The sequence below is a fragment of the Oryctolagus cuniculus genome, chromosome 1 (genome assembly GCF_051225735.1).
Source record: "Oryctolagus cuniculus isolate XC-2025 breed Fujian yellow rabbit chromosome 1, ASM5122573v1, whole genome shotgun sequence".
NCBI lineage: Eukaryota > Metazoa > Chordata > Mammalia > Lagomorpha > Leporidae > Oryctolagus > Oryctolagus cuniculus.
The window spans coordinates 7,599,541-7,651,875 of NC_142867.1; the positions used below are offsets into that span (position 1 = coordinate 7,599,541).

Sequence of the window (52,335 nt, forward strand, 5' to 3'; positions counted from 1 at the left end):
TCTGCTGTGTGCCCCTGGGAAAGCTGCCTCCCCTCTCTGAGCCTTCCTGTGTTCATCTGGACTGTGAGAGGGGCTCACATCAGTGTGTCTTGCACAGGGAGGTGGGCACCTGGCGGTGCACCCAGACAGCTGTATCTTACCAGAATCTTTCCAGTTCTGGTTCAGATTCCCCTAAGGTTTCTCCCTCTAGAGACACTGCAGCCTCTCAACTTTAGCCCGAGTGGGGACTCGGGGGATCTGATCACGGTGTTGGACTGAGCAGCAAGGAATGCCTGGCAGGACAGGCTGGGCACAGGGTCAAGTGCACGGGGCACTGGGGGAAGAGTGAGCGGCTATCGATTGCAGCCACAGGGCTCGGGGATGCTGGTGCACCGTATCCCAGCCAGGTGACTCAAGCTGTGCTGCCTGGACGCTCGTTAGAAAGGTAGACTTGAGGGCTCTGCCCCAGAACTGCTGAAGAGGGCTCTCTGGGAGCAAGGCCCAGGGCTCTGCATTTCAACGCCTCCCCCTCCCCGCCCCGTCCCCCTTCCCAGGTGCTTCTGGCACAAGCCTGTATTTGAGAAGCCAGGGCTGTAGGGACTGAGCCAGGAATTTATTCAGATCTTGCTGGGCAGGTAGACCTGGGTTGCTGACCTTGCTTTTGTGGGGAAATTTGATCTCGGGTGTGCTGGGAAGAGTGGTGGGGCAGAGGAGCTGTGGGCACCCAGAGCCCTGCCCGGGTCTGTGGTCAGAGGCCAGTGGTGCCCTGCCCCTCACTCGCCTCAGTTCCTCTTTCAAACAAGTTCATGGGAAATGCAGCTAAACGGTAAGTTTGGTGCACACACACACACACACACATGCAAAAACCCCCAAACCCTGAAATCCACGCATTTTTCCATGAACTCTGAAAATCCATCATATGCATGGGTTTCAAATCTTTTCAGTAAGATAAACTTCTATGCTCACGCGCTTTTGGAGATAATGTGCGTTTGCTGCTGCTGCAGACCCCCACGAAGGTGCCTTCCATAGCAGAAATCCGTTTTCTCACGGCTCTGAGTCCAGGAGGCTGGGGTCACGGCGTCGGCCTGTCTCCTGGGCTTGCAGGCGGCCACCTCCTCACTGTGGCCCCTGAGCCCGTGTCCGGATCTCCTCCCCTTACAAGGAACCAGTCGTATTGCAGTGGGCCCACCCACGTGGCCTCGCTGCTCTGCTTCGAGGGCCCTATTCCCAGATTCAGTCCCACTCTGAGCTACGGGTGTGTGTGTGGGGTGAGGGATTCAACCTAGGATGGGGTGTGGGGGGGGTGAGGGATTCAACCTAGGATGGGGTGTGTGGGGGGTGAGGGATTCAACCTAGGATGGGGTGTGTGGGGGGTGAGGGATTCAACCTAGGATGGGGTGTGTGGGGGGTGAGGGATTCAACCTAGGACTTTCAGAGGGTTCCAGTGCACTGGCATCGGAGGAGGAGCAGTAACTGCTCTCTTCCGGGAACCCCGAAGCCGTCAGAGTTGGGGGCTGACAGGGCCTGCAGTGGGGGAAGTCTAGGACCCTCTCTGCCGCCCAGGATCCCCTCAGAGAGGCACCCGGGTCTCCCTCAGGGCCCTTCCTCCTCCCGCCTCCGGCCCGGCCTCGCTGCCTGAGCAGCCCCCATGGCTGTGGCACCTCCGCGGCATGCCACAGGAAGCTCCGAGGCCCTCACGTGGGCACCGTGAGAGCCAGGGGGTGACAGCAATAGGCCCTCACCGTGGGAGTTTGAGGGCCGGGGGTGATAGCAACAGACCCGCACCATGGGAGTTTGAGGGCTGGGGGTGACAGCAACAGACCCGCACCATGGGAGTTTGAGGGCTCTCTGTATTCCAGGGAGAAGACAGGAGTCTCAGGGGGCAGGCTTGAGATACAAGAAGGAAGGCTGAACAGAGGTGGTGGCAAACGCACCAGCGGCTCTTACAGGACGTCTGCACGGCAGGATGATGGTAATGACGTGAACTTGGGATTGAAAAAGGGCAGAGCGGAAGCAGCAGGCAAAGATGGGGGTGGTGGAGTTCTAAGGACCTTGCGTTGTTTCAAATCGGTGCTCAAGACATTGATTTTTTTTTTTAAGATTTATTTGAAAAGCAGAGTGACAGAGAGAGGGAAAGAGGGAGGAGGAGAGAGATCTTCCATATACTGGTTCATTCACCAAATGCCTGCAACAGCTGGAGCCAGGAAACAGGGACTCCATCCGGGTCTCCCACGTGGGTGGTAAGGACCCACTTGGGCCATCTTCTGCTGCCTCCCAGTGTATTAGCAGGGAGCTGGATCAGGAGTGCGGAGTAGCCTGCACTTGCATCAGGCATCCAGTATGGGATGCTGGTGAGAGCAACGGCTGGGCCACAACACACATCCCTGTTGGATGTTAATTTTGGATTTTAAGGGTGAATGTTAAAATTTCAAGGGCATTAAGTAAAAGAATAGAGAGTAAATTTTCAAACAAGTAGAGAGAAAATGTAGACTGGATCCTAACAATATTAGAAGACTTCATTGAAAGATGTTAAAGACTCAATAAACAGAGATCTATGATATTTAATGAATTGGAAGACTCAATTTTGCAAACACGTCAGAATTGCCAAGCTGATTTATTGATTCAATATTATGCCAATCCAAATACTGAAGCAGCATTTTGAGAGCAACTCAATAAGGTAATTCGGAAATTCCTATGGGAATGTAAAGGCCTAGGAATAGTTGGGAAGCTTAAAGAAAAAATAAAAAGGGAGGGTCTTGTGTCTGAGTGAGCACCACACATTGATAAGTGTCCATGGTGGAGAATGGGCTCATGTCCTAAAGAACTCTCCACCCCAAGCTTAAAGCAACAGGCTTTATAAAGGCAAAACCCACAAGGAGGGGATGGGGAATACATGGTTGCTAGGGTCAGGCTGACCTAGGGCCTATGTGAAACCACTGTCAATTACAATCTTGACAACAGACAAATTATAATCTTATCATTAATGCAGGTGCAGCCTATCTATTTTAAGCTTGAGCGATCGTGCTAGGGGGTTTCTATGCTCGCCACATGGGATGCAGTGGACTGCTGTCGTCTGAGTTTTAGCTCAGAGTTTCAGACCAGAATCTCACGATGTGTGTGTGGGGTGCTTTCTCAAGATGGAGTTCCGAGTGCCCTAAAGTGGTGTCCCTATTGTCAGGGTGTTGCTTCAATCTCATAATGTCCATACATTAAGATTTAGCACAGGGGCCGACACTGTGGCATAGCAGGTAAAGCCGCCACCTGCAGTGGCGGCATCCCATATGGGTGCCAGTTTGAGGCTAATCCTCCGCCTGTGGCGCCGGCACCCCGGGTTCTAGTCCTGGTCGGGGCGCCGGATTCTGTCCCGGTTGCCCCTCTTCCAGTCCAGCTCTCTGCTGTGGCCAGGGAGTGCAGTGGAGGATGGCCCAAGTGCTTGGGCCCTGCACCCACATGGGAGAAAAGTACCTGGCTCCTGCCATCAGATCAGCGCGGTGTGCCAGCCGCAGCGCGCTGGCCATGGCAGCCATTGGAGGGTGAACCAATGGCAAAAGGAAGACCTTTCTCTCTGTCTCTCTCTCACTGTCCACTCTGCCTTTCCAAAAAAAAAAAAAAAAAAAAAAAAAACACCCAGGGAGCTGACCACCAGAGACTGATACATTTTACTTCATTTAAGTTAATGATTTCTCCTTTCTTTTTTCTTTGATGGGCAGAGTGGACAGTGAGAGAGAGAAAGACAGAGAGAAAGGTCTTCCTTTTGCCATTGGTTCACCCCCCAATGGCCGCTGTGGCCGGTGCACCTCACTGATCTGAAGCCAGGAGTCAGGTGCTTCTCCTGGTCTCCCATGTGGGTACAGGGCCTAAGGACTTGGGCCATCCTCCATTGCATTCCCGGGCCACAGCAGAGAGCTGGACTGGAAGAGGGGCAACTGGGACAGACTCTGGTGCCCCGACCGGGACTAGAACCCGGGGTGCTGGTGCCGCAGGTGGAGGATTAGCCTATTGAGCTGCAGCGCCAGCCCAAGTTAATGATTTCTTTCCACCAAAAGAAAGACAAGCCAAGAAGGTGGAAAGCACAGTTGCTCCTCCACATCCATGGAGTTTACTCTCAAAATCCCTTGTAGATACCAAAATCGCAGATGTTCAAGTTCATTATAGAGATGGTTCACATATCTGCACATAACCTGCACATCTGCCCATATATTTTAATTTTTAAAGATTTATTCAATATTATTTATTTGGTTCACCCCCCAAATGCCTCCACAGCCAGAGCTGTGCCTGGCCAAAGCCAGGAGGCAGGAACTCCATCTGGTCTCCCGCATGGGTGGTGGGGACCCGAACCATCACCTGCTGCCCCCCAGGGTGTGTATGTGCAGGAAGCTGGAGTGGCGAGTAGGGCTACTCCAGGCACTCAGACATGGAATGTGGACGTCCCAAGTGCTGGATTGATGGCTGCACCAAATGCCTGCCCCTCCCCCCACAGACATTTACAATAATCTGTAGATTACTTATAATACCTAATACAATGTAAATGCTATGTAAACCTTGTTAGGCGGTGTTGTTTAGGGAATATTGATAAGAAAAGAAAGTGCACAAGTAATTTTTTAAAAGATTTATTTATTTATTTGAAAGGCAGAGTTACAGAGAGAGGAGAAGAAACAGAGAGATCTTCTATCTACTGGTTCACTCCTCAGAGGGCTGCAATGAACAGGGCTGGGCAAGGCTGAAGCCAGGAGCATCTTCCAGAGTCACCCACGTGGGTGCAGGGGCTCAAGCACTTGGGTCATCCTCCTCTGCTTTCCCAGGTGCATTAGCAGGGAGCTGGATCAGAAGTGGAGCAGCTGGGACTCAGAAAGGTACCCATATGGCATGTGGGTGCTGCAGGCTGGGTCTTAACCTGCTGTGCCACAGCACCGGCCCTCGATGTAAATTCTTTTTTCCAAAAGTTTTTTTTTTTTTTTTTTTATTTGGGGTTGGTTGAATCTGTGGATGGGAACCTGCAGATGTGGAGGGCCAACTTGGTACAAACACGTCCGTGACTCAAGATGAATGTCAGATACCCAGAGAGCTCCTACATAAGCCAATAAGAAAACTGCAAAGACAAATGGGCAAAAGAGTGAGCATTTTGTTTAAACAAGAAATCTAAATGACTGATATGCGACAACGTCCTAACTACATTAGTGATGGAGGTTGCAAATGAACATTTAGGTGAGTACTATTTTGCATCTACTCACCTGGAAAAATGGACTTGTTGGTGAGCATGTAAACCAATGAGAATTCCTGGATGTTGCTGGGAAAAGGTGCTAGTGTTTACTGTAGCGCTGAACACTTGCATACCCTTCCTTCTGGGCAGTTAATCCTACAGCCTCTCTCTCATCCATAGGCCAGGGCACAACTGTGTTTTTTTGATAGTTTCCAATCCCAACCTGGAGAAGAACCCAGGTGGCTTTATCACTGTATCAATAAATTGTGGTACAGTGACAGCGTGGGGTATTTTACAGCAGTGAAAATGCATTTCAGGTCTATACAGCGACACAGATGCATACAGAATTTTGAGAAAAGCAAGTTGCAGAAGACTTGAAGATTACAAAACATGTGCATTATTTTTTAATCCATTTTCCATGAACTTTTTTCAATATGCTTTAATTTATGATTTTGAGAGGCTGACACAGACACAGGCGCAAGAGCCGTCATCCACGGGTTCATTCCCCCAAATGCCCACAACAGCCCTGGACTGGGCCAGGAGGAAGCTGGGAGCCTGGAACTCAACCACGACCTCTTTCGTGCGTGGCAGGAAGCCAACCTGCTTGAGCTAACATCTTCTGCCTCCCAGTCAACTGACAGAATGGGAAAAAATATTTGCAAACTATGCTACAGATGAAGGGTTAATAACCAGAATCTACAATGAGATCAAGAAGCTCCACAACAACAAAACAAACAACCCACTTAAGAGATGGGCCAATGACCTCAACAGACATTCTTCAAAAGAGGAAATCCAAATGGCCAACAGGCACATGAAAAAATGTTCAGGATCACTAGCAATCAGGGAAATGCAAATCAAAACCACAATGAGGTTTCACCTCACCCCAGTGAGAATGGCTCACATTCAGAAATCTACCAACAACAGATGCTGGCGAGGATGTGGGGAAAAAGGGACACTAACCCACTGTTGGTAGGAATGCAAACTGGTAAAGTCATTATGGAAGTCAGTCTGGAGATTCCTCAGAAACCTGAATATAACTCTACCATTCAACCCAGCCATCCCACTCCTTGGAATCTACCCAAAGGAAATTAAATTGGCAAACAAAAAAGCTGTCTGCACCTTAATGTTTATTGCAGCTCAATTCACAATAGCTAAGACCTGCAATCAACCTAAATGCCCATCAACAGTAGACTGGATAAAGAAATTATGGGACATGTACTCTATAGAATACTATACAGCAGTCAAAACCAATGAAATCCGGTCATTTGCAACAAAATGGAGGAATCTGGAAAACATTATGCTGAGTGAAATAAGCCAGTCCCAAAGGGACAAATATCATATGTTCTCCCTGATTGGTGACAACTAACCGAGCACCAAAAAGGAAACCCGTTAAAGTGAAATGAACACTATGAGAAACGGTGACTTGATCAGCCCTTGCCCTGACTGTTGATGAACAACTTAATACGTTATCCCTCTTAGTATTTTTTTTTTGTCCGTTCTACTTAATACTATTGGTTTAATTCTGTAATTAATACACAGTTATTCTTAAGTGTTGAAATTTAACTGAAAAGTGATCTCTGTTAAATATAAGAGTTGTAATAAGAGAGGGAAGAGATGTGCAATTCGGGACATGCTTAAGATGACTTACCTCAAATGGTAGAGTTAGAAACATACCAGGGGATTCCAATTCAATCCCATCAAGGTGGCATGTACCAATGCCATCTCACTAGTCCAAGTGATCAATTTCAGTTCACAATTGATCATAATGATAGGACTAAGAATTAAAGGGATCACATAAACAAGACTAGTGTCTGAAAATACTAACCAATAGAATAAAAAAGGGAGAGAACGATCCAACATGGGAAGCAGGATACACAGCAGACTCATAGAATGATGATGTCCTAAACAGCACTCTGGCCTCAGAATCAGCCCTTAAGGCATGTGGATCCGGCTGAAAAGCCCATGAGAGTATTTCAGGCATGGAAAGCCAAGACACTCTGGGAAAAAAAAATGACCTAAATGAAAGATCTCTGCGTGTGAGATCCCAGTGGAAAGAACAGGCCATCAGAGAAGGAGGTACCCTTCTCTGAAGGGAGGAGAGAACTTCCACTTTGACTATCACCTTGTCTAAATATGATCAGAGTCGGTGAACTCAAAAGGCTTCCATAGCCTTGGAAACTCATGACTGGAGCCTAGGGAGATTACTGATGCCATAAATAAGAGGGTCAAATTGTTAAGTCAACAACAGGAGTCACTGTGCACTTACTCCTCATGTAGGATCTCTGTCCTTAATGTGCTGTACATCGTGATTTAATGCTATAGCTAGTTGTCAAACAGTATTTTTCACTTTGTGTTTCTCTGTGGGTGCAAACTGCTGAAATCTTTACTTAATATATACTAAACTGATCTTCTGTATATAAGAGAAATGAAAATGAATCTTGATGTGAATGGAAGGGGAGAGGGAGTGGGAAAGGGGAGGGTTGCGGGTGGGAGGGAAGTTATGGTGGGGGAAGCCATTGTAATCCATAAGCTGTACTTTGGAAATTTATATTCATTAAATAAAAGTTAAAAAAAAACACATCTTCTGCCTCCCAGTCTGCATTAGTGGGAATGCTGGAATTGGGCCTGGAGCTTGGCCAAACCCCAGCCCTCCATGGCCCTTTGAAGTACCCTCACGACTCCATTCGTCTTTGTCCATTTGGGTTGCTACATGCAAAACACCAGTCGGAATGGTAACTGATGTTTTCCCAGGGGTGGGTGTATGCGCGCGTGGGTGGGTGTCGACCAGCTCTCTAGAATTTCATTATAGAAACTGAATCCGCATCCATGCCGGCTCCACCCTCTGACCCTGATCACACAACGGCCCCGCCTCCCACCGCCTTGGGGGTTAGGATATCAGGATCGGGGTTGAGGTGCACATAAATACCAACACCACAATTACCATATTTTAAAAACTAGTACCATTTTATGCAGTTTCACATAAGCAAAACATATCTGAAACCAAACAAAAACAACCCAAAGCATCAAAGGTGCGAAGAAGTCATTTTTTTTTAAAGAAAAGATTAAAAAAAAAATTAAGGACGGGACAGGTGCAAACTTCAGGAGAGAGGTAACTACCCCCAGGCGGTAAGGGAGGCGGCACAGGTGCAGCGCCCGGTCCGGGGATGCTCCGGTGATTTTTACTCATCACAGTTCGTAACCACAGGTGCTCAGGTGCTATATGGATGACATTGGGTATATTTCTATTTTTAAATAAAACACTCGGCAGCCCTCGGGATTTCAACCCCGGAGCGCGCCTGCTCTGTGGTCTCAAGCGCCTCGCGTTGGCTCCCGCACCTTGCAGCCTCGGCGCCACCTCACACCCCACCAAGAGTCTCCGACGGCCCCTCGCCCTGCTCTGGCCATCAAAGACCCCCTACCCCCCACCAGATACCCCGGCCTTGGGGCGCCGCCATCTGCGCCCCTCGCCAAGCCGGGACGCGACCTCTGCGCCCGCGCGCCGCCGCCACCGTTTGCCGCGCGCCCGCGCCCGCGACTCCGCCGTCCAGGGGCCGCGCCCACGGACCCCTCGCCGGGCGCGTCGTCCTTTGCGAGGCCCGGGGCACGGCGGGGCCGCAGCAGCGGGATGGGCCTGAGCCCCGCCGCCAGGGCCGAGTACGGGCTCCCCTTCCACAGGGTCCCAGCGTCCCGCCCCAAGCCCGTCTCGAGAACCTCCAGTTCGGAGCCCGATGACCACCAGCCTGCTCCTGGACGTTCAGCCGAGCCCCAGTCAGGTCCGCCCCCGGAATAGGGCCTCCCTGGGCACCCCCATGAAGCCGCTGCGCCGTGGCCTGGAAGCCCCCCTGGGTTTTCTCATGGGCATTTGGTTATTGTGTTAAAGGCCTGTTAAGCGGAATGAATGAGTACTTCCGAATGGCCGTTTTTTTCTAATTTAATCCAAGCGAGCCAGGCAGAGGCGGAGGTGGGACAGTGGTGGGGGAGCCCCCCCCCCCCGGCAGGTGGGGTTAAGGGCGGCTGTGGCTCCGCAGGGGCTTGGGACAGAAGCGACAGGGAATTCCTGGGTCTCAGTTTGACAGCGGACCCGAGCCCTCTGCAGCACCGAACCCCACAAAATCCCCTTCATTCCTCCGAAACTCGCTTGAGGGCGCCCCGGGGAGCCAGGCAGGGGTCTCCAGCTTTGCATGGTCATCTGGGTGCTCCCTGGAATTCTCCTCTTAGAGATTCTCCCTCATCCCCACCCGGCCCAGGATTAAATAGCACCCCCCTCCCATCCTTGAATTAGAAGAATCCGTGGGATGCGAGGCGTTGGTCCAGCTCCTGCCCAGGCAGCCCCAGCAGGACACCTTGGAAGAGACGACAGTCCAGCAGGGGTAAGAGTCTGTTCCCCAGGACTGGGCTTTTGGGTGGACTTAGACGGCGTTAACCAGAGGGCAGCTGGTTACAGCTCCTGGCTGGGCGCGAGGGGGCGCCCCTGGCTGCAGGCGGGCCTGGGGCCAGGCTCCAGACCCTGCGAATCGAATCCTTTTAGCTGGGGGCTGCCTGCGTGTGCGCCCCCAGCGCATTTCCTCAGTGCACTTTCCCCAAGCACAGGATGGCTGACTTACAAGAACTTTCTTGAACCTTTCTGAGTTGCTGGAGCTTTGGAGCAGGACTGGATTGAAAAGGAGGATTTCCCCGTCTTCCCAGACCTTGCCCTTTTAGAAGAAATGAAGCGTGGAGGAAGTTAAAGAAAAAGCCATTTTCTGGGCTGGTGCCGCACCAGGCGTGGACACCAGCTTTTGCGTTTAACCTTCGACAAGTCTGAAAGACAAATTTGTATGTGTGAATCTCAATTTTTTCTGCACCAAAAGAAGCTTATTTTTCAGTTCTGTTTTCCATGAACTTTTGAAGTCCCCTCCTATTACTGTCTCTATTTAAAAAATTGCTCAATTTGAGCTTCAGACATTTATTTACTAGCTCAAGGTTGGCCAGCAGTATCAGAGCTAAGATTCAAATCCAGGACTTTTTGGCTCCAAAATATGCCACTCTCCTCTGTGTCGGCGCGGTCTGGTATGTCCCTTGGGATGGAATGTGCTGATTGCCTTCATAGTCCTTTGAGTTACATAGTGGGGGCTTGACAAGATTTCTCAGAAATATGGAGCAAATTCAAGTTACTGGAAGAAACAGCTCAGGGGTGAGAGCTTGCCTCTGGGCAGAAGAAGTGGGGCAGAGGCCCCAAGCACTTAGGGACTGTTTATTTTTAAAATCTGTGCACAACTACCACTCTGAGATACATTTGAAAAAGATTGTTAGCACAGAAAGCAAAACAAAGCCCTTATGAAAGCTATTTGTTGCTATCATTAGCATTCTTTTTATTTATAGGAAAGATTTTAAAATTTATTTTGACAGAGTTACAGAGAGAGAGGGAGAGGGAGAGAAAGAGATATCTCCCATCTGTTGGTTCATTCCTCAAATGGCTACAACAGCTTGGAGTGACCAGGCCGAAGCCAGGAGCCAGGGGCTTCACTCTCCCTGGAGGGGTCGGGGCCCAAGCTCTTGGGGCTATCCTCTGCTGCTTTCCCATCAGCAGGGAGCAGGATTGCAAGTGGAACAGCCAGGACAGGAACTGGCACCCATATGGGGTGCCAGCACTGCAGGTGGCGACTTCACCTGGTTTGCCACAATGCCACCCCCCTGTCATTAGCACTTTAAACAACCATCAGAAAACCTGTAAACAGGGAGTATTTTGTGTGAAATCTCATGGCTTCTCAGAAACAGGTGAGATTTCCTGTAGTCTGAAATGGGAATGATACCTGAAGATCAACCTCTGATCTGTGATACCGATTTTCCAATAATTGTGAACCAGCGTTGTGTTGTTAACTATGATTGCAAAATCACTTAGGGAGAAGCCTGCAGTCAGCGTGGAGACCACATCGAGCCAGAAGAGAGCAGAGCTGAATCCAACACCCAAAGCTGAGAGTGAGGGCAGGTTAACCAAGCAAGCAGCCGAGGTGGGTAGACCAAGAAGGCTCGGAGGGTGGGTCTTGGACAGGTCGCCGATGTCTCTTGATACCAAATTTTATTTTGACTGTCTCAAAACATCCACACTGGTTTGGGCTGCTGGTTACACTGTTAAATCATATCAAGGTATAACTGACACATGGTAAATTCCACTATTTAAAATGTCCAATTTGGTACATCGTGACATAGGTGTACACCAGTGACACCATGGCACAACCGTCACCTCTCCTAGGTGCAAACAGTCTTTTATGCCCCTTTGAGTCTCTTCCTCTTTCCGCCTCATCCCCAGACGTCAGCTGCTCTGCTTCATGTCTCCATAGATTAGCTTGCATCTTCTAGAGATTTATTCAAATGAACTCCTACATACGGTTTCATTGTAGGGCTGTATCTTGAGTTGTTTCCCCATTCAGGTGCTGGGACTAGAACCGGCGCCCATATGGGATGACGGTGCTTCAGGCCAGGTGTTCTGGACTTTGGCTGTTTTGAATAAAGCTGCTGTGAGCATGTGTGCACAAGGCTTTATACAGCATCTGTTTTCTTTTCTTTTGGGTGAATACCTAGGAATGAAGTGGCTAGATCATATGGCAGGTGTTTGTTTACTTAGAGTTTTCCGAAGCATAGGGGCTAGCGTTTTGGTGCCGCTGCTTGGGACACACACATCTGGTAGCTGAGTAGAGTCCAGGCTGCTCTACTTCCTATCCAGCTTCCTGCTATGTGCCTGGAACGAAGCAGACGACTGACCAGTACTTGGACTCTTACCACCCGTGTGGGAGACCCAGATGGGGCTCCTGGCTCTGGCCTGGCTTGGCTGTTGCAGCCGTTTGGGTAGTGAACCAGCATATACTAGATCTCTATCTCTCCCTCTCCCTCTCCCTCTCCCTCTCCCTCTCCCTCTCCCTCTCCTTCTCTCACACTCCCTCTCCCCCCTGTCACTCTGCCTTTCATCTTAAATTCTTACCAGGAGTATATGAGAGTTCCAGTTCCTCCACATCTCATTAACATTTGGTGTGATCAATCTTGAATCTTAACAGCTGTGTATACATCTCTCTCTGTGTGTGTGTTCAAAGATTTATTTATTATTTATTTATCTGAAAGTCAGAATTACACAGAGAGAGGAGAGGCAGAGAGAGAGAGAGAGAGAGAGAGAGAGAGAGGTCTTGCATCTGATGGTTCACTCCCCAGATGGCTGAAACGGCCAGAACTGAGCTGATCTGAAGCCAGGAGCCAGGAGCTTCTTCCTGGTCTCCCACGTGGGTGCAGGGGCCCAAGGACTTGGGCCATCTTCTATTGCTTTCCCAGGCCACAGCAGAGAACTGGATCGGAAGTGGAGCAGCAGGGACTAGAACCGGCGCCCATATGGGATGCCAGTGCTTCAGGCCAGGGTGTTAACCGCTGTACCACAGCGCCGGCCCCCAGTGTGTGTGTTTTTTAAAGATTTATTTATTTATATGAAAGGCAGAGTTACAGAGAAACCGAGGCAGGAGGGGGAGAGGGAGAGAGAAAGGTCTTCCATCTGCTGGTTCACCTCCCAGATGGCTGCACCGATCCAAAGCCAGGAGCCAGGAGCCAGGAGCCTCTTCTGGGTCTCCCATGGACTTGAGCCATCTTCTACCGCCCTCCCAGGTCATAGCAGAGAGCTGGATTGGTAGTGGAGCAGCCGGGACTCGAATCAGCACCCACATGGGATGCCGGCACTGCAGGTCGCGGCTTTGCCTGCTACTCCACAGCGCTGGCCCCTCACTGTGGTTTTAAAGTGCATTTCCCTAGGAATGAGTAATGATGCATCTTTCCATGTGTTTATCTTGGATCCATATCTGCACTTACTTTTCTCCTGTCTAGAGGGGGAAGTAGAGGTAAGTTACTTCAGATCTTTCTTCTGTTCCAGTTGTAGGCATCTACTGCTGTAAACTTTCCCATAAGCGTGCTTTAGCATGTCACACATCTGGGCACGTTGTGTTTTCATTTTTGTTTAATTCCAAATGCTTTTTGTTCCCTTTTGATTTATTCTTTGACCCATGGAAAAGGAAATCACTGTTATTTAATTTTCAAATGCTTGAAGGTTTTCAAGATATCTTTCTGTTGTTAATTCATGTTTATTCTGTTGTGGTTAGGAATATACTTTGAATGACGTGAATCCATTTAGACTTATGAGACTTGTTTTATGGGTGCAAACAGAGCCCCCCAGGCTAATGTTCTGTTAGCTCTTGAAAGAAGGTGCATTCTGCTGCTGTTGCCTAGAATGTTCTAGAAATGTAGGTCAAGACTCATGGTGTTGATCAGGTCTTCCTTTTATATTTTTCTATCAGTTACACAAGGGCTCTTCAAAGAGTTCATGGAAAATGCTTATTAAGAAAAGCTGTGTGGGGCCGGTATTGTGGTCAAGTGGGTAAAGCTGCTGCCTGCGGTGCCAGCATTCCATATGGGTGACAGCTTGAGTCCCGGCGGCTCCACTTCCCATCCAGCTTTCTGCTGTGGTCTAGGAAAGCAGTGGAACATGGCCCAAGTCCTTGGGCCCCTGCACCCATGTGGGAGACCCAAAGGAAGCTCCTAGCACCTGGCTTCAGATCAGCTCACCCTGGCTGTTGCGGCCATTTGGGGGAGTGAACCAGCAGATGGAACATCCTCTTTCTCTCTGCCTCTGCCTCTCTGTAACTTTGCTTTTCAAATAAATAAATAAAACTTCATCTTTTAAAAAATATTTATTTACTTGAAAGTCAGAGTTACACAGAGAGGAGAGGCAGAGAGAGAGAGAGAGGTCTTCCATCCACTGGTTCACTCTCCAATTGGCCGCAACGGCTGGAACTGTGCTGATCCGAAGCCAGGAGCAAGGAGCTTCTTCCACGTGCAGAGGCCCAAGACTTGGGCCATCTTCTCCTGCTTTCCCAGGCCATAGCAGAGAGCTGGATGGGAAGTGGAACGGCTGGGACTAAAAGCAGTGTCCATATGGGATGCCGGTGCTTCAGGCCAGGGCGTTAACCTGCTGTGCCACAGTGCTGTCCACAATAAATAAAACTTTAAAAAAAACTATGCAAGGATTTCAATTTTTTTTGCACCAAAATAACCATCTTTTAATTTCATTTTCCATGAACTTTCTGAGTCCATTTATATAGAAGAGTACTAAAATTTCTGACTGTAATTGTGGGTTCATTCATTTCTCCTTGCAATTTTATCTATTTATTCTCACATTAAATATGTAAACATTCAATATTCTTATTCTTGATCAACTTATTCCTTTTCATTGCAAAATTATCTTCTTTATCTTTGGTAGTATTCATTGCTTTGAAATCTGCTTGGCCTGATATTAACATACTCTGCCTTTTTTCAATTAGTGTTAGTGTAGTATATGATTTTTCCTTTCTTTTTATTTTATCTTACTTATGCATTTATATAAAATGTGCTTTTTCTCAGTAGCATAGAATTGGGTTTTGATTTTTAAATCTAATCCGTTTCTGCCTTTTAATTGGGGTATTTAATCCATGTACTTCAATGTCATTACTGACAGGGTTAGATTTAACTCTGTCATTTCACTCTTTATTTTCAATTTTATTGTTCTTTGTTTGCTTTTTCCTCTCTTTCCTGACTTCTATCAGATCGAATAGTTTTTATAATATTGTTTTACTGTATTTGTGGCTTATTGTATTTTAATCCTTGTTAGGAATTTTATATTGTACACTTTCATTATTTTAGTTTTTATTATTTTAGAAATAATCTTATCCTTTAATTCCATTTCATATGAACTTTTCTTTTTTTGTTTTTTGAAAGTTGAGAGGTAGCAAGACAGAGAGAGAAAGAGAGGGACAGGGAGAGAGAACTCTCATTTGCTGATTCTCTTCCCAAATACCTGCAACAGTCAGGGCTGGGTTGGGCCAGGAGCTGCAGACTCAGTCAGGTCTCCCACAGGGGTGGTGGGAACCCTATTGCTTGAGGCAGCACCGCTGCTTCCCAGGGTGTGCATTAGCAGGAAGTTGGAATGGGAAGTGGACCTGGGACACCACCCCAGGCACTCAGATGTTGGCTGTGGCATCCCAAGCAGTGTCCTAGCCATCGGGTCAGATGTCTGTCCTTATACTGTACATTTTAAACTGATTACAGGCTGTCCTCCAGGGATATTATGCCACTTTTATAAAGCATAAGAATCTTGTAATAGTAAGTACACCTCCACTTCTCCATATCTGACTTCATTGTATTGTTGCTGTGTATGTACACATCTGCTACACATTGTTATTTTTGTTTAAACAGTTTAAAAATACTTTAATGAGTTATGATTCACACACATAAAATTCATCCCTTGGAAGCATTCCACGTGGCAGCTTTCAGTATATTTACAGGCTGTGCAAGGGTCATCATTATCTATTTTTTTTTTGAAAGGCAGAGCTAGACAGTGAGAGAGAGAGACAGAAAGGTCTTCCTTTCCATTGGTTCACCCCCCAAATGGCCGCAATGGCCGGTGCTGCGCCGATCTGAAGCCAGGAGCCAGGTGTTTTCTCCTGGTCTCCCATGCGGGTGCAGGGCCCAAGCACTTGGGCCATCCTCCACTGCCTTCCCGGGCCACAGCAGAGAGCTGGCCTGGAAGAGGGGCAACCGGGACAGAATCCAGTGCCCCGACTGGGACTAGAACCTGGGGTGCTGGCGCCGCAGGCGGAGGATTAGCCAAGTGAGCCGCGGCGCTGGCCATCACCATCTAATTTTAGGAACCTTTCACCACCCTACAAAGAAACTCTGTTAGTAGTTACTTCACTCTTTCTTGCACCCAGTTCCCGGAATGCGCTCACCTACTTTCTGTATGAATACTCCTGCCCGGGACTTTTCAGGTAAATGGACTCCTGCAACCTGTGGTCTTTTGAGCCTGGCTTCTTTCCTGTAGCCTGATGATGACAGGGCTCGGCTGTGCTGCAGTGTGTATCAGTACTTCATTTATTTTTATCGGCAAACAATATGCCATTGTATAGATAGACCATGTTTGTTTTATCCATTCTTCAGTGGACGGGCATCTGGGTTGTTTTTACCACCTTTTTGACAATTAGGAATGATGCTGCTATGAACGTTTATGCACGAGTCCTAAGTGGGTTATATTGTACATTTTCATTATTTTATTTTTATTTTAGTGGGTTATGAGTTTTCAATCCTCTTGGCTGTATTCGGTCACTTAGTTGTCTTTTAAGAGATTTGAAATTATAGGAAAAATTGGAGGTTGGGCCTAATGTTTGTTTTGGGATCCTCTAGCAGTGCTTTTTTTAATTTTGGAAAGATTTATTTATTTATTTGAAAGGCAGGGAGGGAGAGACGGATGCAGAAAGCTTCCATCCACTGGTTCATTCTCCAGATGGCAGCACCAGCCAAGGCTGAACCCAGCTGAAGCCAGGTGCCTGGAGCTCCTGCTGGGTCTCACAGTTGGTAGAAGGGGCCCAAGCACTTGGTCCATCGTCTGCTGCCCAAGCAGGGGCATTAGCAGAGAGCTGGGTTGAAAGCAGAGGGGCAGGGCTCAACCTGGAATGCCAGCGTCACAGGTGATGCCTTAACCCACTGAACCACAGTGCCTGCCTCGCTAGAAGTGCTTTGAAAATGGTATGACTCTCAGGGCAGAGCTGAGGTATAGCAGGTAAAGCCACCGCCTGTGACGCTGTCATCCCACAGGGGTGCAGGTTCGAGTCCCGGCTGCTCCACTTCCCAGCTCCCTGCTAATGGCCTGGGAAAGCAGTAGAGGATGGCCCAAGTGCTTGGGCCCCTGTACCCACATGGGAGACCTGGAAGAAGCTCCTGGCTCTTGGCTTTGGATTGGCCCAGCTCCAGCGGCTGTGGCCATTTGGGGAGTGGTCCAGCAGATGGAGGATCTCTCTCTGTGTACCTCCCCACCCCTGTAACTCTGCCTTTCAAATAAATAAAAATGAATCTTAAAACGTTGTGGTTCTGGGTGCTCAGAATCTGCCAGAGAATAGGACTACCACAGCTGTGCTGGAGTCGCCATGGCTCTGTGCACTGTCTTTACTGGAATAGGGCGAGACTCTTGGTCTCTTCAGTATAATAATTCTAAGAGTCCTAGATTTCTGCTTCTCATTAAATGATGGGGAGAAAAGTGCCAATTGCTCCTGCAGATTAACTGCATTGTTCAGGATTATAGAGACGTCAGTGATTACAGCATTATTCCCAGATTGACGAATTACCAACAATTGCAGATGCTCCTGGAAGGGCATTTTCTCAGGACACTATGGCAATTTCCAGACCCTTTCAGGAGCATGTGTTCAAATTATACTTTCAAGGCCTGATTTATATTAAGAACAGAACCATTGTGAATATTCATGAAGTCTGTGTATTGCCCAAGATAGCAAGGTCAATATCCCCGTAAATGTTTTCATGTAACAACACCGCATGGGGTCAGCTTCTTCCCAGGCCTGATGACACAGAAAGTTCTTCCTGCCCATGCGCGTGCAAGGTGGCCACTGCCCTCCACACTTCATGAGCCTCCTTTTAAAAACTTGATGACAGGCCGGCACCGCGGCTCACTAGGCTAATCCTCCGCCTAGCGGTGCCGGCACACCGGGTTCTAGTCCCGGTCGGGGCGCCGGATTCTGTCCCGGTTGCCCCTCTTCCAGGCCAGCTCTCTGCTGTGGCCCGGGAGTGCAGTGGAGGATGGCCCAAGTGCTTGGGCCCTGCACCCCATGGGAGACCAGGATAGGCACCGGCTCCTGCCTTGGGATCAGCACGGTGCACCGGCCGCAGCGGCCATTGGAGGGTGAACCAACGGCAAAAAGGAAGACCTTTCTCTCTGTCTCTCTCTCTCACTGTCCACTCTGCCTGTAAAAAAAACACACGCAAAAAAAAAAAAAAAACAAACCCACAAACTTGATGATGACTTGTGTTTAAGGTTCAGCTCTGGAATTTCATTTGGCGGCTCTACTCATGTAAGCACAAGGCATTAGCAAATAGGGAGTAAGGGTTGAACAGGATTTTACTCAACAGGAGTACATAGCAGTTTTGCTTTTTTTTTTTTAATCCAGCAAAGGTCTGGAGAAACATTCCTGTCCTTGCCCTCAAGGACTATTTGGGGAAATAGGAAGAAGATGAGAACTTATTTGATAATGTGATAAGCAACATGGCTCCAGCTCCCCTCAGTGGATGTCTGAACATGCAGATAGTGTCAAACCCTGTATACACTGTGATTAACAGGTGGGTAGCATTTACTGCGTGGATACGCTGCATCCAGGGATGTTTCGTGTCCTGGGCAGGACGGAGTGGGGTAGTGTGGGATGTCATCATGATGCTCGTGGAGAGTGGAGCTGAGGATAAGGTAGGCTGACCATGAAGCACACTCTCTCCGTTGTGTCCTGTCCGCATTCGAGGCGCTCACTTTCATTTCTGAGCTGCCATCTGGGTTGGGGTCAGAGCTGAAAGCGAGGCTCCCAGCCGATGATTTTCTTCCACTCCGGGCTTCCACTCCAGTGCCTGGTTAAGCTAGACCCAAGAGTCAGCGTGTTCTAGAAGCAATCTAAGGGCTTGATTTGTTTTCTTCTCCTGGGAGTTCCTAGAAACCACTTACTTTGTGGTCCTGCTCCTGCCTCCTGGCCACACGCCACTCCCCGCACTTCCCAGCACCGCACCTGTCAGGTTGACGATACTTCCAGACACCATGCTTAGCCAGGGGGCCCTGGGAAAACCAAGAGTGTCTGTTTTTGGGAGAAGGGCCAGAGTGGGTTTGTTGCCTGCGCAGAGGAAATCAATGGCAGGTGGGCAGAGGGCTGTGGAGCAGCTGCTTGTTCCAATGGAGGAAAACGGTGGGAGAATCGTAGCTTGGAATTGGAGACAAGAGCATTGAAGGGATCGGGGGCTTCTCTGGAGGGCAGAGACAGGCTCCTGTGGTTGCCAGCGGCTGGGGAGGTGCTGAAGGAAAGGGAAGCCTTGGAAGAACTTCCAATGCAGGGACACTTTGGCTGCACTTCAGACTCACCTGGGGGATGTGGCTCCCAGACCATACCCTGACAGATCTGAACTGTTTATTTTTTAAAGATTAATTTATTTATTTGACAGAGTTACACAGAAAGAGGAGGAGAGGCATAGGGAGAGAGGGAGAGAGAGAGGGAGAGGGAGAGGGAGAGGGAGAGGGAGAGGGAGAGGGAGAGGGAGAGGGAGAGGGAGAGGGAGAGGGAGAGGGAGAGGGAGGGGGAGAGGGAGGTCTTCCATTAGCTGCTTCACTCCCTAAGATGGTTGTAATGGCTGGAGCTGTGCTGATCTGAAGCCAGGAACCAGGAGCTTCTTCCAGGTCTCCCATGTGGGTGCAGGGGCCCAAGGACACTTGGGCCATCTTCTACTGTTTTCCCAGGCCATAGCAGAGAGCTGGATCAGAAGTGGAGCAGCCGGGTCTTGAATCAGCGCCCATATGGGATACCGGTACTGCATGCAGCGGCTTTACCCACTACCCCACAGCACTGGCCCCTGCACTGTGTATTTTTATTATTTATTTATTTGAAAGAGAGGAAGGGATCTTTCTTTCCCCCGCCCCTTCTGTCTGCTGGGGGCACGGACCTGGGCTGAAGCCAGGAGCCAGGAACTCAATCTAGGTCTCCCAGGTGGGTGGCGGGGACCTACGTAAGCATTCGAGTAGTTGAACCATCACCTGCTGCCTCCTGAGGCGCACAGCAACTGGAACTGGAACCAGGGGTCAGGAGTGAGGCTGGGACTAGAACTCTGGCACTTCATCCCAGTGGCTTCTTATGCCAAACACTCACCCTGAACTGTATAAACCACTGTGGGTGATTTCAGTGTTTCACCAAGACTGAGAACCAACACTCAACATAGTTAAGTTTACTGTAGGAGAAAGTTTAGCTAGAGAGTAGGGGTGTGTGATAAGCCTGTGTGACTCTTGTTCAGTTTTCTGCCTTGCCACTTGCAATACGATAGATGAGACAGTATTAAAGAAGGGAGAAAACTTCTTAAAATTTTAAAAAAATATTTATTTTTATTTATTTGAAAGACAGGGTTACAGAGAGAGTTAGCGCCAGGGAGTGGTGGTGGTGGGAGAGGTCTTCCATCCGCTGGTTCATTCCCCAAATGGCTGCAACAGCCAGAGCTGAGCTGATCTGAAGCCAGGAGCCAGGAGCTTCTTCTGGGTCTCCCACGTGGGTGCAGGGGCCCAAGGACTTGGGCCATCTTCTATTGCTTTCCTAGGCCACAGCGGAGAGCTGGATCAGAAGTGGAGCAGCCAGGACTTGAACCAGCGCCCATATGGGATGCCAGCCCTGCAGGCCAGGGTGTTAACCCACTGCACCACAGCGCCGGCCCCACTTAAAACTTTAAGCTATCTGCCCAGGCTTCTGTTTCCTCCACTTCCATCTCTACCGCCGCTCCAACCTGATTGTGCCAGTTTGATTGACTTGAACTCTGGCCCTACATTTATTATTATTATTTTAAATATTTATTTATTTATTTGAAAGACAGAGTTACACAGAGAGGAGAAGCAGAGAGAGAGAGAGAGAGAGAGAGAGAGAGAGAGAGAGGTCTTCCATCTGCTGGTTCACTCCCCAGCTGGCCACAATGGCTGGAGCTGTGCCGATGCGAAGCCAAGAGCCAGGAGCTTCTTCTGGGTCTCCCACATGGGTGCAGGGGCCCAAGTACTTGGGCCATCTTCTACTGCTTTCCCAGGCCATAACAGAGAGCTGGATCGGAAGTGGAGCAGCCAGATCTTGAACCGGCACCCATATGGGATGCCAGGGCATTAACCCGCTGCAGCACAGCACCGGCCCCCCTACATTTATTGTTCATCTTTTGTCCACAGGCCTTGCATGGTCAGCACTCAGGCCACTGCATCCGTGAGAACGGGCCTGCAGGCTTTCGTGTGTCACGAATACGCTAACAACAGACGTGGCCTTGGCTCAGTGTGTGTGCGTGGGAAGACATTCGACTCCATGAGGTTGCTTCCTCTAGTTCACCTGTGTGCAGAAGGCAAAGATAATTAGAAAGTTTGTGAGCCAAAGATCTGTGTGTATACCTAAACTGTATACCTGTGTGTCCACCTAAACTGAAACTGAAAGGTGATTTAAGCGTCCACCTGTGTCGGCACACGCGGAGGCTGGACCCGAGTGAACTTTGAACAGTGAATTTCAAAGCGTTTGCAGATCAGACTTCTTTGTGGACATCTGGGACGCTGCTTTCTCCTCCCCTTGCCATTGATCAACACGGGCACTGTGTGAAACAGTGGATTCTTAGGAGGAGCTGAACCACACAGGGAAGCCCTTGATTGGCTCATCGTTCCTTTTTAATCAGAGTAGAGAAAGAGCTCCTCTCTCCTCGCCGCTGGCTCTCTTGCCTTCTCCTGTCCCCTGTTCTTCCTGGTCTTGCAGGACCCGGTCACCACTCTCATCCTTTCTGATCTGTGCCGACCTTCAAGTGTGTTCTCACAGCCCGTGGCCCTCATGCACAACGCTAGTAGAAAGCCCAGTGTACAGCCACCTCCCAGGTTCTAGGGAGAGGCGTTTCTGCATCTCTGTGCCTGGTCCTAGGAGGAAGGAAAATGAAGTCCCGTTTGCAGTCTCCTAGGCGGTAGTTCTGCCTTCCGAGTGAGACGCCTAGTTTGGGGGGCCCTCTAGTGGGAACTTGCTTGCTATTGCACTTTTCCCTTTTTAAAACAAAAGTTTGAAGCAGAAAGATGGGCGTGCTGGCTCATGCCCCAGTGCCGAGAAGTGCCCTTGTTGGCTTGGGCGTGGAGCCAGGAGCTGTGAACACAATTTTGTGTTCAGTGTCCCACGTGGGCAGCCGGAACCCCGTTACTGGATCTGCACCAGCAGGAAACTGGAATCAGGAATCGAGTGGGCAGTATCTGGAGCCACTAGGAAACAGTCTCTATTTGCTCTATGGTTTTCTTCTTGTGTGCGGGTCACTGTTTTCTGTCTCACGAGTTTATGGAAATTGAAAATAAAAGACAACTCTATTTTGGTGCAAAAATGGAAATGTATCCATATGAAGGATCTTTAAAAAGTTCAAGAAAATGCATATTGTGAAAAACTGTATGGATTTTTATTTTTTTTGCATCAAAATTAGCTTACCTTTTAATTCCATTTTTTCAGAACTTGAAGTAACCTTTGTATTTCTTACCAGCTATTATGAACACGTTTAAAGAAGTAAATGAAGTCATGTTGAAAGAATAAGAGGAAAGTGGGATGAAAATGACTGAACATATAGGTAATATCCATAAGGAGGCAGAAATTATAAAAAGCAACAGGGTACATCCTGGGACTGAATAGTACAATGGTGAAATAAATTCACTAGAGGGGCTCAAAACCATTTTTAAAATTTTCTATTTTAATTTTACAATTGATCTTAGTCAAAAGACTGAGAAGCGATTTTTAAAAATTTTCATTTTGATTATTTTTTACCAGGTTCAACATGATAGAGATACAAGTCAAAGAATGTAATGATACTCCCCTCCTCCCTCCCTCCTTCCACTTTTCTTTCTTCTTTTTAGCTTTTGAGATAACTAATTTTTAATATATATTACAGTAATAAGGATTAATACTTCACCAAATAAGAAGTTTAACAAGTAAAAAGCAAAAATGCCCGAGTTTAGTAGGAATAAAGACAACAGCGATAAACAGTAATGGGATGGAAAAATGACCATTTCACACATATATATACAGGTTTTTTTTTTTTTTTTGTCAATTAGTTGTTCATAATTCCTTTCAATGAAATAGAACCAATGACAGTGTAACCTCTAAATATTTGCTGTATGGTTACTAGGGAATAGTTACGTTCACTTAGACTTTAAGCCATTTCCTGTCAACAGTTGATATGCAGGAATAAATCTATGCACATTGCAATGCAAATAATTCTACATCTTTTTTGAACTCGATTAGTTACCACAGATGAAGGAGAACGTGGTATTTGTCTTTTTAGGACTGGCTTATTTCACTAAGTAAAATGGTTTCCAGTTGTATCCATTTTGTTGCAAAAGACAGGATTTCATTCGTTTTACAAATGAATAATATTCCATATTGTATATATACCACAGTCTCTTTATCTAGTCCTAGGTTGATGGGCATCTGGGTTGATTCCTTATCTAAGGATTGTGAATTGAGCTGCAATAAACATGGGGGTGCAGGTCACTCTTTCATATGCTGATTTCACTTCCCTTGAGTAAATTTGCAGGTGTGGGAAGGCTGGGTCAGACGGTAGATCTATTTTCAGCTTCAAAAGCAATTTTGAACTGCCAAAAAGAAAAATCAGCAACTTGAAGCTGGATCAATAGAGATCATCCAAGCCGAAAAGAAAACTTATGAATATTTATGTGAAAATCCTTGGAAAAATACCAGCAAATTGAATCTGGCAACATAGAAAAGGTTTTAAACACAATGATTTGGGATTTATCCCAGAAATGCAAGTTTGATGTAACACTCTTAAATCAGTGAATATAATGTTAGTAGAGAACAAAAACCATATGACTGTTTCAGTATCCCTAGAAAAGCATCTGACAGAATCTAACTGCCACTTGGGATAAAACTTTTTTTTTTTTTTTTTGACAGGCAGAGTTAGTGAGAGAGAGAGACATTGGTTCACCCCTCAAATGGCCACTACGGCCGGTGTGCTGCACTGATCCAAAGCCAGGAACCAGGCTTCCTCCTGGTCTCCCATGCTGGTGCAGGGCCCAAGCACTTGGGCCGGCCATCCTCCACTGCCTTCCCGGGCCACAGCAGAGAGCTGGACTGGAAGAGGAGCAACTGGGGCAGAATCCGGCGCCCCGACCAGGACTAGAACCCCGGGGTGCCGGCGCCGCAGGCGGAGGATTAGCCTAGTGAGCTGCAGAGCTGGCCTAAAACTTGTTTTACACTATGAATCTAAGAAAGCTTCTCACCCTGAAATGGGTCACCTACAGAAACCCTGCAGAATTACTAACGGGTGGTAGAAGAGTGACCATAAGTTATGGTTAGAGGCCATGCTTGTAAGGGACCAGACCTCACTGGGGAAGTGTGGTTCAGCCGCCTGGTTGACGGGTGAGCTTCACTGGTTTGGCCGGGCTGGAGCCGGTCTGTATCCTGGGAAGCAGGACTAGAGTGACCACCAGCAGTGAGTGGGGTGGGTGGACAGAGGATGGATAGAGTCCCCTCAGGCTATAGGCGGGGGAGCTACAGAGGGAACTAGGGTTCCAGCAAGGGCAGCAGGGTGTTGGGCGTTGGTTTCCTTGGTAGGTGGGCCCTAGAGATGGCCAGGCCACGGCTGCAAGGTCGCTGGGGCCGAGGCAGCTCTGCCAGGTGTTCTTACCCTACGCTACTGACAGGCATCCTGCCCACTGCCAGGCAGAAGCTGCTCGGGAACCCTTCCTCCTGCCGTGCCCATCTAGCGCCCTCTACTGGAAGTGCTGGACGTCTTCACAGGCGTCTGTTGCAGGTGCATTCCCAGCTGAGAGGCCGCATACCTGAACCTGGCCCTGATGGCCCTGGTAGCTGTGGTAGTGGGGGTGGCACAGGAGGTGGGGAGTCCTTTGGGTCTCTGTGTGATGAGAGCTTTCTCCAGCGACAAACCACGGTGAAGGGATCTTCGGGGTTGAGCTGTAGCTGGTCCGCAAACAGGGTTTCAAGAGTTCCCCGGGCAGGTGGCAATTTCATCTGTGTTTGTATTTTTTCCCCCTATTGTAGGGCAAAGCAAGACCCAGACCTGGAGACCTGATTGAGATTTTCCGAATTGGCTACGAGCACTGGGCCATCTACGTGGAGAATGACTGTGTGGTCCATCTGGCCCCACCGAGTAAGGGTGGATACTCTATTGAAATACTGGTATCGAAGTGGGCAGGGCAGTCAATGCCTGTGTTCCCCTTGCCGGCTGCTTTTGGTAGCAACAAAACACCTGAAGCATTCCTGGGTCCTTTTTTTTTTTTTTTTTTTTTTTTTTTTTTTTTTTTTTTAAATTAACTGTGTGACAGAGCTTGCCCCCTGTCAGCCCTACAAATGACATGAGTCACTAAGGAGTGTCCCAAGGTGCCCTGGCCTCCCATGACATCCTGTCTTTGAAAATACACATTGAAGACCGAGGGCCTCCAGTGTGTGTTGGTAACAGGTCAGCCTCCTCCTCCAGTTTCGGGGGGTGGCCTGGGAAGGGTGCAAGTGCCCACGTGGCACTTGCTTCCTGTTGTCCGCCAGTGCTGCTCCCAGCTTCCCGATCACCTCCGGCACCTTTCTCCTCGCCTGTCTCCTGCTGTTCCAGCCTGTTCCAGGCCACTTCCCTCTACGTGGCCTGCAGTGCTCAAGGCAGCGTGGACACAAGGCTGACATTGAACTTGTGGTTCACTGAGTTGTAGTGGAGCTTGACGGGGGGAGGTGGCAGTAACAGAGGAAGACCACAACAGGATGGGAAGGACCAGTGGTCACACTGGCTGCCTCAGGAGATGGGACCTGAAGAGGAGGCAGGGCTGGGGGTGGCTCCATGACACACTTGCGATGCTTTTGATTTGTGTATCCTCTGCATGCGATGCTGTGCCAGGGAAAACCCTTTGACCACAACTTGCTTGCATCTCTCCTTTCTGTGCCCTAGTCCCAGTTTCTCACCTTGCTGGGCTCTTTCCACAGAGCGGAGTCTCTTCTTCATGGCCTCTCTCCCCTCCTCCACCCCTCACACCCTTCCTTCCTTGCTGCCTGGGGGTGTGTTTGAAGAAGGTACACATTCATTTCCCCTGGTCCTTCCCAGGCCAGCTCCGGGGACTTCCCTCTTGTGTAACCCCAGGGATGGGGAACCCCTCAATCAGGTCTTTCTCGAACAACGGGGTTCTGCTGTCTCTGCTGCTGCCTGCTCCAACTTCTGTAGAATCAGTAGATTTTCTTCAAATGCTTAAGAAAGGACAAGGAAGGTTTCTTGCTCGCAGACAACTTACAAAGGGGGAGGGTACTCACATTTAAAAAAAAATTATTTGACAGGTAGAGTTATAGACTATTATACATATAGTAATATATATTATATATAGTTATATAATTATGTAACTATTTTGTTATTTTTCCTTTTTTATTCATATAAATGGAACACTTCATCTATTTCTTATATACAGTTTTAAGAGTGTAATAATACTTCCCACTGTACCTTCCTTCCTCCCTCATTCTTCCCACCCTCCTTTCCTTATTTTTTAAAATTTTTATAATGGCATACTTTCGGTTTCCTTATTATCACAAGCTTACCCTTCCACTAAATGAAGAATTCAACAAGTAGGAAGTAGAAAAATCACTGTTGTCTTTGATTGACACATAATAATTGTAGGTGTTTATGGGGTGCACTGTGATGTTTTGACGTGTGTATAAAATATGTCAAGCTCAAGTTAGGGAAATTACCACATTCCTTAAAGCATCTGTCATTTCTTTGTGATGGGAGCACCCAAAATGCTCTCTTGTCTAGCTGGTTTTCTATGCTACCCCCCAGCCCTTGGTGGGTTCCTTGCCCTCTCTGAGTGTCTGTCACCTCCCAGGACTGAATAGGGCAATGTAGCAGCTTTCAAAGATTTTTTTTTTTAAATTTATTTGACAGAGTTAGACAGTGAGAGAGAGAGAGACAGAGAGAAAGGTCTTCCTTCCATTGGTTCATCCCCCAAATGGCCACCACGGCCGGCGCTGCGCCGATCCGAAGCCAGGAGCCAGGTGCCCCCTCCCGGTCTCCCATGTGGGTGCAGGAGCCCAAACACTTGGGCCATCCTCCACTGCCCTCCCGGGCCACAGCAGAGAGCTGGACTGGAAGAGGAACAACCGGGACTAGAACCCGGTGCCCATATGGGATGCTGGCGCGCAGGCAGAGGATTAACCAAGTGAGCCACGGCGCCGGCCCAAAGGTTTCTTTCTTCGAAGTTGTTGAATCCCTGAATTTGAGTAGAGATAAGGGCCAGAGGTTCTGGGTGGAAGCAGGTGGAAGTGGGTGCCTCAGGGCCTCATGAGCTTGTCCTTGCCTGTGCCCCTACTGTGGCCACAGAGGGAGGCGTGTCTCAGGGTTCCCTTGACTCTGTCCATGACAGCTCTGCCCTGGGAGCTGGCCCTGGCTAGGGGATGCTCACTGAACATTTGGTTAGGAAACAAGGCGCAGGTTCCGGGACTCCATCAGGCCAACACAGCACAGAATGTTCTTAGGCCAGTAAACCCAGTCTAGGCCCACACTGAACTGTACTGGCAGGGTTAACAATAAGAGACTCCTCTTTTGAGGTTGAAAGCAGGGAGGCCGGGGCAGGGCAAAGGCTTCTCAGGAAAGCGGCTGCCGTGCAGTGTGTCTGATCCGACTCCCCTCCCTGTGCTTTGCCTGTAATGGTCGGTGAAATCGGGGCCCCCAAGGGAAGCAACGGACCCGAAGTCTGAGACCGCACCAGTGCCCCCACCTCTCCCCCACCCCGGCCTTCCAGCCCCCCAACTTGTGCTGCTCCTTGACCTCCAGGTGAGGAGTTTGAGGCTGGCAGCATCACTTCTGTGTTCAGCAACCGGGCCGTGGTGAAATACAGTCGTCTGGAGGACGTGCTGCACGGCTGCTCCTGGAAGGTCAACAACAAGCTGGACAGGACGTACCTGCCCCTGCCCGTGGACAAGATCATCCAGCGCACGAAGCAGATGGTCAACAAGACAGTGCAGTACAGCCTGATCGAGGGCAACTGCGAGCACTTCGTCAACGACCTCCGCTACGGCGTGGCCAGGAGCCAGCAGGTGCGGCCGCCCTCTCCTGGGGCTTCCTGGGGCTTTGTCTCTGCCTCGGTGACCAGAGCGGTGATGCTGGCTCCATCCCAGAGTCTGCTGCACCTGTGGGGCCTTCCTGTGGTTCAGGAGGGATTTCCACGCCTCCTGTCCCCGGCAGGAGGAGAAAAGGCCCTGTGCTAGCCGCCTGGTTGGAGCCCCAGCTTGGCCATGAACTCAGCTGGTCTCCTGGGTCAGGTCCCCCAATGGCTGAGCCTGTTTCTACCTTTTACACAGTGGGGTGGATGGAGCCAGAAAGGAGAGTGTCTCCGAACATTTTTGCAAGAGGGAGCGAAGAGCTCAGTCTACTTCGGTGCGACACGTTTTGAAATCCGTGCATAGCTTCTTCATGAGATGCATTTTCCCCGGATTTCTTCTTGTGTGTGTGAATTTCAACTTTTGTTTTTTTTCTGCACCAAAATAAACTGACCTTTCCATTTTATTTTCCACGAACTTTCTGAACTTCCCTTTATTGCTTATAGCACCCTGAGGGCCACATCTTGGATGATGACTATATTATTATTATTATTTTGTAAACAAATTTGAATCACGTGCCAATATGTGAAAATATAGAAATTTTATATGAGAGGGTCTGGTTTCCCAGCTTCTCTTGAGCATTCAGTTACCAGGCCACACCCAGGGTTGGTGTCCCGCTTGCCAGCCCTGTGCCCGGCTGAGCTGTGCCCCAATAGCTGGTTCTTGACTACGACTCCATGAGATGAACAGGGGAAGTAGTTATTGTCTTATTGTTTCCTTTAAAATAGATGAAAAAAGGGGCCAGCACTGTGGCATAGCAGGTAAAACCGCTGCCTGCAGTGCCGGCATCCCATATGGGTGCTGGTTCCAGTCCTGGCTGCTCCACTTCCGATCCAGCTCTCTGCTCTGGCCTGGGAGGGCAGTGGAGGATGGCCCAAGTCCTGGGGCCCCTGCACCCACATGGGAAGACCCGGAGGAAGCTCCTGGCTCCTGGCTTCAGATCGGCACAGCTCCGGCTGTTGTGGCCATTTGGGGAGTGAACCAGTGTATAGGAGACCTCTCTCTTTGTGCCTCTCCTTCTCTCTCTGTGTAACTCTGTCAAATAAATAAATAAATCATTAATTAAAAATCAAGAATTAATGGTGGAGCATAATTTTTCCATGTCATCCCCTGCCCTAGTGTTTGCTGAGTTCTCTGAAATGCCAGCGGGGGTCTCTCCGCCGTTGCTCTCCCACCCATCAGCCAGCGCTGGCAGCGCACCTCCCAGCTGTTGCTGTCCATATCTTCCTCCTCTGCACTCTCCATTGTCCCCTGGCCTGTATTCCATTCTGGCTCCGGTGCCAGGGGCTTGGCAGGCTCTGCTGTGAGGGCTCCCAGGGGCGTGAAGAGAAGACCCCCACGGACCGAGGGCAGGAGAGGAGGCCCTCAGAAAAGGCCTAGGCCCTGGAGTCCTGAGACCCAAGGCTGGTAGCCTGGACAGCGTCTCCCTGTGTGGCTGTGTCTCAAGACTTCCCTTCCTGGTTCTCGGCTCCCACATTTGTAGAATGCTGTGGCATGCTGGGATCCTTTGCTTCTGGGCAGAATGGCTCTGAGGGAGCAAGGGAGCCAGGAGGCTGGGCGCCTTGGGTGTCCATCGCCAGCAGTCCTGGCTTCTCCTGGTCTTTAGCAGCTCCAGGATTTTTGGAAATACAGAATATCATGGTCGATCCTTTTCCCTAGGAAAACACTCTCGGCAGGCTGTTCCCTGAAGGGGGATGAGGAGGTTGAGGTGGGGGAGGAGGGTGCACGCCTAGGGTTGGTTCTGACTGTTCTGCGATCGATATGTATTGCAGGTTGAACACGCACTGATGGAAGGAGCGAAGGCTGCAGGCGCGGTGATCTCAGCTGTGGTGGATAGCATGAGGCCCAAAGCAGTGATCGCTTGAGCATGCCGGGAACTCGGAGCAGAGGAAGGGCTCCTGACCCTCGCAGAGAGAACATGCCTCTTTCCCTCCCCTTGCCTTCCTCTCTCCATGACCTTGTTTAAGAGAATTGTGAGCTTCCGGAAGAATCTAGAATGTATCCGATTACCCCTCCAGAAATACATCCAATATATGTGACCAGAGACCGGTGGACTCTCAGGAGGGCAAGGACAGCTATCTACTGTGTACGTATTACGTGCCAGGCACGGTGCTCTGCCACCCATCAATAAGGCCTTGTACGCGCTTGTTTGATTTTACGTTCTTTGTAGGAAGGGGCCTTGCATGTTTCTTAGGTTGACGGTGGTCTGCGATGCTTCAACACCCCCTGAAATATCCCGGAGCCTCCACCCGAGCCTTTCCCATAATGAAGACCCCTTTCCAGAATTCTTTGTCTTGCATGAAAACGTCTCCCGCTTCCTTCCACTCCCCTTAGTCCTGCCCCTTCCAACCCACGGTGTAGTCCAGGGGAGGAGGACTTCCAGGAATGCTGTGACTCGCCGCCCAGGGCCACCTGTACCTTAATCTAGGTACACATTTTCCAAGAAATATTTTTTTTAAAACTATACATCAATTTTATTCTTTATTGCTTTTCTATCTTAGAATTGCCAGAAAATTTGATGTTTCCATTCTCACTGGCTTTAGAGATTTATTTACTTATTTGAAAGAGTAATACAGGGAGAGGGAGATCTTCCATCTACTGGTTCACTCCCCAAATGGTCGCAACAGCCGAGGCTGGGCCAGGCTGAAGCCAGGAGTCTGGAGCTCCGTCTAGATCTCCCACATGGGTAGCAAAGGCCCAAGAACCTGCTGCTTTCTCAGGTGCATTAGCAGGGAGCTGGATCGGAAGTAGAGCAGGTGGGACTTGAACCGACGTTCATAGGGGATGCCGGCACTGCAGGTGGCTGCTTTACCTGCCAAGCCACAGCACCAGCCCCTGGATGAGCCTTTTTCATCTTGTGGAATGCAAGGCTCATGCCCAGGACAGAAGTGGGGTGGGCAGTGGGGGAGGGAGGACATTCCAAGGGGGAAGTGATTTGACGTGAGTGTTTTTGAGATTAGTCGAACACGGGTGTTTTGTTCACGTGTTTTCTTTTTCATTTTTGGTGAGGTGGGCACGTGGGGCAGTGGTGGCGTTGGTTTGCTCAATGGCCCATGGAGACTCAGAGAACTTGAACTTGCTGTGCTTCTTCATGGTGAGTTAGTGTTACATGAGCTAGCAGGTGCATGAATCCAGATGTTTTGTTCCGCGATACAAAGCTGACTTTGGAAAGCACCCCGGCAGAGATTATTATGGCTGCAAAGTGATCTGGGGGTTGGGGGTGGGGGTGGGGAAAGTGTTAGTCAGGGTTGCCATCTGTAAGAGGGAGAAAGGACCCTGCTACTTGGGGAGTGGGCCAGAGGCTGCAGAGAAAGGGCCAGAGGGGAGCCCCCATGAAGCCAGGAGGCGAGAGAAGCTGCTCTCTGGCTCCCAGTTTTAAATTTTGGTCTCAAAGTCACCTTTTGTTCTCTTTAAGCTTTGCTTGGAGAGTAAGCTGTGCTTGGAGAGTAAGGGGAGGAGCCGTTGTCCGGGGTTTGTTAGAACCTAGAAGGTTGCTGTTCTGGAGAGAAGGGTTTCAGGGGCTGCCTGATGTCGGCGGAGCGCAGGGGTTCTGGAATGGCTTAGGACAGAAGCAGCCTGCACTGGGATACTCCGAGAGAGGACAGGGTTTCCTGCAGTTACGCGGGAGGAGAGCTTGGCTAACAAAGTCAGATTTTCACAGGGAAGGGTGGTTCCTGAACCTGTAGGGCATGGACGCTCACATCACACACAGACAAGCACAGCACAGGGGGCGTTGCAGTTGGATACACAGCCTTCCGGTGCTCATAGACCTTTTCGGTGCCCACACTGTTCCTGTGAAAACTTTCGTCACTTTAACAGGACAATGAGCAGCCACACAGACTCTAAAAGGGCTTTGTGAGATGCTCAAAGTTCTGATCTCTCAAAACTTCTGTCCCCAGTGCTTTCAAAGCCAACTTTCAACCAGGCAGAATCTGTCGAGAGAAGCCAGGTATTGAAGATCTCCAGGTTGCTGCCGGGGAATGAGCAAGTGACTTTTGTTTTGCTCTTTTGTTTGATCATGGTGGAATTTGCTCTAAAAATATTTTCGATGAATCAGATGATCCAGTTCGCTAGGTTAAACACAAAAAGTTTTTTACATTGGCTTTAAAAAAAAACTCTTGAAGTTAAGGCGTTTCTGAGTTTATAGCAATGTGGGAAGTGATTTGTAGTTGATTAATTTTTGGTACAGCCATACAGTTTCACTTTAAAAGACTTGAGAAAAGTCCATGGAGGCCATGAACTCCCAATTGTGTGTGTGTGTGTGTCTGTGTGTTTTCTTTTTCTAAATAAAAGGTGGCTATCTCGCCTTTGCCTGAACCTGTGAGCAGTGAGTGGTATGGGCTGGCTGTGCTGAATTCTGAGTTGAAAAAAGGATACAGACACTGAATGTGGGCATTAGACAAGTGCTGAAAAGGTGTATCCTATTTAAAATTTTTTTCAAAATTTATATTGTATTTATGAGAGAGAGAGAGAGTGAGCAGGAGACAGAGCAGAGCAAATGTGTGAACCAGCTGGGGCTGGGCCAGGCTGAAGCCAGGAGCTGAGAACTGGATCTAGATCTATGTGGTGGCAGAGAACCAAGAGCTTGAGCCATCACCTGCTGCCTCTTGGAGTGCCCTTTCTCAGGGATACGGAATGGGAAGTGAAGTTGGACTTGAACCTGGGCACTCTGATATGGGATGTGGACATTGCGTGTGGTATTTTAACCACTGCACCAAATACCTATGCCGACGCGTAACCTCTTTATCGAGGGTGAGGTGGGGTCAGCACTCAGTCCACAGAGGAAGAGGGGAGCTGTGGAACCTCAGGACCTCTTCAGGGCTAATCAGCACAGAGACCGCCACCTTGTGACCATGGCAGAGCTTGCACTGACGCAAAGCCTTATCAGGAGGGCAGCTCTGGTGTCCAGTGGACACCAGTCTGTCTCAGATGTGGCAGGAGCAAGTGTCATCTCCAGAGGAGGCGGCTAAGAGTTTGTATCTGTGTCACTCGAATGCTGATGCTGAGGGCTGTGTTCCTCCGTGTCTTTTACCCCATGGATGGGCATCCAGGGCAGCCCAGAAGCTCCTTCCCCCAAACTCTGGGACTTCACAGGGCAATGGGCAAACAATGCTCTAGTAACTGCCTATAGGTCACTGGCAAAGGAGTCCCTGGGGCTCACACTCAGGAATACAACTATGCCAAGCAGGGCTCAGGAAGGGTGTGTGTGTGTGTGTGTGTGTGTGTGTGATCATTGTGAACATACGCCCAGACTCCAAGTACAAGGAGTCTGGCAGATGCACAATATTAAGAAAAGTGTAGAAAGGAAAGGTGTGTATGGCATTGTTGACCTGTCAATCTCTAAATATGGAAGAAGAACCCATTGGAGACTCCATCAGTCTCATCTCTCTAGGTATACCCAAGCTACAAGAAGACCTGTGTTAGGACTCTCAGTTGCAAGGGACAGAAAGCAGAACTAAGCAGCGTAAGCAGTGAGGAACTTACTGGATTAAGTGGCAGCCAAATCCTGGAGCAGAAAACGGTAGAGGGGATTTAGAACACATGGCATTGGCTTTGAACAACCTGAGGGCTCAGTCCTCCAGAGCCACGTGATCACTGTGGAGAAGCAAGGGGAGGAGTCGAGTGGGTGAGAATGCCCCTGAGCTCGGCAGATCCAGAACACGTTCTGACGGCACAGAAATGGGTCCTCTGTCCACACTCACGACTGGGATTCTCTGGAGAAGCTTCCTGGTTGGCGAAACACATGCGCAGCCCTTGTAAGACATTGACCCCTTTGGGTTCTTCCATAGGAAACAATGTGTTTTGGGGTGTACAGTTTCTGTGGTTTCAGTTCTATCCAGTGTTGGAGAGAGGCTACTGTTGCAGTTCAGGCTCGCTGGGAAACAGATTCTGGGCCTGAGGTTTGTGGGTAGGAGGTTTATGGGAGCAGTGGAGGAAGCATAATGGAATATTACAAGGCACAACTATTTACTCTGTAGTTTTTATTCTACTTTACAGTTCGAACTTTGGTCATTTGGGAACAAACAGCTTGACATAATAGTATTTTGTGTGTAATTGTCTAGTGAGTGAATTTAAAGGTACAAGAATATCTGCAAAAAATCCAGTAGAGGCAACTGTTACTACAGGATACAGCATTTGGCTTCCTTAATTTATTCTTTTATCTGACCAGAGCTAATAGTTTAAAAACAGTACATTTCCAAGTTAATGTTATTGAAATTCAGGAAGCTATTTCCTGTATACATCAAGATTTTTTTTCACTTTCCAACAAAAATGCTCCAGCTTATAGTTTGCATTCTGTTGTACTGGGTTTCATTTTACATATGGATAAAACCCCATGAGGTCACACAAAATAACATAAGTACAGTAATTCAAGTTTTAAACAAATCTTTCCTATCACTGTGCTTGCTTTGTTTCTTGAACCCACCAAAGACAAGAACACGTGGTACCACCGGGATTGAAAGCATAATAGTGCTTGAGGTAGGCTGATATGATTCTGAATCCTGTGAACTTATTCATGAACAAATGAGTGTGTTGAGTGCAGAGGTAACTGGGGCCAACTGGGTCACTGGGAGTTCTTGAAATCAGCATCCAAGTGGAGTGTGACATTTATTAAGTGCTAATGAAAGTGTGCTAGTTTGAAGCCCACACATGTAATGTTTGCAGTTAGTTGTGGTCACAATTGCTTAGAATTTAGACAAAATATTTTTTTCCGGTAGGAGGATTTTGCCCCTTCAAGTATTAAAGTTACTGATGGATGGTGATAATAAAATGGAGCTCAACTTTCAATTTTACATTCTCCGCATAAACACCCCACACACCCTTGGTTTCCCACGGAGTGGAAGCGCTCCTTCCCTCCATTTTGGAGGTGGGGGCACACACCCAGATTCTTCACCAGTTTCCATTGTCTCTCTCCTGCCTCAGCCCAGAAGATGGACTATGTGAAATGTCTTAATAAATCTTTCTGATCCTTGGGCAAATATTTTGTAACTCAGAGTCAAATATTTGCTTGTCTCACTTCAATTCTTTCCCTCCTATGATGTCTGATGCCAGTCTCGGGTTAATTATTCACTTTTAGCTTCCTGACCTGCGAAGAAAGGCTTTGGTAGGATCATCATTAAAACTAAATGGAGACGTTTTTGACAGTTAAAGTATAATTATGCCTAGATAACAGGTGTAAGCTGGGCCCATCCTGGCCCAACCAGGATGTCCGGATAATCGCCCAAGTGCATAACTGAATAAATTAAAGAGGGATGTGTGTGTGCATGTGTCTGTGTGGTGTGTTTGAGGGTGGAGAAAACAACATATAAATTAATGCTTAAAATATTATCTTTTTTTTTGACAGGCAGAGTGGACAGTGAGAGAGAGAGACAGAGAGAAAGGTCTTCCTTTGCCGTTGGTTCACCCTCCAATGGCTGCCGCGGCCGGCGCGCTGTGGTCAGCGCACCGCGCTGATCTGATGGCAGGAGCCAGGAGCCTCCTCTGGGTCTCCCACATGGGTGCAGGAGTCCATGGATTTGGGCCATCTTCTAGTGCTTTCCCAGTCCATAGCAGAGAGCTGGATCAGAAGTGGAGCTGCTGGGTCTTGAACTGGTGCCCATATAGGATGGTGGCATCACAAGGGTTGGCTTTACCTGCTACGCCACAGTGCTGGCCCCAAAATATTATCTTGTCCTGCACAAAATTAGAACATACAACACTGCTAATTACTTCATGTCTTTTAGATACATTCTTGGTATAGTTCTAGCATGCTATATATCATTTTGAATTATGCTTTTTCTCTTTGTATTAAATTCAGAATCTGCTGGCCTAAGCCAAAATATCACCTAATTTCTAGTTTTCATGAATGGTGGATAATTTTCTTCGTTTCCTCAGCGACACTTTCCTGAGACCCTGTGTTTCCCCAGAAGTTTTTTTTTTTTTTTTTTTAAGATTTATTTGAAAGGCAGAGTTACAGAGAGAGGGAGAGACAGAGAAGATCCTCCATCCACCGGTTCACTCCCCAAATGGCCACAGCGACTCAAGTTGGGCAGATCCAAAACCAGTAGCCAGGAGCTTCTTCTAGGTTTCCCACACAGGTGCAGGGGCCCAAGCACTTGGGCCATCTTCTACTGTTTTCCTAGGCCATAGCAGAGAGCTGGATCGGAAGTGAAGCAGCTGGGACTTGAACTGGCGCCCATATGGGATGCCAGCATCGCAAGGGGTGGCTTTACCTGCTACGCCACAGCGCCAGCCCTCCATCAGTACTTTTAATTTTACGCTTTTTACTCACTTCTGTAGAATTCTCTGCTGGCTTTCTGAATGCTGCTCAGGAAACTCATCAGCCATCCTGAATAAGTTTGCTCCTCAATCCGGACAAGTTCCAAAGAGTTGCCCTGTGAAAAGCAGCGGGATTCCCAATTCCAGCACCTGTCATTCAGAACTAGTGTTTTTGAGCCCTTTGATTTGCTATACTTTTCCCATTTTTAAAAACTTTTGTTTATTTATTTAAAGAGACTACTTGATTTATTTGAAAGGCAGAGTGATAGACACACAAAGGGAGAGAGAGACAGATGGTGAGATCTTCCATCCACTGGTTCATTCCTTAAATGGCTGCAACAGCTGGGACTGGGCCAGACTGAAGCCGGGAACTAATCCAATCTGAGTCTCCCACATGGGTGGCAAGGGCCCAAGAAATTGGGCTATCATCCACTGCATCCCAGGTGTATTAGCAGGGATCTGTATCAGAAGCAGAGCACCTGGGATTTGAACCAGTGTTCTGATAAGGGATTCTGGCATCACAAGTGTTGACTTAACCCACTGTGCCACAGTACTAGCCCTTTTTACTTGTATTTTAAATTGACATGTAATGTAATAATTGCTTATATTTATGATGTACAATATGATGCTTTGATCCATGCATACATTATGGAATGATCAAATCGTAAGCATAACTTTGGCTTCCAACATGTATCATTTCTTTGTGATGAAGCATTCAAAATCCTCTCTTCCAGACATTTTGGAATGTATGATATGTTACTATTGACAACAGTCACCCTGCTTGGGATGGAACATCAGAACTCGTTCCTACTGTTCAACTGTAATGGTGTACCCAAGGATCCCAGTCCTTCCCTGCACCATAACATATTTAAATCACATTGCTTCACCTGTCTGTGGCTTCCTTTTGGGCTTCAGATCCTGCAGTTCTACAGAGCATTACCTTTGCCTTGGAGATACTTCTGAGGATTCTTATGGCTGGGGCCAGTGTGGTGGTGCAGTGGGTTAAGCTGCCACCTGAGACGTTGGCATTCATATAGGTGCTAGCTTGAGTTCCAATTGCTCCACTTTTGGCCCAGCTCCCTGCAAATACTCCTGGGAGAGCAGTGGAAGATGGCCAAGTGCTTGGTCTCCTGCTACACATGTGGGACATCACGATGGAGTTCCAGGTTCCTGGCGTTGACCTGGCCTAGTCCTGGCTCTTGCAGCCACTTGGGGAGTGAAACAAAGTCTCTTTGATTCTTCCCCCCATCTCTGTAACTCTGACTGCCTTTCAAATAAATAAATAAATCTTTAAAAAATTCTTATGTCTATGAATGGCCTAATGTTTTAGGTCAGTTCATCCCCAAGTCATACTCCATCAGTTTTGTTTGATATTGTAGTATACAGAGAGAAGGTAATGGTTATTTAAATATATAAGAGTAGACTATGAAAAATGTACAATCTAAGTACACAAACTTCATTGTCTAGTCTAAAGTGGTGCCACCAAAGTGGAATTGTTGGTCTGGTGTTTGTCTAACAATTGTCGGGTAGCTGAAAGCACTCATCCATTCATGTATGAACATGTGAAAGGTGATATGGGTGGGGGGTTGGGTGGTGGGTGACACTGTCCTGCAGAAGTGCAGTGGGTTAAAGCCGTGTTCTGCAGTACCTGCATCCTATCTGGGTGCTGGTTCGAATCCTGGCTGTTTCACTTCCAATCCAGATCCCTGCTGATGTGCCTGGAAAGGTAGCGGAGGATGACCCAAGCCCTTGGGCCCCTGCACCCATGTGGGTGACCCGGAAGAAACTCCTTGCTCCTGGCTTTGGCCTGACCCAGCCTAGTTGTTGTGGCCATTTGGGGGAGTGAATCAGTGGATGGAAGAGCTGTCTCTGTCTCTCTTTCTCTCTCTCTCTGTAACTCTGCCTTTCAAATAAATAAATAAATCTTTAGAAAAAGGTGAGTTGGGGCATCAGTGTACTAATACGTGAAGGTGCAGATAAATGAAACTCAAGTCTGCTCCCTTCCCTCATCTAAGTAGCATTATAATGTCTACCCTAGAATATATTAATCTTCCAACAGGTAGGAAGTGAGCAAAGGGTAAGTTACATAAAAAAAAGTTCCATCTGTCCCTAGTGGAGCCTAAATAAACTTGAGCTAAACTGACCTGCCCTAAATGAAAAATATCTGTCATTGGATTAATCATTCACGGTGAGCGAGGCAACATTGAGAAACACATATATGGTCATTAGAGAATCATTCTGAAAACAAACCAGAAACAGCTTTTTTCCTGAGAATCCAAACCTCAGCAGAAGAGATGCATAAAAGGAGAAATGGTGGCTGAGTCATTTCAATGGCTTCAGAGAGAAGGTTCTAGATTCCTGCTGTCCAGGACCTGGGGAAGCTCTTACCCCTGGCTTCCTGAGACCTAATCCATCAGGTACGCGTCTGATGTCCTAAGGTCCTACAATCTCTTCTCACAAAACACTTCTTTTTGTGCCCAAGCCAGCTGGTTCTGCTGTTTGCAGCTAGCAGATTCCAAACAAATTTGGATCCTGTTTGATTTTCAGGAATTATTTATTTTTCCTATGATGTTTCAGCCATCAGTGAGATTCCCCTTCCTCATTCCTGATGTAGCAAACCAGTCTCTGGTTGTCCTGTGTTCTCAAGAGGGAAAGCAGGTGATGTTGCTGTCCAAGGTACAGCTAATGAAGCACTGAAAGACTCAAGGGTAGGTCAGTGCCTTCCGGCTGCTCTTCGCATTTTAAAATAAGAGAGCAACAGGAGCAAACTTGATGCGAGGAGCCGGTGGCTTAAAACCAAACGCAGGGCCATTGTATGATCTCACCGAACAGTCTCAGTTACATGATAAATGAAGGGAAGACATCTTAGTGCTGTGCACCAGGTTGGCTTCTTCAGAGCCGGGTTTTTAAATGACCACAAACCCACCCAAACCTCGGGGTTTCTCCCAGAAGGCTCAGGGGCCAGGAAGATGGGGCAGGAGCAAGACAGCCATTTCCCAGCAAGGGAGCCCTATCACTGTGATTTTGATCTTTAAAGATTCCCCTACAGATACAAGCTTAAGGACACTTTTTTCTCCCCTTGATAGAAGCACAGGAAAGAGATGAGGTTCCCTGAGATTTTTGGTTGTCTTTTGTCTAATCAGTGGCACACCAATAAGATTCACAGTAGCTTCAGAAGCTTTTTAATAGAATTATACCAGCAGAAGCACCACTAGCTTGGACACAAGGTGGTAGAGACAGTAACAAAAGAGAATATTTCATTGGCTCTCCAAATATTATGGGTAAGGATCAGACTGAGGAAACTATACCTCTCCATCCCTAAAAATGAAAGAATGACTTAGGAGGCAGAACAAAGAGCCCAGAGGGGATAGTCATCTGGGGAGGATATAGTTTAGTCGCAATCATGGAACCTTCCCTAGCTGGATTTCAGGACTGTTATCAATCAGTGACTTCTCTTTGGTTTGCATCAACTCTTTGCATAGGAATATCAGTGCTGGTTACACTATGTCCATTCCCTCACTGGTGTGCACTCTGGGAGGCAGCAGTGATGGCCCAAGGAGTCAGATCTCTGCCACCCATGGCAGAGACCCCGATGGAGTTCTGGGATCCTGGCTGGAGAGTTTAGGAAGAATTACTGATCTGATTTTCTTGTCTGTTATTGAAACCAATAGAAAGCTCAGGCTCTCTATTTCTTCTTGATTTTTAGCCTGTATGCTCCTAGAGTTTATCATTTCTTTTATGTTATCCAATTTGTTGGCTATATATCTAATATCCAATAATTGCTCCTACTAGTTCCTTATGATCCTTCCCATTTCCAAGACATGTCTCACATCTCTGAGACATCCACTTCTGGTTTTATTTTTGTTTTGTCTCACTTTCTTATTTAGTATAGCTAAATGTCCTTCCCAAGAGCACCTGAACATTGAGGATTCTGTCCATGAGGGCTCACGAGGAAATCAGAAAATGAAATAGAAAGTTGGAGGGTAGGGGATCCTTGTCACCCAGTCACAGAACACTTAGCAACAGTGATTTCTGTGGTGACGTGAAAAGCAGCGAATGTACATAATGAACTTGGTGATTCACCGAGGGAGATTCCCAAGCACTGTGTTGAGGGTGTCACTTGCTTTCTTCTCGCCTCTCGTGGTAAAATGAAAAAGACTGATAAAGCGCAAGTTCAGTGTCTTGGACAGTTCGAAGCCTCTCCAAATGATAAAAGATGGAAAAATTAAAAAATGGCTGCCGATTAATGATGGAGGGCATTGCCTCGGTCATGTGCTGTAAAGATAAAGCGGAAAGTGGGATTGTCAAGTAGCAGTTCCCATTACAGGAAGCTCAACGGTGGCACCTCAAAATATTATTCAGTGGCCCAAAGGAAATTTTAAAAAGATTAGTATTGTATCCCACAGATGCTCCTACACAATAAAACCTCTAAGAAGATCAGGGCATTGCATCCGGCTGTCTTAGTCACACCATAATTATCTTGAAGCGTTTCATGAGTGTGGGTTTTTTTTTTTTTTTTCCCAAATGGAATGCAACACAAGGTAACTCACGGCAGGCCCACAAAATTTGGTAGAATTCAAAATCTCAAAACCGCTTCAAACTCAGACTGAAAGTGATGCAGACGGTACAGTGATAAAGGCTGATGCCCTAATTCCTAGGGGCAGGAATTCGGAAGAGGAAATTCCCTCAGCTGCCAAACACTGGCTAAATTTCATGACTAAGGGAGATTGGCCAAGGCTAGAAACAAGATCCCAGAGGGCAGAGCAAAAAGCCTCGAAGAAGTTGGACTTAATGAGCTTCCGACGTTTGCAGCTTGGTTTTCAGAACTGATGGCGTCCCCTGAGTCTGTGGTGCTTCTCACATTTTTCCCTTCGGGGTCAGGAATTTCTGTATCGGTTGTTGTATTCTGTGTCACCAATGTGTGTTGGGTATTTGAAATGCAAATGTGTCCCTCTGTAGGTTCACAGGTTTATAGACTGGAGGAGCTGTACTCCAGGAGTATGTTAGGGATTAGCAGAGCAGCCTCGTCCACATCCTGATTTAGATGGTGAGATTCGGGCTCTCAGGACGCCATGATGGGAAGATGGGACTGGAGAGCTTGGGAGGAGGAGAGTGCATTTTGCATGTGGGAGGTTACAAATCCTTGAGGATCTGAGTGCCAACAGGATATATGATTTCTTTTTAATGGACAGACGACGGGCCAATGTAATGGATTTGTCTTTCCTGATAAGATTGGACTTCAATTTTGGTAGGAGAATCTCTTTCCGGCAGACTTTGATGAACTAAAGCACTAAAGCAATGACTGAGAGTGGCCTCAGCCAGCAGGGATGTCAAGGCCTTCAATAAAACAGCCTTCCCCTAGTCAGGATTCCAGAGGAGATGCCAGCCCAGACCAGCACTTTGCTTGCAGCCTCAGGAGAGACCTAGAAGTACAGAACTCAGCCATGCTAGATTCCTGGCCCGCAGAAGGTGTGACGTAATTAATGTATGCTGTTCCAGTCTGCTAAGAGGATAGTAATTTGTTACGGCATAAGAACAGCCAACAGGCTGCCCTGGCCAACTTCTTGAGTACTGAGCCAGAGGACCAACCAAGCCATGCAAAGATTTCTGACATTCACAAACTCTGTGATAATAAATGTGCTGTTGTAAGCTAGTTAGTTGCGGGAACTTTATTCTGGAGCCGATCACTAATACAGTCATGAATCAACCATTCCAAATTGCTTTACCCTGATACTCAAGGGGTCCTTTCACATGTAGGCTCATGACTCAGGGATGCTGCTAGAAAGTTTATCTGAGTTTAATTTTAAACTTATTTCTAATAATTACAGTTTATTTAAAAGAGGAGGAGAAGAGATCAATCTCCCATCCTCTGGTTCCCATCCCAAATGCCCCTACAGCCACGGTGAGCCAAGCCAAAGCCAGGATTTGGGAACTCAAAAAGCTCTCTGTTGTGGGTGACTGGGACCCAAATCCTTATGCCATCATCTGCTGCTTCCTGTAGTGCATATTAGCAGGAGAATGAAATTATTAGCAGAGCCAGACTTGAACCCAGGCATTCCAAAATGGGATCTAGGCCTCCCAAGTGGTGCCTTTTTTTAAAAATTTATTTTTATTTTATTATTTGAGAGGCTGAGCTACAGACAGAGAGAGGGAGAGACAGAGAGAGAGAGTTCTTCCATCTGCTGGTTCACTCCTCAAATAGCCACAACAGCTAGGGCTGGGCTAGACCAAAGCCAGGAACCAGGAGCTTCTTTTGTGTCTCCTATGTGGGGGCAGGGGCCCAAGCACTTGGGGCCATCTTCCACTGCTTTTCCAGGTGCATTAGCAGGGAGCTGGCTCGGAAGTGGAGCAGCTGGGACTAGAACTGGCACCCATATGGGTTAAACCTACTATACCACAGTGTCAGCCCCCCAAGTGGTGTCTTAACTGCTGTGCCAAATGCCTGCCTCTGGTAAGTTTATAAAAATTATTCCTGACCCAGTATATATAAATTGGATCCCATTTGATGCTCTTCCATTTCAGCCACTTTCCCTTGGCTTGCTTGAACTTCTTTCTTTGTCCGGTTTTCATTCCCTTCGATGTTTCACTGCTCTTTACAGATGTCCCGTATTATGTTTCATTTGAGTATATTCTTCCATGGAAACGTGCAGTTCAGATTTTTATTATAAAATTGTTTGTTTCTTAAAAAATTTCTTTCCTTAGATTGACGATTGGCTACTCTCATTTTAGTTTTCATGCTTTTATTTCTCATCTCCTCTGTTTTTAGTTGTCAAATGTTTGGTTGGAGGTGTTTTTCCTCCAAATCATATTTTCTGCATGAGAGTTAGCATGTGTTTTTATCTGAAAAACCTCTCATCTTGCTTCCTGATTCTAGATTTCTAGGCATTTCCTCATTCTAGACTCTTAGCTATCTTCTCAGTAGAAAGTAATGATGTTTCTGCGTGGATAACAATTTTTAAAAAAATTTTATTTTATTTATTTGAAAGGCAGAGCATGAGAACGCAAGAGTGTGAGAGTGCGAGAGAGAGAGAGAGAGAGAAAGAAAGAGAGAGAGACTCTTCCATCTACTGGTTCACTCCCCAAATGGCCACAATGGCCAGGGTTGGGCCAGATCAAAGCCAGAAACCAGTAGCTACTTCTGGGTCTCCCACATGGATGCAGGGACCCAAGCACTTGAGCCATCTTCCACTGCTTTCCCAGGTGCATTAGCAGGGAGCCGGATCAGAAGTGGAGCAGCCAGGACTCGAACAGGTGCTCCCATATGGGATGCTAGTGTTGTAAGCAGCAACTTAATTCACTGCACCACAATGTGGCCACTTCATATTTCTTAGAAACATCTTTGGCCACAACACCATGTTTTTTAGTCACATTTTCTTTTTTTTTGACAGGCAGAGAGAGACAGAGAGAAAGGTCTTCCTTCCATTGGTTCACTCCCCAAATGGCCGCTGTGGCTGGCGCTGTGCTGCGCCGATCCGAAGCCAGAAGCCAGGTGCTTCTTCCTGGTCTCCTATGCGGGTGCAGGTGCCCAAGCACCTGGGCCATCCTCCACTGCACTCCTGGGCCACAGCAGATAGCTGGACTGGAAGAGGAGCAACTGGGACTAGAACCCAGTGCCCATATGGGATGCCAGCACCACAGGTGGAGGATTAATCAAGTGAGCCATGGCGCCAGCCCCTTTGGTCACATTTTCTAATTTCTACATAACCACAAGAAACAGTGCTGTCAAAATTATGCCTTGCACAACTTCCTGTTTGCAAATACAATATCTCAGTCTCCTTGAGGTCATCCCTGGCAATCTCCACAAAATCAAAACGCCACTGAGAGTGTGTCCAAGGCATTTCAGTATTTCATTATGTTCTCATGCCCCATACATGGTTGCCAAATCACTCACACATTTTAGGCTTTCGTTACGAAAGCACTCAAAGTCCAGGTTTTAAAATCTGTGTTAGCTATCCATTACTAATTGACTACATTGCTACTCTGACACAGCAGCTAGAAACAATAAATATTCATTACACTGCTTCCATCATTCGGGAAACAGTCCATGACTTAACCGGTTGCTTATGGCTCAAGGTCCTCCTCAGGTTTCAGTCAGGTGGCCACCAGATCTGCAGAGTCATCTGAATGCTGATCTGTGAGATCGTGGTCATTTCAGTCATCACACACGTGATATTTTGACTGGCTTTGGTCTTTGGCCAGAGACATCTCTCAGAGGACTGCTTGATGACGCAGCAGCTGGCTTCTCCCACAGTGAATGGTATAAGAGGTAGAGGTAGAAACTGGGGAGGGAGGAGAGAGAGAGTCATAAGATAAATGCTAGTTTTTTATGTTATCCCAGACGTGTCATAGCATATTTGGTGCTTTGTTGTATACCTTAGAAGCCAATTCACAAGTCCAGGCCACCCTCGTGAGATGGGGATTCTGCAGAGATAAGAATACTCTGAAGAGGTTGTCAGAGAACAACATGAGAAGCTGTCTCCAGATGAATGGACATTTTGAGCAGTTGAATATTAAACTCTAGATTTGAAAACTTTAGTCTGGAAATTGCTATATATAATGCTTTATTTTTTACAAAAGATTTATTTGGAAGGTAGAGTCACAGAGAGGGAGGGAGGAAGGGAGGGATGGGAGAGAGAGAGAGAGAGAGAGAGAGAATCTTCCATCGGCTGGTTCACTCCCCAGATGTCTGCAGTGGTTGGGAAGGGCTGGGCCAGGACAAAGGAAGCAGGAATTCCATTGTCCGGGTCTCCCATGTGGGTGTTGGGAACCTAAGTTCTTGAGTCATCCTCAGCTGCTTTTCCAGGTGCATTAACAGGGAGCTGGATCAGAAGTGGAACTGCTGGGACTCGAACCAGTCTTGTGGGATGCTGGCATCCTAGGTGGTGGCTTAACTTGCTGTGCCACAATGCCAGCCTCTATAATTTCTTATGAAAGACATTATATTTAAAGTTTGTGGAATTGGATAAGATCTCCTAGGAGGTAAGAGTAGATAGAAAAAAGAGGAGGTTTGAGTATTGAGCCTTGGAGACTTCACAGCATTTGAGAAAGTGTCAAAAAAGCATCAGGAAGATGAACCTGTGTGGAAGAAGGAGAGAGAATAGCCTGGGACCAAGAGTGGGGGAATTGCAGGTAGTGCTTCTAGGAGAAGAAACAGGTCAAATAAAAAACCCGACCTGATGATGTGTAAGCCATTGGTGACCTTGAAAAGAGCAATTTTGGTGAATTTGAATGCCTCATGGTGTGGGACAGATTCTTAGAAACTGGAGAGGGACAGCCCTTGGTAGTGGATTGGAAATTTAAGGCAGTTACTGTTAGAGGCTGTAGGATCATACGAGTTTTTGGAGGCTGGCGCCGCAGCTCAATAGGCTAATCCTCCGCCTGCAGCACTGGCACACCAGGTTCTAGTCCCGGTCGGGGCTCCGGATTCTGTCCTGGTCGCTCCTCTTCTGTCCAGCTCTCTGCTGTGGCCAGGGAGTGCAGTGGAGGATGGCCCAAGTGCTTGGACCTTGTACCTGCATGGGAGACCAAGAGAAGCACCTGGCTCCTGGCTTCAGATCAGCGTGGTGTGCTGGCCGCAGCGGCCATTGGAGGGTGAACCAATGGTAAAGGAAGACCTTTCTCTCTGTCTCTCTCTCTCACTGTCCACTCTGCCTGTCAAAAAAAAAAAAAGAGTTTTTGGAATAAAACTGAAAGTCCAAGAATATATTCATACATTTATGGTGTATTGATTTTAATAAGGAGATCAAGGCAGTTCACTGGGGCAAAGAATGGTCTTTTCCCCAAGCAATCCAGGGGCAAGAGAATATTCACATATAAAAGAACCAACTTAAACTGTGCCTCACACCATGGATTAACTTGCAAGGTACTTCAAAAAGTTCATGGATAAATGGAACTGAAAGATGTATTTATTTTGGTGCCAAAAGCTTTTGAAATTCATGCATTTTTTCATAATTTTCATTTTTCCATGAACTTTTAGAGGGGCCATCATAAAATGAAAAACAGATCTGAATAAGCACGAAGTCATACAATTCCTTAAAGAAAAGTTGTGGTAAAGCTTCTTGATCCAAGGTTCATAAGTGGGTTCTTGGATATGTTCCCAAAAAGGCAAGCATCAAAACCATAAGCAGAGGCCGGTGCCGTGGCTCAATAAGCTAATCCTCCGCCTGCAGCACTGGCACACCAGGTTCTAGTCCCGGTCGGGGTGCTGGATTCTGTCCCGGTTGCCCCTCTTCCTGTCCAGCTCTCTGCTGTGGCCCTGGAGTGCAGTGGAGGATGGCCCAAGTGCTTGGACCTTGTACCTGCATGGGAGACCAGGAGAAGCACCTGGCTCCTGACTTCAGATCAGCGTGGTGTGCTGGCCGCAGAGGCCATTGGAGGGTGAACCAGTGATAAAGGAAGACCTTTCTCTCTGTCTCTCTCTCTCACTGTCCACTCTGCCTGTCAAAAAAAAAAAAAAAAAAAAACCAACAACAAAACAAAAAACAAAACCCATATTCAGAAAAGATTAATTTCTTCAAATTTTAAACTGCTGTGCTTAAAATAGTTAATTAAAATAGTGAAATGGCAACCTAGAGAATGGGAGAAAATATTTTGAGATCATATCTTCCTTAAGGGTCTTATGCCCAGGACCTATAAAGCGTCCTCATAACTCAACAATTAAAAGACAAGTATCAGCATGTAAACAATGGTGAAAGGATTTGAATGGACTTTGCTTCAAAGATGACATACAAATGGGCATGGTGCACATGAACCAAATGCTCCATATCATTAGTTGTTAGAGAAATGCAAATCCAAACACAACTGGTAACACCTCCCCCATCCTAGCGTGACTACAATCCAGACACAGATAACGCGTGTTTGGAGGACAGAAGCCCAATTCTGCCACATATGATCCGGGTGGGATTGCAATGCAACAGCTACCAGGACAAACTGTTCGACAATTCCCTAAAAAGTTCCACACACAGTTATCGTACGGTCTGGCCACTCTACTTGTAGGTTTATGTCCAAGAGAACTGACAGGTTGACTTCACAGGAAAACCACATACAAACATTCATAGCAGCCAAAAGACAGACTTAATTTAACTGTCCATCAACAGATGAATGGATAAACAAAATGTGGTTTATGCAAACACTGGAATGGCATTTGGAAATAAAAAGGGAATGATATAATATGGATGAAATTCAAAAGCATTATGCTAAGAGAGTCTGTCTCAAAAAAACCACGTTGTATGATTCTGTAAGAGAGAACTGAGAGGTGAGGTATGTCATTCGCCAGAAGGGTGGCGGGAAGAGGGGCAGCACCCAAGAAGGTGGGATGAGCCGAGGTGTTTGTTTCAACGTGGGAGACGTTTTTTGTGCATTCTGGTGTTTGATGCTTCTGGGATAGGACTTGTTTCTGCGACAGATCCCTTGTGCCTCTGCTCGGGTTTCCTTCTTGTCCAAGTGTTGAAACCATGCATGCATGCATTGTTCCTGGGGAAGGCTTGTGGGACTGAAGAATTAGGCACCTTACCAGAGTGCCGGCTCGGGGCCTCAGTTTTCCAGGCCAGACTTGAACTTGAAGGAGCTTCTTGGTGTAGTTCAGGGCCCAGACGCTCTCACTGCTGATCAGTCTCTGCGGGAAACCAGGCTTTATCCCTCGTGTTGGTAGAGGCTATCAATGGGAACAAAGGTAAGTTCGGGCTCTGCCAATAAATGCAAACAAAACACCGGTCACTGAACCCTCAACCTAGCTGCAGAAACAGCCAGTGATGTTAGATGGAGCGTGAAGAAAGCTGACCACCGGATCAGAACTGGAGCCAACATTCCTAGAATCTAGAGAGAATGGGGCGCCAGAACCTGGCAGGAAATTAGTCATGATGAGAAAGCAAATATCTGCTCCATCTACTCTCCTGGGACTGAGAGAGGGGATTCTTGCACCCTGTTCGTGTCATTGGAACTGCTTGTACAGTTTTTTTCTCCCATAATTAGTTGTACAGGTGGGTGTTCAAGAAGCACATTCCGTCTCGACTTCTTTATCTACCCTTGCCTACTGCCTTATCTTCCACTGCCTAAGCACCTTTGGATTTCACACTGTCCACATGGCTTATACCTCACTGGCCCTGTCTGCTTATAAACACTGCATCTTTCCTATAAAATGGGGAACAAACATCACCTGTACCATAGCATTGTTGGGAGCAGCACATGGTAAGCAAGTGGTGTTTAAGGACCCTAGCTCAGCTCTTGAGCGCATCAGTGCTCATCGTCTTTACTGCGTCGTTGATGGTTTTTCCTCTGTAGCTCCACATCGTTTCTCCTTCTTGTAAAACGTGTTATGGTTTCCTACAAAGAACAGTCATTCCTATTCTTTTCGTGTGTTACTTGGGTAATTTTAACTCACTGTTTTTTGATGATTTACGTGCTTGGTGGGGCTTTGCGGAAGAAGGCCTGTGGTTGTGGCACAATCTCTGTCTCCTCAGAAACTCAGAATGTACTGTCTGCCTCCTCAAAGGCTCATTTCTAAGGATGACATCACTGACATCCAGATTGATCATCGGTCTCTGTCTGGATCCTCCCATTTCTGAGAACTGAAAATCGCTGTGAGTTCCTGGTATTATCTGAACCAGAGTGGATTATCAGGAAACAAAACACAGTGATCATGTCACTTGCTACTCTGCCTTAATTATAAGTAGGATTGTTCATATTAAAATTTGGAATAAAAAATCATACCAAACAGACTAAATTATTGCTTTCTATTCTTTCCACAGAATAAACATAAAGTGCCCCACTTTTGATTTCCTATCTCTGCAGGAAAAATAAACAATAGGTGAATAGCTTGGAAAGCAGTTATTCAAAGGCTTCTCACCTGCAATTGTCAAAATCACATGGAAGAAAAGCCTAAGGAATCTATATTAATATTTGTAGACAGAAAAACAAGTTGGTAATGTTGCCTGGCATAAGGCCAATATAAAAAGTAGACTACTTCTATGTGCTAGTAAGTAATCATTAGACATAAAAAGGAACTACTGCATTCTCAGTGGCATCAGAAAACTAAAATACTCAGGAATAAACATAATGAAGATATGATTGGATTGTCTTTTATAAACAAATAAGATGAAAAAATTTCTACGGCAGATAAAACAAATAACGTGAAGCAATTATAGCAGGTTTATGAATCACACAATTCAATATCATTACGGCGGGAAGCTTCTCTCAATTGACTTAGAGTTTCAATGCAACCTCAATCACAAACATGGTATGTTTTATTGAAAATGACAAGCTGAAAATAAATTTTACTTGGTATAAGTAGAACTGATCAAGCAATTTTGAAAAAGGAAAACAAATATGGTGGACTTACCACCTCAGACAGATAAAGGTACAGGAATTACGAGTGAGTGGTATGGGCATTAGAAGACGTGTGTAGACTGATTGAACAAAATAGATCATCCTGAAAGAGATTAATACCCACATGACCAATTGACATTCTTGAAAAAAAGAGATTGATAGAGGCATTCAAGGAAGAGCTATTGTTCTATCAATAAATGGTGTTAGAACAACTGGGTGACTCTGACACTGTATGCAAAACTTAATCAAACAGAATCAGGTACATATGTGAAAGATCTAAAGTTCTTGAAGGAAACGTTAACAGGGAAAACTTTTTTGCGTTTAGTTTTATAAAAAAAAACTCTTGAAGAGGATGAAAAACACTCCATATGGGATTTCATTTCTGTGATTACCTGTAAAAGACAACACGTTCTGAGGCAGCCCCGAGGAGACACTCACCTGGATAGAGACCTGGTCTTGCCACGCTCCCCATGCCCGACATTAGAAAGGGATTATCCTTCCTCAGGTGAGCCTTCAGGTGGGACTGTAGTCGCTCCAGGTGACAACTCTCCTGTGACCTCAGGAAAGACCTTGAGCAAGAAGCTCTCAGCTAAGCGTGCCCAGTTTTCAGACCTACAAAAACTATGAGACAGTAAATGCTTCTTTTATTCCTAAGGTAAAAATCTGAACTAGTTTGGAAGTACTCAGTTTGGTGCTGAGGTTCAGGTTGGAGGTGAAAGTCTGGCTACATGAGGTTTTCATTCGCTTTCTGGCTTAGCTGCTGTTACCAGGAGTACTGAGATCATAAAATGGCTCAGTCCATAGCCTCAGGGATCAAGCTGAAGTCCAAACAACAGTCTTAAAGGAGAAAATAAGTAATTAGTCTTTTTAATTTAAGAGCACTATAGATATATTTGGAATGCCCATTTAACAAAATCAGTCAACTACTAATACCATCCTCATTACTCCACCATAATGCTAATCAGAATTTATTTAGCATTTGTGTGTGAACAAAATAAACAATATCTTGTTCATTAGTCCTCACTTTATTCTCATTCTCTCTCTCATCTGTTCTAAACTTATATACAACTATATCCAGGAACCAGAAAAATGAAACTCTGGCCCAATTATAATCAAGTAAAGAATGGGCCTGTTGGGGTGGTTATTTGGCACAGTGGCTGAGACATTGCTTAAGATGCCCACATTTCCTATAGGAATGCCTGGGTTTGAGTCCCTGCTCTGCATCCAATCCTAGTTTTTTTTTTTATTTTTTTTTATTTTTTATTTTTTTTTATTTGAAAGGTAGAGTCATAGACAGTGAGAGAGAGAGACAGAGAGAAAGGTCTTCCTTCAGTTGGTTCACTCCCCACATGGCCGCCGCTATGGCCGGTGTTGCACTGATCCAAAGCCAGGAGCCAAGTGCTTCCTCCTGGTCTCCCATGCGGGTGCAGGACCCAAGCACTTGGGCCATCCTCCACTGCCCTCCTGGGCCACAGTAGAGAGCTGGACTGGAAGAGGAGCGACCGGGACTAGAACCTGGTGCCCATATGAGATGCTGGCGCCGCAGGCAGAGGATTAACCAGGTGAGCCATGGCGCCGGCCCCCAATCCTAGCTTCTTACTAAAGTGCACTGTGGGAAGCAGGAGGTTGTGGCTCAAATGGTTGGTCCCTTCCATCCACATATGAGCTAGAGTTTGGTTTCTGGGCTCCTGGCTTCAGTCTGCTACAGACCTGACTGTTATGGACATTTGGAGAGTGAACCAACATATGCAAGCTCTCTGTCTCTCCCTCTCTATCTTTCAAATAGGTTAAACATTCATTAACTAATATAAAAAGTTTTTAACAGAATGTGTTATAGTAAGCGAAATCTTCATGTTTGTATCTCATATAGAAAAAAGTTAAAATATGCAAATCTGACATTGTGACAATAAAGACAAGAGGGTAGTATGGGTTCATACTTTTTTTTTTTTTTGACAGGCAGAGTGGACAGTGAGAGAGAGAGAGACAGAGAGAAAGGTCTTCCTTTTTCATTGGTTCACCCCCTCAATGACCGCTCCAGCAGCGTGTTGCGGCCGGCGCACTGCGCTGATCCAAAGGCAGGAGCCAGGTGCTTCTCCTGGTCTCCCATGCAGGTGCAGGGCCCAAGCACTTGGGCCACCCTCCACTGCACTCCTGGGTCACAGCAGAGAGCTGGCCTGGAAGAGGAGCAACTGGGACAGAATCCAGCGCCCTGACCGGGACTAGAACCCAGTGTGCTGGTGCCGCAGGTGGAGGATTAGCCTATTGAGCCGTGGTGCCGGCCAAGGGTTCATACTTTTTAAAACAAAAGTTATAAATAAAGTTATTGGGAAATTTCTTTTTTAAAAGATTTATTTATTTACCTTAACGTCAGAGTTACACAGAGAAAGAGAAGAGGCAGAGAGAGAGAGGGAGAGAGATCGTCCATCCGCTGGTTCACTCCCCAGATGGCTGCAACAGCCAGAGCTGTGCTGATTCGAAGCCAGGAGCTAGGCGCTCCCTCTGGGTCTCCTACATGGGTGCAGGGGCCCAAGGACTTGGGCCATCTTCCACTGCTGTCCCAGGCCATAGCAGAGAGCTGCATGGGAAGTGGAGCAGTCAGGATTTGAACTGGCGCCCATATGGGATGCCGGCACTGCAGGCAGCGGCTTTACCCCTACAACACGGCACTGGCCCTGGGAAATTTCTTACTTTAAAAAAATTTGAGGCTACTTATGCAGATAGATACATAATCCTAAGTCTGTTACTGGGTTTCTTCTGATTTCCCACTCCCCACTGTATCTGTTTATTATCATTTTGACTATCACGGCTCAAAATAAAGTCCTACAGATGCTCTCCCTATAGCAACCAGTCCAGCCTTCATCCATGAACCTCTTTTCT

The 52,335-nt window shown here is 47.3% G+C and overlaps 1 protein-coding gene and 2 long non-coding RNA genes across 12 annotated transcripts; 1 reads left to right on the plus strand and 2 right to left on the minus strand.

Moving 5' to 3' along the window:
• Nucleotides 1-4,576: 4,576 nt before the first annotated feature.
• On the minus strand, nt 4,577-10,036 carry LOC149128267 (uncharacterized). 2 transcript variants are annotated; one of them, XR_016229178.1, is made up of 3 exons: nt 9,784-9,972; nt 5,211-5,402; nt 4,928-5,068 (listed from the first exon to the last, which is right to left on the minus strand). It is a non-coding gene; the product is annotated as an uncharacterized LOC149128267 (long non-coding RNA). The 2 variants fall into 2 exon arrangements; XR_016229177.1 differs by lacking the exon at nt 5,211-5,402 and having other exon boundaries at nt 4,577-5,068; nt 9,784-10,036.
• Nucleotides 8,454-30,334, plus strand: PLAAT5 (phospholipase A and acyltransferase 5). 7 transcript variants are annotated; one of them, XM_089326003.1, is made up of 6 exons: nt 8,454-8,952; nt 9,462-9,549; nt 11,061-11,169; nt 24,796-24,910; nt 27,554-27,816; nt 28,081-28,313. In XM_089326003.1, exons 1-6 carry the CDS (start codon nt 8,805-8,807, stop codon nt 28,183-28,185), a joined length of 828 nt encoding a protein of 275 aa, XP_089182129.1. In that variant the 5' UTR covers nt 8,454-8,804; the 3' UTR covers nt 28,186-28,313. The 7 variants fall into 7 exon arrangements, with proteins under 7 accessions (XP_089182129.1, XP_008272562.1, XP_002721083.1 ...); XM_008274340.5 differs by lacking the exon at nt 28,081-28,313 and adding an exon at nt 29,652-30,334 and having other exon boundaries at nt 8,664-8,952; XM_002721037.6 differs by lacking the exon at nt 28,081-28,313 and adding an exon at nt 29,652-30,334 and having other exon boundaries at nt 8,664-8,952; nt 24,796-24,904.
• Nucleotides 30,335-33,843: 3,509 nt separating this feature from the next.
• LOC138848656 (uncharacterized) lies at nt 33,844-51,235 on the minus strand. 3 transcript variants are annotated; one of them, XR_016229176.1, is made up of 4 exons: nt 49,897-51,235; nt 47,648-47,788; nt 44,152-44,414; nt 33,844-35,550 (listed from the first exon to the last, which is right to left on the minus strand). It is a non-coding gene; the product is annotated as an uncharacterized LOC138848656 (long non-coding RNA). The 3 variants fall into 3 exon arrangements; XR_016229175.1 differs by lacking the exon at nt 33,844-35,550 and having other exon boundaries at nt 43,505-44,414; nt 49,897-51,039; XR_011386738.1 differs by lacking the exons at nt 33,844-35,550; nt 49,897-51,235 and having other exon boundaries at nt 42,825-44,414; nt 47,648-47,824.
• Nucleotides 51,236-52,335: the final 1,100 nt, after the last annotated feature.

Excerpts from the sequence above, each read along its gene's own strand:
- PLAAT5 (XM_089326003.1), top strand. The coding sequence starts at position 8,805 with ATGGGCCTGAGCCCCGCCGCCAGGGCCGAGTACGGGCTCCCCTTCCAC. Across the intron at positions 9,550-11,060 it reads GAGACGACAGTCCAGCAGGG|GGAGAAGCCTGCAGTCAGCG; the intron begins GTAAGAGTCTGT and ends AAAATCACTTAG. Across the intron at positions 11,170-24,795 it reads TAACCAAGCAAGCAGCCGAG|GGCAAAGCAAGACCCAGACC; the intron begins GTGGGTAGACCA and ends CCCCTATTGTAG.